This window comes from Salmo salar, chromosome 02 (genome assembly GCF_965601325.2).
Source record: "Salmo salar chromosome 02, fSalSal1, whole genome shotgun sequence".
NCBI classification, from domain to species: domain Eukaryota; kingdom Metazoa; phylum Chordata; class Actinopteri; order Salmoniformes; family Salmonidae; genus Salmo; species Salmo salar.
The window spans coordinates 87,443,679-87,515,767 of NC_138292.1; the positions used below are offsets into that span (position 1 = coordinate 87,443,679).

At 41.6% G+C, this 72,089-nt stretch overlaps 3 protein-coding genes across 3 annotated transcripts in view; all 3 read left to right on the forward strand.

The window, feature by feature from the left end:
* The first annotated feature begins 4,086 nt into the window (after positions 1–4,086).
* Positions 4,087–24,748, forward strand: LOC106592144 (uncharacterized). Its single transcript, XM_045711534.1, has 2 exons — positions 4,087–4,746; positions 23,096–24,748. The coding sequence occupies exons 1-2, from the start codon at positions 4,326–4,328 to the stop codon at positions 24,235–24,237; spliced, it is 1,563 nt and encodes a 520-aa protein (XP_045567490.1). The 5' UTR covers positions 4,087–4,325; the 3' UTR covers positions 24,238–24,748.
* Positions 24,749–33,027: 8,279 nt separating this feature from the next.
* On the forward strand, positions 33,028–49,755 carry LOC145862981 (uncharacterized). The gene is made up of 2 exons (XM_082967948.1): positions 33,028–33,663; positions 45,798–49,755. The coding sequence occupies exons 1-2, from the start codon at positions 33,258–33,260 to the stop codon at positions 47,021–47,023; spliced, it is 1,632 nt and encodes a 543-aa protein (XP_082824074.1). The 5' UTR covers positions 33,028–33,257; the 3' UTR covers positions 47,024–49,755.
* A 17,861-nt stretch (positions 49,756–67,616) lies between these two features.
* LOC145862982 (uncharacterized) overlaps positions 67,617–72,089 on the forward strand; it is a 10,627-nt gene continuing 6,154 nt past the window's right edge. The window contains exon 1 of the mRNA XM_082967951.1: positions 67,617–68,604. Coding sequence (XP_082824077.1) covers positions 68,274–68,604 — 331 coding nt within the window. The 5' untranslated portion in view covers positions 67,617–68,273. The remainder of the gene's footprint in view (positions 68,605–72,089) is intronic.

Genomic DNA, 72,089 nt, shown 5'->3' on the forward strand with positions numbered 1-72,089 from the left:
GCGATGCGCCATAGCACAAAGACTTCGGGAGGGGTAACATTAAATATGTATTCAGCGGGGGTGGACAGGTTAGGTGGGGGACTTAGGCCAGAGCCTGAGCCACCTCCACAGTAGGAGGATTGGGGAGGGGGGGTGTAGCACGGGAACCGTCGGTGACGGCAGCCACCCTCCCTTCCCTCCCTTTATTTGGGGGGTTTATTTTGTGTTTATTTTTTTGGTGTGAGGTGCATCCGGGGTCTGCACCTTTGGGGGGGGGGGGGGAATACTGTCACGTTCTGACCAGTAAGGGGTTATCTGTTATTGTAGTTTGGTCAGGACGTGGCAGGGGGGTATTTGTTTTATGTGGTTCGGGGTGTGTGTTTTTGTACAGGGGTGTTTGATTTATGTTTTCCGGGGTTTTGGTCTATGTTCTATGTTAGTGTATTTTCTATGTTCTAGTCTAGTCTTTTTAGTTCTATGTTTAGTTTATTGATTTGGCCTTCAATTGGAGGCAACTGTTCCTCGTTGCCTCTGATTGAAGGTCTTATATAGAGGGATGTGTTTTGTTTGGGTTTTGTGGGAAGTTGTTCTTTGCATAGCTGTGTGTTGCCTGCAAGACTGTTTGTCGTCCGTTCATTGTTTTTGTGTTTCATTTTGTAAAATAAACATGAGCATTCACGTACCTGCTGCGCCTTGGTCCATTCACTACGACGACCGTTACAAATAGTGATTCTAGAGGATGTGACGCAGCAGTAATCTGGTCATGACCAGTAGAGATGGCTGCCATGTATACTTTCAATGTAGATAAGGACTTCCCTGCAGCCATCAGCTCCTGGAGGACTTCCCTGCAGCCATCAGCTCCTGGAAGACTTCCCTGCAGCCATCAGCTCCTGGAGGACTTCCCTGCAGCCATCAGCTCCTGGAGGACTTCCCTGCAGCCATCAGCTCCTGGAAGACTTCCCTGCAGCCATCAGCTCCTGGAGGACTTCCCTGCAGCCATCAGCTCCTGGAGGACTTCTCTGCAGCAAAAAAAATTTAGCTCCTGGATGGTTTGTCCTCGGGGTTTCACCTGCCAAATAAGTTATTTTATACTCACAGACATAATTTTAACAGTTTGAGAAACTTTAGAGTGTTTTCTATCTAAATCTACCAATTATATGCATATCTTAGCTTCTGGGCCTGAGAAACAGGCAGTTTACTTTGGGCACGCTTTTCATCCGGATGAGGCTCCTGACTAGGGAGCGCCGCTGGAGGCTCCGGATTGGGGAATGTCGCTGGAGGCTCTGGACTGGGAATGTGCACTGGAATCCTGATGCGTGGTACTGGCATGGGTAGCGCCAGACTGGTAAGCCCCACCTCAGGACAAGTGCAGGGAGCAGGAACAGGATACTCTGGACTGGGCATGCGCACTGGAGGTCTGATGCGTGAGTCTGGCCTAGGTGGCGCCAGACTGGTAACACGCACCTCAGGGCGAGTGCTGGGAGCAGGAACAGGACACTCCGGACTGGGCATGCGCACTGGAGGTCTGATGAGTGGAACTGGCCTAGGTGGCGCCAGACTGGTTACACGCACCTCAGGGCGAGTGTGGGAATTAGGCACAGTTCGTACCGGACTATGGAGGCGAACTGGAGACCAGGCATGCTGAGCAGGCATGCTGAGCAAGTCCATTCCTCCAGATACTCCTTACCACGCTGCTTGGCCTTTTTAGGTGGTGGGTGATTCTGTCACGGCTGTTCGAAGGATCGGACCAAAATGCAGCGTGTTCGTAGTTCCACATCTTTTTATTTATAGTGAAACTAAATGCAATACACAAAATACTTGAATACACAAAAACAACAAACCGTGACGCAGAGGAAAACACACTACTCAAAAGATAATCACCCACAAACACAGGACAAAAAAAAACTCCACTTAAATACGATTTCCAATCAGAGGCAACGAGGATCAGCTGCCTCCAATTGGAGATCAACCCAAATAACCCCAACATAGAAACAGAAAAACCAGAACTCAAATATAGAAATAGAAAACATAGAAAACCCAAAACACCCCCTGTCACACCCTGACCTACTCTACTATAGAAAATGACATCTTACTAGTGTCAGGATGTGACACTCCCCTAGAGCCCTGTCGATGAGAATTGCTTGGTCCTCCTTTTCCTGTAGTCCACAATCATCTCCTTAGTCTTGGTTACGTTGAGGGATAGGTTGTTATTCTGGCACCACCCGGCCAGGTCTCTGACCTCCTTCCCATAGGCTGTATTTCTTAACTTATTTCTGGATATCTTCTAAACAACCCACAATGCACTACTTCTCATCATAATATGGAGGATCCTCTCTGTGCTACCGAGTTTGTATGCTAGCTTGGTAGCTAGTGCAAGCTTGCAAACGTTAGCCACACCTCATACTTTTCATGTACTGTGTGGTTGTGTTATCTAGAGGGAACCCATTAGCATGATAGGCTCTGGTGCCTTCTTGCCGTGGGCTCAAAAGGAAAGAGAAAACCAAACCTACTTGTTACTTTCTGTTTTGTCAACTTTTCGAGAGGGTTGTTATGTTTGATACCGGAGCTACGAGGCATGGGTCCAAATCGCTAATGGCTACGCTGCACACACTCTAGGGTGTGTGGGATGTCATCTATAATAATTTGGCTGTTCTAAATTCTGTGTTGCTCAAAGCCTTGAGTAATGAACCTATTTTTGACACAATAGGCTGGAAAGCGTCAATGCTTCAGGAATCTTTGTTTCCCCATCACTACTTTTCAGCATGATCTTTGTGATGTAGACCACAGGAGTTTTGTAAGGTTTTCCACCTTGGCTTACTGCTAGCGTGCTGACTGACATCTGGAATCTATCCATTATGGATGTTGGGGATTTTCCCTACCATCCTTCTGTATGTCTCTGCTCTTTTGATCTGCAGTTATGTTTTAGTTGGGTTTTGTTACTTGGGTTGTAACTGGTCTTCGGTTGACTGACTGCTCTACAAATCACCTTGCATCATAAATAACTGCTCATTATTATTTATAAATCAGTCAGTCAGTCAGTCACCATTAAAATGACAAGAGTTGACAGCTGTATGAGTTCACCATTTACACAACATATGCTGCAACCTTTTGTAATTTTAATAGTTTGTTTCATATTGTCTGGCTTCCAACAATAGCTGAATTTGCAAAGCTAGCGAGCACCAATTCAGTTTCAGTGGTGTTTGCTATAATCTTTGCTACCCGGGTTAAATAAAGGTAAAATAAAATAAATAAATAAAAGTTCCCTTGCGACAATTTAGCTTTTGTAATGAGACCATTAAATATATTTAAGACAATGGTAGAAGAGAGTGTAGTTCTGTTCAGTTTGGACTTCGGTTTATCGCTAACCTTATCACAGGGACTTTGAAGCACCAATTTACATCATCTGCATGCTGATCTTGGAATAAATTGACGATAGCAAAGATTCCATCTTTGACGAGGCCACATAAATGGAATAGGTACTAGCTAGCTTAATAGTTAATATTTGCGTGCTAGCTCTGCATATTCAGCTAGTGTGTGTGCGCGATTGACTGGATTAACCTCACGTCAGTTACGTTCATTGAGTGACAGTAGATACGACCCCTCTGTTACCTTGCCAACTAAGGAACTGGCAGTGGATCAAACCATTGTGAGGCAAAGGGTGGGGGGTCGCAATCTTTTGAAACTTAAAAACGCGCTATTAAGTGTCTATAATCAGCACAATTGCTTTCATTGCGTATTATTAATATTATTTAAATTACATAGTTATGTTTCAGTGATATATTGGGGGGGACAAATCATATTTTTCCCAGGATGGGGGGGTCGTGTCCCCCCCGGGATTTCCGCCCCTGGAAATATGTAATAACGCAAAAACATAACTGTTTGTACATATTGGTAACCAGATCGTGCATACAACTAAGTTACCAAGTCTTTAACCACACTGTGTTGTTACACTGGTGAGTAAAAACTCATGCTTCCTGCCCTTTAACTTTTTGTCTGAAAATTAAATATAGATTTTACTCAACTGCGTTACCCACTCCAGTCAACAGATGGCGATGTGCGACTAAGACGATGCTGCTAGTGTGACGTATTATCTAGTGGACGGAACGCTTCTTTCAACAGCGGCAACAGTGAGTCAGCCACCTCCGTAGCTTGCTAGCCAAAATAGCCGAACCAATCAAGCTCTGTAGACGCTTTCGTGTATATTAGCCAATGTGTTTTATACACACTCCTGTCGTCTAGTTAGTTATCCGATTTAATTTCATATTTACGGTGTTGTTGTTATTAGTCAACTAGCGGGCTGGTTAAGTTAGCATTAGCATTAGCCTAGCTAGCTAACATCCCCGAACATGAGCTCACTAAGCTACTCTCCTCCTGCTAAAGAAGAGATCTGCTGGACGGAGAAAGAAGCTCTCGTGAAAGAGGAGGAGGAAGAGGAGGCTGTTACAATACAAAAACAAGTAGAGGGTGAGACTGTTACCGTGAAAGAAGAAGAGAAAGACGTTACAGTGAAAGCAGAGGAAGACGCGTTCAGAGTGAAAGAGGAGGAGGATGTTACAGATAAAGAAGAGAAGGAAGAGAAAGAGGAGGATGCAGTTTTTGGAGTGAAAGAGGAGGAAAGGGAGATGACTGTCACATCGAAGAAGGAGAACGAGGAAGAAGAAGAGGAAACTGGATATCTGGACCCGGTTTCCCAAACGCATCTTAAGGGTTCTAACGATGAAGTTAGCCGTAAGATGGTTTTGGGAAAACGGGCCCTGATTAACACTAGTAAGTACTGTCTTAAAAACAGAGGCACAAACTCTGCAGTTGTTGAACTGATGTGTGATGTTAAAGGGGAAATCTGCAATTGCTACATCCACATTTGGACTTTTAAATTATTTATTTATAGCCATTGATTCTTGAAGAATATAACACATGCCTCGTGGACTTAGTTCAACTGTTGTACCCCATCAGAACCCCAAATAAGCTTGTTTTTTTTTTACTCCAATGTTTAGAAACAATGTAAACCAACAGCCTCAACGTGGTTAAAACTATAATGTTGATATCATTGCATCCGTAGGTCCGTCTATGAATTTGAGAGTAGTTACATTTCTCCAGACCCATCATCATCTTATTAGCAAAACAGTGGTGGAATGACAGCTTTGTTGTTGTTTAAACTGCAGATTGGTTGATTGATTGATGTGGCTTTTTTAAAGGGACAACCTAGGGTTTAAACAGAAACAAAATGTCAGCCCTGCGACTTGGTTTGGTAAACAGCTGAGAGATGGGGGGGGGGCTGGAGAAATGTAACCACTCTTAAATTCATATAGAAAGCTATTGTAGCAACCTTAACCCAAAACCTAGCGACCTCGTCAAGAAGTTCAGACATCTTGGCATAACAGTTATAAGGTGTTGGCTTGACAGTCGCTGGGCCCAGGTTTGAGTAAAGCTTAGGGCAACCCCCTGAATTCACTACACTATGAATACAAGGACTGGCCATCCATAAGGTCAAAATGATAGTTTAACCAGGTTTCTAGGCTATATAGTATATTCTAGAATTGCCAGTGTAGATTTCCTGTGGGGGTCAAATTGTTAGAGCTGTGAAGTTATTGAATAATTTTCAGGCAATTTTTTTTACTCCATTACATTAAAGGCGAAACACCCTAGATTTCAATAACATTAATGAATTGGTTTGAAACCTTTGTTTTAAACCCTTCTCAAAGTTGGTCCCTTGAAGGATTTGTAAAAAACGGTTTATTATAAAACTTTATATTATTTAACCTTTTTTTAACTAGGCAAGTCAGTTAAGAACAAATTCTTATTTACAATGACGGCCTTCCCCAGCCAAACCCAGACAATGCTGGGCCAATTGTGCGACGCCCTATTGGACTCCCAATCACGGCCGGTTGGGATCCAGCCTGGAATTCAACCAGGGTCTGTAGTGACGCCTCAAGCACTGAGATGCAGTGCCTTAGACCGCTGCGCCACTCTGGAGCCCAACATTGACTAACGTTGTTTAGCATGCATAACTTCTGGTGATTGAAGCTTACTTGTGTTCCCCCGGTGTTAGGGCAACCCCTTTCTTATTTTATATTCATGGGGTTGGAGAGAGAAGCGGGGCTTCTGTCCTCTTCAGATGAGGAAGCAAACCCCCGAGCATCTGGCGAGGGGTATCCCCGGAGTGAGGGGACTTAGCATGGGTCTGAGCGACCAGTGAGCTGCTCCACAAAAACATTACTGTGACGATATTTCGTTTTATTACGGCAAATGGGGTACTACGTCAGCCGTTGCCAGAGCCCGCTGTGCCAAGTTTTCTTGACTCATACCCTGACTTTTTAAAAGGGATTTCGTGGCAATTAGCTTTGGAACCGCATGACAACTTGAACGCTATTGTTCGACTGTCTCTTGGACGGGCGTTATACATTTTGGCATTTACTGGAAAAGTTTAAAAGTTTTTGTTTACTAGCCTGCCTATTGAATTTGGAATGCACTGTACAGGTCATGTCTGAAACTCACTGAGATAATTCCGTTGATACAGCAGTAGCAATACAGGGATATAACATCTACAGAAAAGACAGGAATGCTGTTGGGGGAGCTGTTGCTGTATACAGTGCATTCAGAAATTATTCAGACCCGTTGACTTTTTCCACATTTTGTTACGTTAAAGTCTTATTCTAAAATTGATTAAATTGTTGTTTTTCCTCAATATACACAATACCCCATAATGAGAAAACAAAAACATGATTTTAGAAAATGTTGCTAATTATTCATAAGTATTCAGACCCTTTACTCAGTACTTTGTTGAAGCGCTTTTCGTAACGATTACCGCCTTGAGTCTTCTTGGGTATGACGTAACAAGCTTGGCACACCTGCGTTTGGGGAGTTTCTGCCATTTCGTCTCTGCAGATCCTTTCAAGCTCTGTCAGGTTGGATGGGGAGCGTCACTGCATGGCTATTTTCAGAGATGTTTATTTTTTATACTTTGTTTTTATTGTAGGAACACAAAGAAAGTACAAAAAAGTCAAATAAAAGAACAAAAAAGATCTGGCAGTTACAGTGCACGTCATACCTTCATCATATTAGTTACATTGACATCTTTGAATTAGACCTTTTCCAAGTACGAACCCCATTTCTCCCAGTATTCCTGACCTCTCTCAAATCAAATCAAATCAAATTTATTTTTTTATATAGCCCTTCGTACATCAGCTGATATTCTCAAAGTGCTGTACAGAAACCCAGCCTAAAACCCCAAACAGCAAGCAAAGCATGTGAAAGAAGCACGGTGGCTAGGAAAAACTCCCTAGGAAAAACTCCCTAGAAAGGCCAAAAACCTAGGAAGAAACCTAGAGAGGAACCAGGCTATGAGGGGTGGCCAGTCCTCTTCTGGCTGTGCAGGGTGGATATTATAACAGAACATGGTCAAAATGTTAAAATGTTAAAATGTTCATAAATGACCAGCATGGTCAAATAATAATAATCATAGTAGTTGTCGAGGGTGCAACAAGCACGTCCGGTGAACAGGTCAGGGTTCCATAGCCGCAGGCAGAACAGTTGAAACTGGAGCAGCAGCACGGCCAGGTGGACTGGGGACAGCAAGGAGTCATCATACCAGGTAGTCCTGAGGCATGGTCCTAGGGCTCAGGTCCTCCGAGAGAAAGACAGAAAGAGAGAAAGAGAGAATTAGAGAGAGCATATTTAAATACACACAGGACACCGGATAAGACAAGAGAAATACTCCAGATGTAACAGACTGACCCTAGCCCCCCGACACATAAACTACTGCAGCATAAATACTGGAGGCTGAGACAGGAGGGATCAGAAGACACTGTGGCCCCATCCGATGATACCCCCGGACAGGGCCAAACAGGCAGGATATAACCCCACCCACTTTGCCAAAGCACAGGCCCCACACCACTAGAGGGATGTCTCCAACCACCAACTTACCGTCCTAAGACAAGGCCGAGTATAGCCCACAACGATCTCCGCCATGGCACAACCCAAGGGGGGGGGGGGGCGCCAACCCAGACAGGAAGACCACGTCAGTGACTCAACCCACTCAAGTGACGCACCCCTCCCATGGACGGCATGGAAGAACACCGGTAGGCCAGTGACTCAGCCCCTGTAAAAGGGTTAGAGGCAGAGAATCCCAGTGGAAAGAGGGGAACCGGCAAGGCAGAGACAGCAAGGGCGGTTCGTTGCTCCAGCCTTTCCGTTCACCTTCACACTCCTGGGCCAGACTATACTTAATCATAGGACCTACTGAAGAGATAAGTCTTCAGTAAAGACTTAAAGGTTGAGACTGAGTCTGCGTCTCTCACATTGGTAGGCAGACCATTCCATAAAAATGGAGCTCTATAGGAGAAAGCCCTACCTCCAGCCGTTTGCTTAGAAATTCTAGGGACAATTAGGAGGCCTGCGTCTTGTGACCGTAGCGTACGTGTAGGTATGTACGGCAGGACCAAATCGGAAAGATAGGTAGGAGCAAGCCCATGTAATGCTTTGTAGGTTAGCAGTAAAACCTTGAAATCAGCCCTTGCCTTAACAGGAAGCCAGTGTAGGGAGGCTAACACTGGAGTAATATGATCAAATTTTTTGGTTCTAGTCAGGATTCTAGCAGCCGTATTTAGCACTAACTGAAGTTTATTTAGTGCTTTATCCGGGTAGCCGGAAAGTAGAGCATTGCAGTAGTCCAGCCTAGAAGTAACAAAAGCATGGATTAATTTTTCTGCGTCATTTTTGGACAGAAAATTTCTGATTTTTGCAATGTTACGTAGATGGAAAAAAGCTGTCCTTGAAACAGTCTTGATATGTTCTTCAAAAGAGAGATCAGGGTCCAGAGTAACGCCGAGGTCCTTCACAGTTTTATTTGAGACGACTGTACAACCATCCAGATTAATTGTCAGATTCAACAGAAGATCTCTTTGTTTCTTGGGACCTAGAACAAGCATCTCTGTTTTGTCCGAGTTTAAAAGTAGAAAGTTTGCAGCCATCCACTTCTTTATGTCTGAAACACAGGCTTCTAGCGAGGGCAATTTTGGGGCTTCACCATGTTTCATTGAAATGTACAGCTGTGTGTCGTCTGCATAGCAGTGAAATTTAACATTATGTTTTCGAATGACATCCCCAAGAGGTAAAATATATAGTGAAAACAATAGTGGTCCTAAAACGGAACCTTGAGGAACACCGAAATTTACAATTGATTTGTCAGAGGACAAACCATTCACAGAGACAAACTGATATCTTTCCGACAGATAAGATCTAAACCAGGCCAGAACTTGTCCATGTAGACCAATTTGGGTTTCCAATCTCTCCAAAAGAATGTGGTGATCGATGGTATCAAAAGCGGCACTAAGATCTAGGAGCACGAGGACAGATGCAGAGCCTCGGTCTGACGTCATTAAAAGGTCATTTACCACCTTCACAAGTGCAGTCTCAGTGCTATGATGGGGTCTAAAACCAGACTGAAGCGTTTCGTATACATTGTTTGTCTTCAGGAAGGCAGTCAGTTGCTGTGCAACAGCTTTTTCTAAAATTTTGGAGAGGAATGGAAGATTCGATATAGGCCGATAGTTTTTTATAATTTCTGGATCAAGATTCGGCTTTTTCAAGAGAGGCTTTATTACTGCCACTTTTAGTGAGCTTGGTACACATCCGGTGGATAGAGAGCCGTTTATTATGTTCAACATAGGAGGGCCAAGCACAGGAAGCAGCTCTTTCAGTAGTTTAGTTGGAATAGGGTCCAGTATGCAGCTTGAGGGTTTGGAGGCCATGATTATTTTCATCATTGCGTCAAGAGATATAGTACTAAAACACTTTAGTATCTCCCTTGATCCTAGGTCCTGGCAGAGTTGTGCAGACTCAGGACAATGGAGCTTTGGAGGAATACCCAGATTTAAAGAGGAGTCTGTAATTTGCTTTCTAATGATCATGATCTTTTCCTCAAAGAAGTTCATAAATGTATTACTGCTGAAGTGAAAGCCATCCTCCATTTGCGAAGGCTGCTTTTTAGTTAGCTTTGCGACAGTATCAAAAAGAAATTTCGGATTGTTCTTATTTTCCTCAATTAAGTTGGAAAAATAGGATGATCGAGCAGCAGTAAGGGCTCTTCGATACTGCACGGTACTGTCTTTCCAAGCTAGTCGGAAGACTTCCAGTTTGGTGTGGCGCCATTTCCGTTCCAATTTTCTGGAAGCTTGCTTCAGAGCTCGTGTATTTTCTGTATACCAGGGAGCTAGTTTCTTATGACAGATGTTTTTAGTTTTTAGGGGTGCAACTGCATCTAGGGTATTGCGCAAGGTTAAATTGAGTTCCTCGGTTAGGTGGTTAACTGATTTTTGTCCTCTGACGTCCTTGGGTAGGCAGAGGCAGTCTGGAAGGGCATCAAGGAATCTTTGGGTTGTCTGAGAATTTATAGCACGACTTTTAATGCTCCTTGGTTGGGGTCTGAGCAGATTATTTGTTGCAATTGCAAACGTAATAAAATGGTGGTCCGATAGTCCAGGATTATGAGGAAAAACATTTAGATCCACAACATTTATTCCATGGGACAAAACTAGGTCCAGAGTATGACTGTGGCAGTGAGTAGGTCCAGAGACATGTTGGACAAAACCCACCGAGTCGATGATGGCTCCGAAAGCCTTTTGGAGTGGGTCTGTGGACTTTTCCATGTGAATGTTAAAGTCACCAAAAATTAGAATATTATCTGCTATGACTACAAGATCCGATAGGAATTCAGGGAACTCAGTGAGGAACACTGCATATGGCCCAGGAGGCCTATAAACAGTAGCTATAAAAAGTGAGTGAGTAGGCTGCATAGATTTCATGACTAGAAGCTCAAAAGACGAAAACGTCATTGTTGTTTTTTTTTTTGTAAATTGAAATTTGCTATCGTAAATGTTAGCAACACCTCCGCCTTTGCCGGATGGACGGGGGGTATGGTCACTAATGTAACCTGGGGGTGAGGCCTCATTTAACACAGTAAATTCATCAGGCTTAAGCCATGTTTCAGTCAGGCCAATCACATCAAGATTATTATCAGTGATTAGTTCATTGACTATAACTGCCTTGGAAGTGAGGGATCTAACATTAAGTAACCCAATTTTGAGATGTGAGGTATCACAATCTCTTTCAATAATGGCAGGAATGGAGGAGGTCTTTATACTAGTGAGATTGCTAAAGCGAACACCGCCATTTTTAATTTTGCCCAACCTAGATCGAGGCACAGACACGGTCTCAATGGGGGAAGCTGAGCTGACTACACTGACTGTGCTAGTGGCAGACTCCACTAAGCTGGCAGGCTGGCTAACAGCCTGCTGCCTGGCCTGCACCCTATTTCATTGTGGAGCTAGAGGAGTTAGAGCCCTGTCTATGTTCGTAGATAAGATGAGAGCACCCCTCCAGCTAGGATGGAGTCCGTCACTCCTCAACAGGCCAGGCTTGGTCCTGTTTGTGGGTGAGTCCCAGAAAGAGGGCCAATTATCTACAAATTCTATCTTTTGGGAGGGGCAGAAAACAGTTTTCAACCAGCGATTGAGTTGTGAGACTCTGCTGTAGAGCTCATCACTCCCCCTAACTGGGAGGGGGCCAGAGACAATTAATCGATGCCGACACATCTTTCTAGCTGATTTACACGCTGAAGCTATGTTGCGCTTGGTGACCTCTGACTGTTTCATCCTAACATCGTTGGTGCCGACGTGGATAACAATATCTCTATACTCTCTACACTCGCCAGTTTTAGCTCTCCTCTTGTGTTCTTAAAGCAAAGGTCATACGCTCCATGTGGTGTATTTCTTTTACAATGTCTATCCATTGTGTCACTGTGGGAGGGTCTTTTTGTAGCCATTTCCCAGTGACAGCCTTTTTACTGGCTGCCAGTAGGACCTTCAAGAGGTACTTTTCTCTATTGTGTAAGTTGTCAGGTATTTCACCCAAGTACAAAGAAATGAATGTTTGTTCTATGTCAAATCCCATTATTTTTCCAATGTTAGATCTTATTTCTCCCCAGTAGGTTTCGATTGCGGGGCAAGTCCAAAAGATGTGAGAGTGATCCACCCTCGATAGGCCGCATTCTCTCCAACAAGGATGTAGGGAGCCAGTCTGTTTTGATTTCAGTTTAGGTGTTATGAAGAAACGTACAACATTTTTCCAACTGAATTCTCTCCATGACCTTGAGTTGGTGGAGCTTTGTTGAGTCTATGTTCAACCATGTTTCATCAGTTATTTCAATGTTAAGTTCCTCCTCCCATTTCTTTTTAATATAGTTTGTAGGATGTTTCTTTGACGATTAAATACCCAAGTAGAGATTTGAGTTTTTTTGTTACTCCAAGTTGTATGCGTTAGTTAATACTTGGATTAATTTTGGAGGTGATCGAGGGTCAGTCACTTTTATCTCCCTTAAGAAATAGTGTCAAACTTGTAGGTATCTGTAAAAATCTTGTTTATCCAAGCCATGTTTTTTACTCAGGTCCTGGAAGTTATCTAGGTCCCCATTCCTTATAATTGTACTGAATGATGTGATGCCTTTCTGCGTCCATTGTTTAAATCTGTCCAGAGTTGCAGGGATGAAGCTGGGGTCATATGTGGGCCAACTTAGCAGTTTGATCTCTCTGTCTAATTTATTTTGCTTAACTACACTAAACCATGTCTTCAGAGATAAATTAATCCACTGATTTTGTCTACTGTATATTTCTATTACCATGTCCTTGTTTCCCAAAACTGACTGTATGGGTGTCTCTGTCACAGTAGTCTCAATGTCTTTCCATTTGGATTCTGAATTGCACCAACACACCAGAGCTCTCAATTGGTCTGACACATACATCTTTTAGGTTTGGTAAGGCCATACCCCCACAGTTGTTTGGTAATTGTAATGTTGTATATCTAATTATTGGTCTCCTACTGTTCCAGATAAACCTTGATATCCGTTTATCCCATTCCTTAAACTGTTTAGGTGGGATTTCTATGGGCAGTGATTGGAACAAATACAGTAACCTCGGCAGGATGTTCATTTTGATTGTTTCAATTCTACTACTAAGATCTAAGGGAAGTGAATTCCACCTGTCTAGGTCATCACATATTTTCTTGTTGTTGTGATCGTAATTCAATAAAGTTTGGGTGTGTCTTTTGGTAGATATACTCCAAGATATTTAATGGATGAAGAGGTCCAGTGGAAGTTATACCTACTCTTCAGCTCTTCCTGTGGGGTGTAATTATATACTAGGGCTTGGGTCTTGTGTACGTTAAGCACATACCCTGAATATGTTCCAAATGTTTGTAAAACATCCATCAATCTAGGTCCACTTGAGCCTGGGTCTTTAAGGAATAACAGAACGTCATCAGCATACATGCATATCTTATGTTCACTGCCCCTTATTGTTATTCCCTCTAAGGTTGGGTCCTGTCTTATTGCCTGTGCTAATGGTTCGAGGTAAAAGGAGAAGAGTGTGGGTGAAAGATTACAGCCTTGTCTTGCCCCTCGCTCTAATTTTATCGTTCGTGACAAATGTCCATTTATCTTTATTCTAGCGGTCGGACATGAATACGGTGTTTTGATGCACTGAATCACTTCTTTGTTGAAACCAAATCTTTCCATAACTTGGAATAGGTAATCCCATCCCACTGAATCAAATGCTTTTTCTGCATCTAGACTGATTTAATATTGCACTTGTCTTATTCTGAGTAATGTAGTCCATGACATGTAGTGTTCTCCTTATATTGTCCTGTGTCTGCCTATTTTGTATGAAACCAGTTTGATCTCCGTCAAGCAATTCTGGGATTATGTTCTTCATTCTTTTGGCTATTATTGATGCATATAGTTTATAATCCGTGTTAAGAATTGCGATAGGTCTATATGAACTGCATTCCTTCTTATCTTTACCCTCTTTTGGGATTACAGATATGATGGCCTCTCTCCATGACGGTGGGAGACCCCCCCCCTCCCGCAGAGTCCAGTTAAAACAGGCCTTAAGTAGAGGTGTTAGTTGTTCTCTGAAGGTCTTGAACCATTCTGAAGGGAAGCCATCAGTGCCTGGAGACTTGTTTACTTTTAGTTGAGATATTGCTTTATTAATTTCGTCGGTGGATATTTCTAAAGTTAGTCTATCATTTTGCTCTGTCCCAATTGAGGGGAGATCAAGTGAGTTAAAAAAATGCTCTATTGTCTGTGCATCTGCCTTCTCTGGTTGTTTGTACAGATTTGTGTAATATGATTCAAATGCATTCTGTATTTCATCCAATTTGCATGTGATCTTTGTTTTGGGGTCTTTTATTTTGAAAATGGTATTCTGTGCTTGTTGTTTCCTGAGTCTCCATGCTAGTAATTTGGTTGCCTTTGAGCCTGCTTCATAATATCGTTGTTTCAGGAACCTGAGCTTTTTTCTCTACTTCTTCTCTATAAATCTGGTCAACTTCCTGTTTTACCTTTTGAATCTCTCGTAATAGAAGAGGATCTTTGTATTGACTATGAGATCGTTCTAAGTTTCTTAGTGTTTCCTGTCATTTCAGCAGTTTCTGTGCTTTAATCTTTTTCTTGAGCGATGATGTGGCTATGATCTTTCCTCTAATAACCGCTGCATCCCACAATGTAGCAGAAGATACCTCCCCGTTATCGTTATTCTCCAGATAGATGTTCAATTCTGTCTTTATTGATTCCTTGAATGCTGGATCATTCAGCATGCTTGTATTAAGTCTCCATAGAGTATTTCTTGGTTTGCTATCAAGGTGTAGAGTAAGGTAAACTCCATTATGATCTGATAAGTCGCTCTGCCCGATCCTACAATCCTTAAGCCTGTGTCTATCTGCACTGTACATGAAAAAAATAGTCTAACCTGGAGTGTTCAGTGTGGCAGGCTGAGTAAAAAGTATATTCCTTATCGGTCTTGTGGGTGTCACGCCATACATCGAGCAGTCCTAGATCCTGCAATATCCTATTGATCTTTTTAGCAACTAGACTATTTTGATTTGTGCTGTCCAATTTTGAGTTTAAAGTCATGTTAAAATCCCCTCCACAGATATGAGTGCCAGAGGTTTCTGTGGCAATTAAATCAAACACCATCCCGTAGAAGACCATGTCACTCCCTGGGGGTGCGTATACATTAAATAATATAACTTCCTTGTTATCCAGTTTACATTTAACAAGTATAAATCTACCCTCCTTGTCTTTTATTTCTGACAATTTTTTGTTTATCTGAATTTGGGATCAAGATTGCAACTCCCCTTCTACCCATTTTGTAAGAAGAAAAAAAAGTATTCCTATATCCCATTTTCTTGAGTTTCTCGTGTTCAGGTGTGGATAAGTGAGTTTCCTGCCAGAATAGTATGTCAACTCTCTCCCGTTTCATCTTTGCTATTACCTTACTTCTCTTGATGGCACTGCCCAGTCCGTTTACATTGAGACTTATGACCTTAAATCCCCGATGATGCATCGATATAAATAAAATAAAAAGTGTGCACCATATCTGCCTGCTTATCTTGAGCCTAAAAATGAACGAAAAATCAAGAACGATAATAAAGTAAACCAAACTGGGAAAATACTCTGGTATTTGGACTCCCATGTCAGAGGACTGTCTCTTGCCTCTGGGGTTTGAGGGGATGAGCCTGTCCGCAGGAGGGGCCCCTCGCTCAGATATGAAAATGCGTGACGTAGTCACAAACAAGACCTGTTGGAAACTAAAATAATAAGGGCGCCTATTTCGTCGCTTACATTGGTTAATTACAAGTGAAAACTATATCGGTCATACGTGCATATCATGAATCCTCCCCTTGAAATGTCCTTCTGTCACCCCATTGTCAATGTGTCATTAATCTTTAGTTAATATATATATATGTCAACCGTAACGTGCCGCTACTTAGTGTGTTTATAAAGAACACTTTTGGCTACTCGCCCTTGTTCAGCATTGGTGGAAAATAGGGGAGATATTTTACCTATTGCAATGTCAATCTTAACAGTTCGCGGTAACTATTAATTCTATTAAATCCGATTCAGTGTCTTCCATCTTCCCGTTGGAAATGCCTGAGTCTCTCTCGGATGTGAACGTCCTCTCACCGCAGTGGTTTCCCTCTTTCTCCATGGCTCTGCTTGTCGATAACGATCCATGGGAGAGCCTGCTCGAGTATTTCCGCCAGTGATGTCACCTTTCTCCTGGCGGTATACTCCCCTGGGATGCCCCTCGACTTCAGATCCACAGCCGCCTCGTCTGCATGCTCGTATGTAACCGGGCCATTTTCCAGAAATACCCGCATTTTTGCCGGGAATGGAGTTTGGAAGCGTATACCCTTCTCTTTAAGTGCTTTCTTAATGGGGGTGTATTCTTTCCTTTTCAGTATCTCTCCCGTGTAGTCATGATCAAAGAACACTCGTTGGCCTTGGAAGTTAACAGGCTTTTTCCAGGTTGCATGTAAGACTTTCTCTTTGAGTGAGAATTTTAGGAACCGTACTACTATTGATCTTGGTGGGGCGCCGCTGGGGGGTTTTGAGGCCAGAGCTCGGTGTGCTCTCTCAATTCCCAGGTCAGTGTTGTCTTCAAGTATGTCTTTGAATAGACCCTCCACGAATTTGGGCATAGTCTTTTTCTGCGCCCTCTACTACGTTATAAAGTCTAATGTTGTTTCGACGTGAGAAACCTTCAAGTTCTGTCACTTTTGCCTGTAGTGCGTGTTGGTTTTTCAGTGATTGTTCAAGTATTTCCTTGACTGCGGAGTTTCATGTGTCCGTTTCCCCCACTGCGCTGTTCTGCATCCCCCCATTCTTGTAGATATGCTTTGAAGTTCTAATTTGTTTTCTTTGAGTTTCTGGTTAATGTCTTTCTTGAACTCATTTAGTTATTTTCTTACATCTTCTCGAAGTTCCTGTCGTAAGCCTGTGAGCGCCTCGCGCACTTCCTCCTTTATGACCTCACGAAATGAGGGTTCTTTTGCTGCTGCTATCTTATTTGCTCTAGCATTAGCCATCTCGGGTTCATCGACGATTATATCTTCTGCTGTCTTGTTACGGGCTGTTGTAGCTCGGCGACCTTTTCCTATTTTACCCTTTTATCCATTTTGCTTAAGTTATCACAATGCTCAGAGTAAATACTTGGGGGGGGGAGAGAATATCGAGCCGATGTGCAGTATGAAAAACTAGGCAGCCATTTCGTAAGTTGCGTCACCGGAAGCCCCCTATTTTCAGATATGTTTGATCGAGTTCCAAGTCCGGGCTCTGGTTGGGCAACTCAAGGTTATTCAGAGACTTGTCCTGAAGCCACTCCTACGCTGTCTTGGCTGTGTGCTTAGGGTCGTTGTCCTGTTGGAAGTTGAACCTTCGTCCTAGTCTGAGGTCCTGAGCGCTCTGGAGCAGGTTTTCATCAAGGACCTCTCTGCACTTTGCTCCATTCGTCTTTCCTTCGATCCTGACTAGTCTCCCAGTCCCTGCTGCTGAAAAACATCACCACAGCATCATGCCACCACCATGCTTCACCTTTTGAATGGTGCCAGGTTTCCTACAGACGTGACGGTTGGCATTCAGGCCAAGGCGTTCAATCTTGGTTTCATCAGACCAGAGAATCTTGTTTCTCATGATCTGAGTCCTTTGGGTGCCTTTTTGTCAAACTCCAAGCAGGCTGTCATATACTTTATACTGAGGAGTGGCTTCCGTCTGGCCACTCTACCATAAAGGACTGACTGGTGGAGTGCTGCAGAGATGGTTGTCCTTCTGGAAGTTTCTCCCGTCTCCACAGAGGAACTCTGGAGCTCTTAGTTGTTCTAAACTTCTTCCATTTAAGAATGATGGAGGCCACTGTGTTCTTGGGGACCTTCAATGCTGCAGACATTTTTTGGTACCCTTCCCCAGATCTGTGCCTCGACACAATCCTGTCTCTGAGCTCTACGGACAATTCCTTCGACCTCAAAGCTTGGTTTTTGCTCTGACATGCACTGTTAACTGTAGATAGCTGTGTGCCTTTAAAAATCATGTCCAATCAATTGAATTCATTGAGTCTCAAACATTTCACTTTTTCATGAGGATTATTTTTTTTAAATCCATTTTAGAGTAAGTAACTTAACATAATGTGGAAAAAGGGAAGCGGTCTGAACTTTCTGAATGCACTGTATGTTCTAGGGCTGTCCCCGACTAAAACAAAATCTTGGTCAACCAAGAGTCGTCTTTTCTTTCTACCAAGCGAATGGTTGAAATTTTATAACGTGTATTTTTTCATATATAATCACACCCCATGTGTTTTAATTAAATCAACTATATGTACTGAACTTGTCTGATTCTTTAAGCACGCTGTTTGATTAAATAATTAAGACACAAAAATGACTTGAGGGAGCCGGTCATCCAGAAAACCTCTTCCCGACGCTTCTCCTCCCGCTGCTGCTGGACTTCGTAAATTCCTCTGTTATGCTCCTGAAGTGTTTGGTAATAGGCTACACCAGCGGTCGGCGGCCTTTTCCATTTGGAGTGCAAATTTATCTTACCATTTCCACCAATCTGCGTGCCAGTTATGATTTTCATATGCACATTTTCGTGGAACAGTTTCATTTAATTTACAATAGTATCTCAAATTCTTTGTCTGTGATTAATCTACATTCTAAATCTACATTAAATTATACAAATCTAAAAGTAACTATTATTGCCATTGCCAACTATGTAAAAAAAATAGCCTACATAAAGCCAACAATAAAAACATTGCAGCCTGCAGGTAGAAAATATCCTGATTTAACCTCTCTAGGGGGTGTGGGACACTACCGTCCCACCTGGCCAACACCAAGTGAAATTGTTGAGCGCCAAATTCAAAAACAGAAATACTCATTATAAAAATTCATGAAACATACAAGTGTTATACATCGGTTTAAAGATGAACTTCTTGTTAATCCAACCACGGTGTCAGATTTCAAAAAGACTTTACGGTAAAAGCAAACCATGCGATTATCTGAGAACAGCGCCCAGCAGACAAATCATTACAAATAGTAACCAGCCAAGTAGACGAGTAACAAAAGTCAGAAATAGCGCTAAAATGAATCACTTACCTTTGATCTTCATATGGTAACACTCACAAGTCTCCCAGTTACCCAATAAATGTTTGTTTTGTTCGATAATGTCCCTCTTTATATCCAAAAACCTCTTTTGTTCAGTAATCCATTGGAACAAAGCGCGGTCACAGCATGCAGACGAAAAATCAAAAAAGTACCATAAAAGTTCGTAGAAACATGTCAAACGATGTTTATAATCAATCCTCAGGTTGTTTTTGTCATAAATAATCGATCATATTTCAACCGGACAATATCTTCGTCAATAGAAAAGGAGAAACAAGAAAGGCGCGCTCCTGGTCACGCGCTGGACTCATGTCTGGAAATTTCCACTGTCCTCTCATTGAAAGTGGTGTTCCTCCCTCATTTTTCAGAGTAAAAGCCTGAAACAATGCCTAAAGACTGGCCACATGTAGTGGAAGCCATAGGGATCGTGAACTGCGTCATAAGTCTTTGTATGGTGCATAGGCTTTCAATGGAAAAACAGGCATTTCAAAATAAAGGCACTTCTTGGATGGATTTTCCTCAGGTTTTCACCTGCCATATCAGTTCTGTTATACTCAGACATTATTTTAACAGTTTTGGAAACTTTAGAGTGTTTTCTATCCACATCTACCAATTATATGCATATCCTAGCATCTGGGCCTGAGTAGCAGGCAGTTTACTTTGGGCACGCTTTTCATCCAAAATTCCGAATGCTGCCCCCTACCCTAGTTAGGTTAAAAATAAATCACATTAGCTAAGCATGACCTGTCTACAACGAACTTGAAACATTGTATCAACGATCAACTGGGTCCTCTAAAACTTGTGATAGCAAGCATGCAACATTGTATAAAATATTCTGGGCCATCAGTTTCCTGCGCCAGTGAGTTCGGGACATACACAGCTGTCGGCTATTTGTGAAAGGGATAAGAAGTGATCGGGTATTTTATGACATTTCCACTGGATCAGCGCATTACATTTTTCCCTTTCGTGCCGAGTGGTTATGGAAAAGGCGAGAGCTGAAAATATTTTACGAAAATACTTTGAGGAACTATTGTCATTTGCAATTTATTTTAATAAAGACTTTGTTTACTTGCTGTTTGAGGAGAAAAAACCAGCAAAAATTATGCACTAACCTTTGACAATCTTCATCAGATGACACTCCTAGGACATTATGTTAGACAATACATGCATTTTTTGTTCTATCAAGTTCATATTTATATCCAAAAACAGCATTTTACATTGGCGCGTGACGTTCAGAAAATGTATTTCCCCCAAAACTTCCGGTGAATCAGTACTACAATTTACAAAAATACTCGTCATAAACGTTGATAATATATTAGACTGTTATTCAAACAATTATAGATTAACATCTGAATGCAACCGCATTGACAGATTTCAAAATAACTTTACTGGGAAAGCACACTTTGCAATAATCTGAGTACTGTGCTCAGAAAAATACACTACGCAATACAGATAGCCGTCATCTAAGTGCATAAATAGCATTAGAAATATTTACTTACCTTTAATAATCTTCATCAGAAGGCACTTCCAGGAATCCCCGGTCCACAACAAATGTTGTTTTGTTCGATAAAGTTCATAATTTATGTCCAAATAACTCCATGTTGTTTGCGTGTTCAGTAAGCTACTCAAAATGTAGGACGCTCGAGGAAAATGTTACGACGAAAAGTCCCCCAAAAAATCTATTTACGTTCGTTCAAACATGTCAAACGTTGTATAGCATCAATCTTTAGGGCCTTTAGAACGTGAAGATTCAGTAATATTTCAACCGGACCATTCCTGTGTCTTGAAAAACGTTTTGGAACAGCTTCCTCTCTCGTGAACGCGTGCCAATGAAGTGATGTCATTCCCTGGGACACCAACTTCCCAGCCTTCTCATTCGGTCTCTGTTCATCATAGATGCCTCAAACAACTTTCTAAAGACTGTTGACATCTAACGGAAGCCCTAGGAAGTGCAAAATGAATACTTAGTCACTGTGTGTTCGATTGGCAATGACTTGAAAAACCTACAGGCACCAGATTTTAATTTCCTGCTTGTATTTTTCTCAGGTTTTTGCCTGCCATATGAGTTCTGTTATACTTACAGACACCATTCAAACAGTTTTAGAAACTTCAGAGTGTTTTCTATCCAAATCTACTAATAATATGCATATTCTAGTTTCTGGGCCAGAGTAGTAACCTGTTCTAATTGGGTACGTTTTTCATCCGGATGTGAAAATACTGCCCCCTAGCCCAGACAGGTTAAGACAATCAGAAATACTATCAGACATCTCCAAATAGGCACATTTATAGGCCTATATTTGTGCTTAGTCCAGGTAGACTAGTCCTACTTCTTTATGTGTAATCAGGTGGGTGTCCTTACTCAACATTGACAGGAGTGTTTCAAACAAAACACAATGAATAAATTGTCAAAACTGACGTATCTTGCGGGGTCAGGTCTGGGTGGTCTGCCATGGGCCGTTTCATTTAGTATCCGTTTGGGTTGGCATGGGGAATGATTATATTTCCCCATAGTATGTTGTACCGAAGTTGACCGACTGAAAGGGAGTAACTTTGACTATAATTACTGTTCCCTGAAGGAGGGAAACGAGGTACAACACTTGTTCTAATTTAAGGAATAAATTGAGCCTCACTCTCATCACCTGTGGAAGGCGGGGCTTCCAGCGATGTGCCGATTTAATAGTATGTTGTACCTAGTTTCTCTCCTTCAGGGAACAGTAGTTATAGTCATAACGTTAAGCTTGTCATATGATGAACTTCAACTTAAACACTCGATCTTGCTGTGGGACAGTTTTTGTATTCAGATCTCTGAAATGCACTTGAACTACGTAACATTTAGTGTCTCCTTATGTTACGTTGGGAAAACAGTTTATGGGCACAGAAATCCTAAATCATTTCAGAGTTTGCTAAATCCAATGGATCTAACCGAGTCACCTTAACTTTATTGACAACACTCAAATCGGTACTGTCATAAACGCGGTTCTTCAATAATTACACATAATACTGTAGCTGTTTAGTTAGTCACATGTTCAACTATCATCAGCCGATCCAGGAAATCATTTTCTGAATGACAGTCAAATGACAAACATCAACAACCAAAGTGCTTCTTCATTCATTACTCTGGTAAAGATAGTTATGCCGTGCTCCATGTTGGATCCAACATCCCTAACAAATTGATGTTTATAATGTTATTGTCTGGTTGATTTACAGTAGGGTCTCGTTAGTCTGTTTGGACACAGAGATCCTTAGCTCATAATGTGTAGAGAACTGTTCCTTGATGGATAGTCTATTGTACAACACACAGAGCTATTTTCCTTTATTCAGGACATTTAGAATGACAACACATTACAGAGTAGCCTAGTGGGATTATTCACAGAATTATCTGGTTATGAAATGTCATGACAAAGACATTTTAGTTTCCATATTTCACCTGAAATATTAAATGATTTATAGTCCTAGGTCTGTTATTGTTAGGTGAAGTTATGGGTCCTATAGTAGGTCTATGTTATTGTTAGGTGATGTTATGGGTCCTACAGTAGGTCTATGTTATTGTTAGGTGAAGTTATGGGTCCTACAGTAGGTCTATGTTATTGTTAGGTGAAGTTATGGGTCCTATAGTAGGTCTATGTTATTGTTAGGTGAAGTTATGGGTCCTACAGTAGGTCTATGGTATTGGTATAACTAGTAGTTTCCGCAACTGAAATGTGAAATGTACTCATAAGCAACCTGGTAATGGAGCAAAGCATTTTTGCTCCAGGCAGATATACTACATCCTTAACTATCGGTTTCCTCATTAGCATGGAGGAGTTTCTGCAACCAAATTGCGTGTGCATCGCCCTCATGCGCCAATTTTAGCTAACACAGAAAGGGGCCTATATTGGAGACCAAAAGTCGTCTGGCACACTGCTTAGGATTTCAACAACTTTATTAACTTATTTCTAGCCTACAATCATCGATGTTACTTCTAATGTGAAAACAAGACAAAATATGACTTGTTGCTCACTTGACTGTCTTAAGATAATTGTAACATTCATTACAGACATCAATTGTTGTACAACATCATCTATCATGTTGGCATCACCTTTTACAGTGGGTTTCTGCTGTTGTGGCCCTTTAACCATCTGTCTTACTTTAGGAGAGAGACTTGACTACTGTGGATCCTCTGGGGAGTCTCTACAACATCAGGATGCTGACGAGGCAGAGAAGAGTCTCTCCACATCAGAGGACCTCAAGACACACCAGCGGAGACCCACAGTGAAGAAATCTCACCGCTGCTCTGACTGTGGGAAAGGTTGCAAATCTTCATCAGAACTTAAAATACACCAGCGAGTACACACAGGAGAGAAATCTCACCACTGTTTTGATTGTGGGAAGAGTTACTTAAGATCAAATTCACTAAAAGTACACATGAGAATTCACACGGGAGAGAAACCTTATAGCTGTGATCAATGTGGGAAGAGTTTTACTCGCTCAAACGGCCTGATAGTACATCTGAGAGCACACACAGGAGAGAAACCATATAGCTGTATTCAATGTGGGAAGAGTTTTACTAGCTCAAGCTGCCTGATAGTACATCTGAGAGCACACACAGGAGAGAAACATTATAGCTGTAATCAATGTGAGAAGAGTTTTACTCGGTCAAGCAGCCTGGTATCACACCAGAGAAAACACACAGGAGAGAAACCTTATAGCTGTGATCAATGTTGGATGAGTTTTACTCAGGCAAGCAACCTGGTATCACACCAGAGAACACACACAGGAGAGAAACCTTATAGCTGTGATCAATGTGGGAAGAGTTTTACTCAGTCAAGCAGCCTGGTATCACACCAGAGAACACACACAGGAGAGAAACCTTATAGCTGTGATCAATGTGGGAAAAGTTTTACTACATCTAGCCATCTGACTATACACCAGAGAACACACACAGGAGAGAAGCCTTATAGCTGTACTCAATGTGGGAAGAGTTTTGTTACTTCTAGCCATTTGATTTTACACCAGAGAACACACACAGGAGAGAAACCTTATAGCTGTAAGCAATGTGGGAAGAGTTGTACCCGGTCAAGCAACCTGGTATCACACCAGAGAACACACACAGGATTGAAACCTTATAGCTGTGATCAATGTGGGAAGAGTTTTGCTACATCTAGCCATCTGACTATACACCGAAGAACACACACAGGAGAGAAATCTTATAGCTGTAATCGATGTGGGACGAGATTCTATGATAAAAGATCTCTAAATAAACATCAGAAAATACATGATGGAGTTGTTTCATGATATCAATGAAATTATGTCACAATGTAGAATGTTTAAACATTGTAGTAGGATTATTTTAGTGATGTCACAATGTACAACCATAAACGTCATTATGGGGTATTGTTTGTAGATTGATTTGGAAAACAATATTATTTAATACATTTTAGAATAAGGCTTTAACGTAACAAAATGTGGAAAAAGTCAAGGGTTTTGAATACTTTCTAAATGCTCTGAATATGCTGTTGGTTTACTGTTAGAATAAGTTGTATGACTACACCAATACTGTTAAAGCAACGATGCAGAGACCTAGAAAATGCATGGCCAACCTTGCTGCTAGAGATCTAGCTACTGGGTGTGCAGGTTTCTGTTCCAGCCCTGCACTAACAGCTGACATTGTGCTGATTATTTGGATTAGACACTATTGTCTATTAAGTCATGTCTTGTTGTGGAGTCAGATGGACTTCTAAATCCACGGCCCATTTCCACAGCTGTTCTTTATGATAGGAAATAAAGTGGGGATTCACACAATCAACTATAGTGTCTTTTTGGGTCATTGAACATTCCCTGTTTGTCTGTTTTATTAGGTTGTTACTCTAATTAAGTCTGATATTGCACAATACACAGAATGAATGTTGTGGGTATTTAATTCTGCTACATTAAATTATTTTAAGCTTTATTTCACTAGGCAAGACAGTTTTAGAACAAATACTTATTTACAATGATGGCCTACCATGGAACAGTGGGTTAAACCTCTTACATCTAGATTTTCCGCTAGCAGAACACCGCTCCAATATCCAATGATAGGGCGTGGCGCGAATTACAAACTCCTCAAAAATCCCAAAACTTCAATTTTTCAAACATATGACTATTTTACACCATTTTAAAGACAAGACTCTCCTTTATCTAACCACACTGTCCGATTTCAAAAAGGCTTTACAGCGAAAGCAAAACATTAGATTATGTCAGCAGAGTACCCAACCAGAAATAATCAGACACCCATTTTTCAAGCTAGCATATGTCACAAAAACCAAAACCACAGCTAAATGCAGCACTAACCTTTGATGATCTTCATCAGATGACACTCCTAGGACATTATGTTATACAATATATGCATGTTTTGTTCAATCTAGTTCATATTTATATCAAAAACCAGCTTTTTACATTAGCATGTGACGTTCAGAACTAGCATACCCACCGAAACCTCCGGTGAATTTACTAAATTACTCACGATAAACGTTCACAAAAAACATAACAATTATTTTAAGAATTATAGATACAGAACTCCTTTATGCAATCGCTATGTCCGATTTTAAAATAGCTTTTCGGTGAAAGCACATTTTGCAATATTCTGAGTAGATAGCCCGGCCATCATGGCTAGCTATTTTGACACCCACCAAGTTTGGCACTCACCAAACTCAGATTTACTATAAGAAAAATTGGATTACCTTTGGTGTTCTTCGTCAGAATGCACTCCCAGGACTTCTACTTCAACAACAAATGTTGGTTTGGTTCCAAATAATCCAGAGTTATATCCAAATAGCTGCGTTTGTTCTTGCGTTCAAGACACTATCCGAAGGGTGACGCGCCAGCGCGTATCGTGACAAATAAATTCAAAATATTCCATTACCGTACTTCGAAGCATGTCTTACGCTGTTTAAAATCAATTTTTATGCGATTTTTCTCGTAAAATAGCGATAATATTCCGACCGGGCGACGTTGTTTTCGTTCAAAGACTGAAAATGTAAAATGGACTCTTCACGTGCGCGCCCGTTTCATTGTTCTCAGATTGACCACTATCCAAATGCGCTACTGTTTTTCAGCCAGGGACTGCAGAGTCATCATTCAACGTTCTGGCGCCTTCTGAGAGCCTATGGGAGTCTTAGAAAATGTCACGTTACAGCAGAGATCCTCTATTTTCCATAAAGAGGCTATAGAAGGCCAAGAAATGGTCAGAGAGGGCACTTCCTATATGCAATCTTCTCAGGTTTTGGCCTGCCATATGAGTTCTGTTATACTCACAGACACAATTCAAACAGTTTTAGAAACTTGAGGGTGTTTTCTATCCAAATCAAACAATTATATGCATATTCTAGTTTCTGGGCAGGAGTAATAACCAGATTAAATCGGGTACGTTTTTTATCCGGCCGTGAAAATACTGCCCCCTATCCTAAACAGGTTAACTGCCTTGTTCAGGGGCAGAACGACAGATTTTTACCTTGTCAGCTCGGGATTCGATCCACCAACCTTTTGGTTTCTGGCCCAATTCTCTAACCACTAGGCTACCTGCCGGCCCATAGACGTGTCCAATGCAGACATGATGGGATTAGATTTGACCTCATAGGCGTGTCCAATGCACTTGTACATGTGGTTTGTCATTTTGATACTGAAACAGGATTTGCTAATCCTCCCACATTGTTTCCATTTTGCTGAGATGTTTTCTCCATTTGAAATGATACTGTTAGAAATAGGTAAAGCACTCACACATCTGAGAACTTGTGTGTGTTGATCATTAGTTAATAACTCGAAAGAAAACAAAAGGCTGATTGATAATGATCAGTGTGGGGGTTTTCTTTTTCATCAGACAATTAATGAGGCTCACCATGTTGAAGGAGACCAGATTAGACTCATAATGAGGATGACCATGTTGAAGGAGACCAGATTAGACTCATAATGAGGCTCACCATGTTGAAGGAGACCAGATTAGACTCATAATGAGGCTCACCATGTTGAAGGAGACCAGATTAGACTCATAATGAGGATCACCATGTTGAAGGAGATCAGATTAGACTCATAATGAGGCTAGGTAGGTATATAGGGATGTAGTAGGTAGGGATGACCAGGGATGTTCTCTTGATAAGTGCTGAATTGGACCATTTTCCTGTCAAGTTAAGCATTCAAAATGTAACGAGTACTTTTGGGTGTCAAGGAAAATGTATGGAATAAAAAGTACATTCTTTTATTTTAGGAATGTAGTGAAGTAAAAGTAAAAGTTGTAAAAAATAGAATTGTAAAATAAAGTACAGATACCCCAAAACAACTACTTCAGGAGTACTTGAAAGTACTTTTACTTAAGTACTTTACACCACTGGTACTGTGTTACAGCTGCTCTCTCCTCCTCAATGCCATGAACTAGACCAGGTACTGTGTTACAGCTGCTCTCTCCTCCTCAATGTCATGAACTTGGTCCAAAGCCCTCTCCTCCATGGTTTCCCCAACCTAAACTCACTGAGATGAGGTCCAAAGCCCTCTCCTCCATGGTTTCCCCAACCTAAACTCACTGAGATGAGGTCCAAAGCCATCTCCTCCATGGTTTCCCCAACCTAAACTCACTGAGATGAGGTCCAAAGCCCTCTCCTCCGTGGTTTCCCCAACCTAAACTCACTGAGATGAGGTCCAAAGCCATCTCCTCCGTGGTTTCCCCAACCTAAACTCACTGAGATGAGGTCCAAAGCCATCTCCTCCATGGTTTCCCCAACCTAAACTCACTGAGATGAGGTCCAAAGAGGTGACGTCTAATTTAGGTGGTTTGGTTAACCACATGAGTAACCTTGCCTGAAGAGTTGTTAGGTTCCCAAGCACTTTAATTTGGTGTCCATGTTTCATGGAAAGAGACAGCAAAGTTTAGCCCAGTGTGTACCAGGTGGACATTGGGTTTGATTCAGACCCTGCCAGTGTACCAGGTGGACATTGGGTTTGATTCAGACCCTGCCAGTGTACCAGGTGGACATGGGGTTTGATTCAGACCCTGCCAGTATGGCCAGAAATGTATTCCAAGGTCAGTAACTTATAACCACTGAACAACCACAGACCTTTCATGCATGACAAAAACACCTAAGTATTAGATTTACTGCCATGGTCTAGTATGTCACTGCATCAGACACCCTTCACAATGCTGGCTGAGGTACGAGTAAAACAAGACATATTATTTCCTAACCATTCACAATGCTGGCTGAGGTACGAGTAAAACATGACATATTATTTCCTAAGCATTCACAATGCTAGCTGAGGTGCGAGTAAAACATGACATATTATTTCCTAAGCATTCACAATGCTGGCTGAGGTACGAGTAAAACATGAAATATTATTTCCTAAATTGTCAAAAAATCCCCCCCCCCTAAATCAACTAGTCTCTCTCTGTTTAACCAGAATAAAATGAGTTGTGTCCTTCAGACTGTTAGACTGTTAGTCCATAATCAACTAGTCTCTCACTGTTTAACCAGAACAGTCCTTCAAACAGTCCTTCAAACTGTTAATCATATTCAGCTACTTAGATGTCATGTTATGTTCTCTATAATGAAACATCACCACTGTAGATGTCATGTATTGTCATGTTATGTTCTCTATAATGAAACATCACCACTGTAGATGTCATGTATTGTCATGTCATGTTCTCTATAATGAAACATCACCAAGTGAAATAAAATTGATCAGATATTAATAGACATTAAATAAAAAATGGTTGTTCAGAAATGATTAATTATCATGTTGCTCTCATGAAATGAACTAACTATTTCACAATCATTACCACTGCTGATATTCACAGAGAATAATTACAAGGATCATATTTCACAATCATTCCCACTGCTGATATTCACAGAGAATAATTACAAGGATCATATTTCACAATCATTACCACTGCTGATATGCACAAAGAATAATTACAAGGATCATATTTCTCAGCTGCATTGACCTGCAGACATCAGACACCACTTCTCCCTTATGCACATGTGACTGAAATGTAACCAATCACACAAATCACTGAGCCAGTGCAATACATGTGTAGAGGGATAATTCCAGTACAGTACATGTGTAGAGGGATAATTCCAGTACAGTACATGTGTAGAGGGATAATTCCAGTACAGTACATGTGTAGAGGGATAATTCCAGTGCAGTACGTCTAGAGGGATAATTCCAGTGCAGTACATCTAGAGGGATAATTCCAGTACAGTACATGTCTAGAGGGATAATTCCAGTGCAGTACATGTGTAGAGGGATAATTCCAGTGCAGTACATGTGTAGAAGTATACTGGAAATCAACCAATCCTCCATTGCTAATGCAATAGAAAGGTCAAATGCTTTATTATCTAAAAATGTAAAGTGCTGGGCGACAGAGAGAAATAAAATGGTTCAGTTTGAGGCCATGTGGGAGGATGCAGGAGCTGGAGATGGGGGTGTGTTCTAGTGGGTCTGGGCAGGTGTGATGTAGTTAATGGAGATGGAGGTGTGTTCTAGTGGGTCTGGACAGGTGTAATGTAGTTAATGGAGATGGAGGTGTGTTCTAGTGGGTCTGGACAGGTGTGATGTAGTTAATGGAGATGGAGGTGTGTTCTAGTGGGTCTGGACAGGTGTGATGTAGTTAATGGAGATGGAGGTGTGTTCTAGAGGGTCTGGACAGGTGTGATGTAGTTAATGGAGATGGAGGTGTGTTCTAGTGGACAGGTGTGATGTAGTTAATGGAGATGGAGGTGTGTTCTAGTGGGTCTGGACAGGTGTGATGTAGTTAATGGGGATGGAGGTGTGTTCTAGTGGGTCTGGACAGGTGTGATGTAGTTAATGGGGATGGAGGTGTGTTCTAGTGGGTCTGGGCAGGTGTGATGTTGTCATTTGTGTGTGTAGTTTTTGTGTTGTTTATAAAATATCAAATAGAATATTTTTAAAGTCCCAATGCAAAGTTACAACTCAATGTTCTATTTGTGGAGTTATTACATAAAACCAATCAGAATTCAGAAGAATGACAAAGTCAGGTGTGATGTAATATGGAGGACCAGCCTATTCCCTATGATGTAAACTACAACAGAAAAAACTTAAAATGTATAACTTCATATTAAACCAATCGTTTGAACTCATGACTTGAGTAATTAAAGTAAACCACAGTTTTGGAAATACACAACGCCATCTAACCAAATATCAAAGAATGTTAGCTATATGCAGTTATCTTAGCCAGCAAGCTAACATTAGCTATTTAGCCAACTAGCTATTAGCCTAACCAGCGTAGCCAATCAGCACGGCTATGGTCAGCGAGCTGGAGCCCAACTAGACCATTTAGAACCCAACTAACAAAACCCAACTAAAACATGACTGCAGATCAAAAGAGCAGAGACATACAGAATGATGGTAGGGAAAATCCCCAACATCCAAAATAGATAGATTCCAGATGTCAGTCAGCGCGGTAGCAGTAAACTAAGGTTGAAAAAGTTACAAAATTCCCGTAGCCTACTTCACAGAGAACATGCTGAAAAGTAGTGATGGGGAAACAAAGCTTCCTGAAGCATTGACGCTTTCCAGCCTATTGTGTCAAAAATAGGTTCATTACTCACGGCTTTGAGCAACACAGAATTTAGAACAGCGAAATAATTATAGATGACGTCCAACACACCGTAGCGCGTGTGCAGCGTAGCCTCTCTGTCATCTACTAATCCACTGGCCGTGTTCGAGAGCATCAAATCCATGCTGCATTATAGGTAGATGCTGACTGATTTCTAAATAATAATGAGTAGTTTATTTATGATGTAAGGTGATTTGTAGATCAGTCAGTCGGCAGTCACCTGCAGTGTCGAACAAGCCCAATACCAAACCAATCAGGTGGTTGTTTGATGAAATTAAGCTTCAGACGTCATTGATGACGTGCTGCTGACAAAGTGATACAGGCATCGGTACACTGCTTTGAAGTTTACTGCTTAGTGATTTGGACGCAGACCTCGTAGCTCCGGTATCAAACGTAACCCCCCTAATGAAAAGTTGACAAAACAAAAAGGAGCAAGCAGGTTGAGTTCCTCTGTAATTTTGAGCCCACAGCAAGAAGGCACCAGAGCCTACCGTGCTAACGGGTTCTCTCAAGATAAAACAACCGCACAGTACATGGAAAGGTGTGGTTAACTTTGGCAAGCTTGAGCTAGATATCGAGCTAGTGTGACCTTCCTGGTCCAGTCCCTCAAGTCAGTGAGTCAACACAGGAAGGAGCAATGGATGGATAGTTCATTTATTTCCAAAGCTGCAATGATGGGACACACACAGTATGGATGAATGATCAGTAGTGATGGGATATAAACAGCACTCCCACAGCAATTCTCCATAAATCTGCCCGATAATATACTAACAAAAAACAATCAAGATGTCTGTCAAAGTCATTGTGATCATATAGTGGATGTAACAATTCCTAATTGACTATAATAAAATAAATACATTGTTTCCATGTGTAATCTCATATTCACAACATCAGAATAAACTGTCATCCATTTTAGTCCCAAAATATATCAAATTAACCTGAAATGTTACTCAATGTCCCCCTCTGGTGGTGAAGTATAATCCACCTAAACTAACAGAACCGGGCTGATAAACTGGCTGGTGTTCATGAGTTTATAAAACACATACTTTATACATGTCACAAATTACCTGCAATGATGAGACACACAGTGTGGATGAATGATCAGTAGTCGACAGGTTATAAATAACACTCCTAAAGAAGATGCAGTGTGGATGAATGATCAGGATATAAATAACACTCCTAAAGAAGATGCAGTGTGGATGAATGATCAGGATATAAATAGCACTCCTAAAGAAGATGCAGTGTGGATGAATGATCAGGATATAAATAGCACTCCTAAAGAAGATGCAGTGTGGATGAATTATCAGGATATAAATAGCACTCCTAAAGAAGATGCAGTGTGGATGAATGATCCGGATATAAATAGCACTCCTAAAGAAGATGCAGTGTGGATGAATGATCAGTAGTCGACAGGATATAAATAGCGCTCCTAAAGAAGATGCAGTGTGGATGAATGATCAGGATATAAATAGCACTCCTAAAGAAGATGCAGTGTGGATGAATGATCAGGATATAAATAGCACTCCTAAAGAAGATGCAGTGTGGATGAATGATCAGTAGTCGACAGGATATAAATAGCACTCCTAAAGAAGATGCATTTTCCAGTTTGCTACCAACTTGAAAGAAGGAACTTTAGCATAAAACCCACATGGAAAACGGAGATTCGGCAAATAACATATAAAGAGAGGCTTATTTTGACGTCAAACCAACAACAGTAGTTACTAAATCAAAATAGCTAATTTATGATGTAAAAGGTGGATTTTATGATGTAATGTCAACTTTATACATTTCTATCCCAGGACCACTCAATTTCCAATTTCTCCAAAAATCTGCTGTGGGTTACCCAGAATCACATCCTTTATCACTGACTGTAATGTAAACACACGAGCAGCGATCTAAGGTACTGAATGTCAGTGCATCACCACAGACCCTGGTTCAAAACTAGGCTGTTTCATAACAGGCCGGGTTTGGGAGTCCCATAGGGCAACGCACAGTGGCCCAGCATCGTCTGGGTTAGGGTTTGGCAGGGGTTTGGCCGTCATTGTAAATAAGAATTTGTCCTTAGCTGGCTTGCCTGGTTAAATAAAGGTTAAATAGTTTTTTTAAATGTAACTTCATTACACCGTTACACTGGCATACAAACTCGGTAGCATAGAGTTGATAATACTTATGACGTTGGGAAATAGTGCATTGTGGGTAGTTTAGAAGATTTCCCGAAATAAGTTAATACATTTGTAATAATGCAAAAACATAACTGTTTGTACTTATAGGTAACCATATCGTGACTACAACTAGCTTACTAAGTCTTTAACCACACTGTGTTGTTACGCTGGTGAGTAAAAACTCATGCTTCCTACACTTTAACTTGTCTGAAAATAAAATATAGATTTTACTAAACTGCGTTACCCACTCCAGTCAGCAGATGGCGGTGTGGGAATTTATGGTAATGCTGTTGGTGTGACGTATAATCTAGTGGACGGAACGCTTCTTTCAACAGCAACAACCGTTATTCAGTCACCTCGGTAGCTTGATAGACAAAATAGCCGAACAATAAAGCTCTTTAGATGCTTTAGTGTATATTAGCCACTGTGTTTTAAACCCACTTCTGTCGTCTAGTTAGTTATCAGATTTAATTTCATATTTACGGTGTTGTTGTTATTAGTCAGCTAGCGGGCTGGTTAAGTTAGCATTAGCCTAGCTAGCTAACATTCCGACCATGAGCTCACTAAGCTACTCTCCTCCTGCTAAAGAAGAAGAGGTCTGCTGGACGGAGAAAGAAGCTCTCGTCAAAGAGGAGGAGGAAGAGGAGGCTGTTACAATACAAAAACAAGTAGAGGGTGAGGCTGCTACAGTGAAAAAAGAAGACAAAAACGTTTCAGTGAAAGAAGAGGAAGACGTGTTGAGAGTGAAGGAGGAGGGTGTTACAGTAAAAGAAGAGGAAGACACGTTCAGAGTGAAGGAGGAGGAGGATGCAGTTTTTGGAGTGAAAGAGGGGGAGGGGGAGATGACTGTCACATCGAAGAAGGAAGAAGAGGGGGAAACTGGATATCTGGGCCCGGTTTCCCAAGGGCATCATAAGGCATCCAATGGTTCTAACGATGAACATGCCCTGATTAACACAAGTAAGTACTGTCTTAAAAACAGAGGCACAAACTCTACACTTGTTAAACTGAGGTGTGAAAGGGGAAATATGCAATTGCTACATCCATATTTGGACTTTAAAATAATTTATATAAAGCCATTGACTCTTGAAGAATATAACACATGCCTCATGAGCTTAGTTCAACTGTTGTACCCCATCAGAACCCCAAATAAGCTTTTTTACTCCAATGTTCAGAAACAATGTAAATCAACACTGTTAAGCCTCAACATGGTTTAAACTATAATGTTGATATCATGGATGGTCAGTCCTTGCATCCATAGGTCTGTCTATGAATTTGAAATTAGTTACATTTCTCCAGACCCATCCATCATCTTATTACCAAAACAGTGGTGGAATTACAGCTTTGTTATTGTTTGAACTGCAGATTGGTTGATTGATTGCGTGGCTTTTTTAAAGGGGCAACCTAGTTTTTAAACAGAAACAAAATGGCTGCCCAGAGACTTGAGCTGTGTTCGAATACTCATACTAACCATACTATATATTATGCTTATTTGTCATAGTATGGATATAGTTAGTATGCCAAAAGTTCCCGGATGTCGTACTACAGTCGCCAAAATACAAAGTATACAGGCAGAGGACACTATTTATGTGCTTTTAGGGCCCATAATGCAATTCTTTAGGAAATGGACGAGGCTTCAACTATTTTCAGATTTGAAAAAAATGGTGGAAAATATGCAGCCAATGTCCGACGAGAGAGTGGATACAAATGAACTGCTTTAACTAATTATGACAAATGTTAAGAAAATGTTGAGCAATCTAACGATATGTTGGCTACGTTATCCTTACAAACCGCATAGCATATCTTTACAGCAGTGAAGTTGAAGTCAGAAGTTTACATACACTTAGGTTGGAGTCATCAAAACTTGTTTTTCAACCACTCCACAAATTGTTTGTTAACAAACTATAGTTTTGACGAGTCGGTTAGGACATCTACTTTGTGCATGACACAAGTAGTTTTTCCAACAATTGTTTACAGATTATTTCACTTATAATTCACTGTATCACAATTCCAGTGGGTCAGAAGTTTACATACACTAAGTTGACTGTGCCTTTAAACAGCTTGGAAAATTCCAGAAAATAATATCATGGCTTTAGAAGCTTCTGATAGGCTAATTTACATAATTTGAGTCAATTGGAGGTGTACCTGTGGATGTATTTCAAGGCCTACCTTCAAACTCGGTGCCTCTTTGCTTGACATCATGGGAAAATCAAAAGAAATCAGCAAAGACCTCAGAAAAAAAATGGTGGACCTTCACAAGTCTGGTTCATGTTCATCTGTACAAACAATAGTACGCAAGTATGAACACCATGGGACCACGCAGCCGTCATACTGCTCAGGAAGAGATGAGATGAACGTACTTTGGTGCGAAAAGTGCAAATAAATCCCAGAACAACAGCAAAGGACCTTGTGAAGATGCTGGAGGAAACAGGTACAAAATTATCTATGTCCACAGTAAAATGACCCCCCCAATATCAACGTAACCTGAAAGGCCGCTCAGCAAGGAAGAAGCCACTGCTCCAAAACAGCCATAAAAAAGTCAGACTATGGTTTGCAACTGCACGTGGGGACAAAGATTGTACTTTTTGGAGAGATGTCATCTGGTCTGATGAAACAGAAATAGAACTGTTTGGCCATAATGACCATCGTTATGTTTCGATGGAAAAGGGGATGCTTGCAAACCGAAGAACACCATCCCAGCCGTGAAGCACGGGGGTGGCAGCATCATGTTGTGGGGGTGCTTTGCTGCAGGAGGGACTGGTGCACTTCACAAATATATATTGAAGCAACATCTCAAGACATCAGTCAGGAGGTTAAAGCTTGGTCGCAAATGGGTCTTCCAAATGGACAATGACCCCAAGCATAGTTCCACAGTTGTGGCAAAATGGCTTAAGGACAACAAAGTCAAGGTATTGGAGTGGCCATCACAAAGCCCTGACCTCAATCCCATAGAAAATGTGTGGGCAGAACTGAAAAGCGTGTGCGAGCAAGGAGGCCTACAATCCTGACTCAGTTACACCAGCTCTGTCAGGAGGAATGGGCCAAAATTCACCCAACTTATTGTGGGAAGATTGTGGAAGGCTACCAGAAACGTTTGACCCAAGTTAAACAATTTAAAGGCAATGTTACCAAATACTAATTGAGTGTATGTAAACTTCTGACCCACTGGGAATGTGATGAAAGAAATAAAAGCTGAAATAAATAATTCTCTCTACTATTATTCTGACATTTCACATTCTTAAAATAAAGTGGTGATCCTAACTGACCTAAGACATGGAATTTTTACTAGGATTAAATGTCAGGAATTGTGAAAAACTGAGTTTAAATGTATTTGGCTAAAGTGTATGTAAAATTCCGACTTCAACTGTAGCTACCTAACGTTAGTTGGCTACTTATACATCAAACTTACCAGTATATTAACTATATTCTAACTAACTACCCAACATTTATTGACTTGATTATTCACATCATTCTTAGCCAAGGGGTCGTCTGCTTTCTCAGTGGACATTGTTAATTCGGGTGCGTTCGTAAATTCGCTCTGGCTTTCTACTCCGATTTCAGAGCACTCTCGTCTGAGTGTACCGGAGCTTAGAATAACTGAAGAATTTACTAGCGCTCAACACCCGTTGAATATGTCCAGGTGTCAGTAAACGTTAAAAAAAGCTCAAATTAAATTGTTGCGAGCAGCACAGTTAGTCACCAACGCTCTGGATAACATGAAAACAGCCTAACCAGCTCTGCTAGGGCAAGTAAAATGGTAAGAGTGAGGTTTTTTCTCATTTGTGTCTAGCAAGCTATCCAACGGTAGCCAGTTAGCTTGGGTGCTTTACTGTCTTTGTGAGGTCAGAACGCTTGGATCGACCCTGCTCCTCTGGCCTTATACGAGCTCATGTTTTGGTTTCTGATGGGGTAATACAGTTGAATAATTTGAGGCATTTATAGGTTATATTCTTCAAGAATCAATGGCTAGATGGTAAATGGGTCTTTCTATAACTGCCAGTGTAGATTTCCTGTGGGGGTCAAATTGTTAGAGCTGTTGATAAGTCATTGTATAATATTCTGGCAATTATTTTCATGCCATTACATTGAAGGCGAACGTTTGTCTTTTCTTAGCAAGGTGTTGCTAAAATAATGTTAGCCGCTAATGCTAATCGCTAGCTAGCTTGCTAAATGTATTAAGAGTCAAACGTAGCTGGCTAATACTGCCTGGTGCCAGTGCTGGTGTAGGCATAGATAAGCATGTTTGTGCAGCGGTATCTTATCAGAGAGGAATAAGAAGTTTGAATATGTTGGCTAGCTAGCCGGCTACATGAAGTAAGAAAACATGTAATGTAACATCTAATTAGGGTCATCTGGAAACACTGACCAACACTTTGGTTCTTACCATGTCTTCTTCTTCGCTGAGGTTTGTCAGACTACACTCATCAGGTGTATTGCTGCCACCTACTGTACGGGGTTGTAAAAAATACCCCCAAAACATTATAACAACAGAGAGTAGCAGCGGTGTAAAAAGGGGGGGGGCAATGCAACTAGTCTGGGTAGCCATTTGATTAGATGTTCAGGAGTCTTATGGCTTGGGGGTAGAAGCTGTTTAGAAGCCGCTTGCCGTGCGGTAGCAGGGAGAACAGTCTATGACTAGGGTGGCTGGAGTCTTTGACAATTTTTAGGGCATTCCTCTGACACAGTTAGAGGTCCTGGATGGCAGGAAGCTTGGCCCCAGTGATGTACTTGGCCATTCGCACTACCCTCTGTAAGGCCTTGCGGTCAGAGGCCGAGCAGTTGCCATACCAGGCAGTGATGCAACCAGTCGGGATGCTATTGATGGTGCAGCTGTAGAACCTTTTGAGGATCTGAGGACCCATGCCAAATCTTTTCCGTCTCCTGAGGGGGAATAGGTTTTGTCGTGCCCTTTTCACAACTGTCTTGGTGTGCTTAGACCATGTTAGTTTGTTGGTGATGTGGTGACCTGCCCCACTACAGCTCCGTCGATGAGAATGGGGGCGTGCTCGGTCCTCTTTTTCCTGTAGTCCACAATCATCTCCTTAGTCTTGATTAGAGGTCGACCGATTATGATTTTTCAATGCCGATACCGATTTATTGGAGGACCAAAAAAAGTCGATGCCAACTAATCGGCCGATTTTTATATATATATATATATATATATATATATATATATATATATATATTTGTTATAATGACAATTACAACAATACTGAATGGGCACTTATTTTAACTTAATATAATACATCAATAAAAACCATTTTAGGCTCAAATAAATAATGAAACATGTTCAATTTGGTTTAAATAATGGAAGAACAAAGTGTTGGAGAAGAAAGTAAAAGTGCAATATGTGCCATGTAAAAAAGCTAACGTTTAAGTTCCTTGCTCAGAACATGAGAACATATGAAAGCTGGTGGTTCCTTTTAACATGAGTCTTCAATATTCCCAGGTAAGATGTTTTAGGTTGTAGTTATTATAGGACTATTTCTCTCTATACGATTTCTATTTCATATACCTTTGACTATTGGATGTTCTAATACATACTTTAGTATTGCCAGACTAATCTCGAGAGTTGATAGGATTGAAGTCATAAACAGCGCATTGCTTGAAGCACAGCGAAGAGCTTCTGGCAAATGCACAAAAGGGCTGTTTGAATGAATGCTTACGAGCCTGCTTCTGCCTACCACCGCTCAGTCAGACTGCTCTATCAAATCATGGACTTAATTATAATATAATAACACACAGAAATACGAGCCTTAGGTCATTAATATGGTCAAATCCGGAAACTATCATTTCGAAAACAAAATGTTTATTCGTTCAGTGAAATACGGAACCGTTCTCTATTTTATCTAACGGTGGCATCCATAAGTCTGAATATTGCTGTTACATTGCACAACCGTCAATGTTATGTCATAATTATGTACTATTCTGGCAAATTAATTACGGTCTTTGTTAGGAAGAAATGGTCTTCACACAGTTCGCAACGAGCCAGGCGGCCCAAACTGCTGCATATACCCTGACTCTGCTTGCACAGAACGCAAGAAAAGTGACACAATTTCCCTAGTTAAAAGAAATTCATGTTAGCCGGCAATAGTAACTAAATATGCAGGTTTAAAAATATATACTTGTGTATTGATTTTAAAAAAGGCATTTATGTTTATGGTTAGGTATATTGGTGCAACGACAGTGCTTTTTTCGCGAATGCGCTTGTTAAATAACCCGTTTGGTGAGGTAGGCTGTGATTCAAAGACAAATGAACAGGCACCGCATCGATTATATGCAACGCAGGACAAGCTAGATAAACTAGTAATATCATCAACCATGTGTAGTTAACTAGTGATAATGTTAAGATTGATTGTTTTTTATAAGATAAGTTTAATGCTAGCTAGCACCTTACCTTGGCTCCTTGCTGCACTCGCATAACAGGTAGTCAGCCTGCCACGCAGTCTCCTCGTGGAGCGCAAGGTAATCGGCCATAATCGGTGCCCAAAAATGCCGATTACCGATTATTAGGAAAACTTGAAATCGTCCCTAATTAATCGGCCATTCCGATTAATCGGTCAACCTCTAGTCTTGATCACATTGAGGGAGAGGTTGTTTTCCTTGCACCACACGGCCAGGTCTCTGACCTCCGTATAGGCTGTCTTGTCGTTGATCAGGACTACCACTGTTGTGTCATCAGCAAACTTAATGATGGTGTTGGAGTTGTGCCTGGCTGTGCAGTCATGAGTGAACAGTGTGTACAGGAGGGGACTGAGCACACATCCCTTAGGGGCACCTGTGTTGAGGATCAGCGTGGCGGATGTGTTGTGTTGTTACATACACTTACAACATGGGGGTGGCCCGTCAGGAAGTCCAGGATCCAGCTGCAGAGGAAGGTGTTTAGTCCCAGGTTCCTTAGTTTATTGATGAGGTTTGAGGGCACGATGGTGTTGAACGCTGAGCTGTTGTCAATGAATATCATTCTGACATAGGTGTTCCTTTTGTCCAGGTGGGAAAGGGCAGTGTGGAGTGCAATAGAGATTGCATCATCTGCGGATCTGTTAGGGCGGTATGCAAATTGGAGTGGGTCTCAGGTTTCTGGGATAATGGTGTTGATGTGAGCCATGACCTGCCTTTCAAAGCACTTCATGGCTACAGACGTAAGTGCTACGGGTTGGTAGTCATTTAGGCAGGTTACCTTAGTGTTCTTGGGCACAGGGACTATGGTGGTCTGCTTAAAACCTGTTAGGGCTAGGGGGCAGTATTGACACGGCTGGATAAAAAAACATACCCGATTTAATCTGGTTACCACTCCTACCCAGTAACTAGAATATGCATATACTTATTACATATGGATAGAAAACACCCTAAATTTTCTAAAACTGTTTGAATGGTGTCTGTGAGTATAACAGAACTCATTTGGCAGGCAAAACCCTGAGACATTTTCTGACAGGAAGTGGATACCTGATGTGTTGTATTACCTTTAAACCTATCCCATTGAAAAACACAGGGGCTGAGGAATATTTTGGCACTTCCTATTGCTTCCACTAGATGTCACCAGCCTTTACAAAGTGTTTTGAGTCTTCTGGAGGGAGATCTGACCGAACAAGAGCCATGGAACGATGATGGCCCATTAGACACCTGGCGCGCGAGTTCATGTTGGGTACCCTCGTTCCAATACGTTATAAAAGAGTATGCATTCGTCCACCTTGAATATTATTCATGTTCTGGTTAAAAAAGGCCCTAATGATTTATGCTATACAACGTTTGACATGTTTGAACGAACGTAAATATATTTTTTTCCCCTCGTTCATGACGAGAAGTCCGGCTGGCTTAGATCATGTGCTAACAAGACGGAGATTTTTGGACATAAATGATGAGCTTTTTTGAACAAAACTACATTCGTTATGGACCTGTGATACCTGGAAGTGACATCTGATGAAGAGAATCAAAGGTAATGGATTATTTACATAGTATTTTCGATTTTAGATCTCCCCAACATGACGTCTAGTCTGTATCGCAACGTGTATTTTTCTGGGCGCAGTGCTCAGATTATTGCAAAGTGTGATTTCCCAGTAAGGTTATTTTTAAATCTGGCAAGTTGATTGGGTTCAAGAGATGTAAATCTATAATTCTTTAAATGACAATATAATATTTTACCAATGTTTTCTAATTTTAATTATTTAATTTGTGGTGTTGACTTGACTGCCGGTTATTGGAGGGAAACGATTTCCTCAACATCAATGCCATAGTAAAACGCTGTTTTTGGATATAAATATGAACTTGATAGAACTAAAAATGCATGCATTGTCTAACATAATGTCCTAGGAGTGTCATCTGATGGAGATTGTAAAAGGTTAGTGCATCATTTTAGCTGGTTTTATGGTTTTGGTGACCCTGTCTTTGAATTGACAAAACATTACACACAACTCTTGTAAATGTACTGTCCTAACATACTCTAAATTTATGCTTTCGCCGTAAAACCTTTTTGAAATCGTAAAACGTGGTTAGATTAAGGAGATGTTTATCTTTCAAAGGGTGTAAAATAGTTGTATGTTTGAAAAATTTGAATTTTGACATTTATTTGGATTCAAATTTGCCGCTCTTGAAATGCACCTGCTGTTGATGGAGTGCACCACGGGTGGGACGCTAGCGTCCCACCTAGCCCATAGAGGTTAAAACATGTTGGTATTACAGACTCGGACAGGGAGAGGTTGAGAATATCAGTGAAGACACTTGCATACTCACAGTACACATACTGGTAATCCATCTGGCCTTGCGGCCTTGTGAATGTTAACCTGTTTAAAGGTCTTACTCACATCGGCTGCGTAGGACGTGCTCACACAGTCTTTCGGAACAGCTGGTGCTCTCATGCATGTTTCAGTGTTATTTGCCGTAATTTAGCTCTTCTGTCACTGGGCATCTATTGGCTGTGCTTCCCTTTGTAGTCTGTAATGGTTTGTAAGCCGTGCCACATCCAACGAGCATCAGAGCCTTTTGTAGTACGATTTGATCTTAGTCCTGTATTGACACTTTGCCTGTTTGATGGTTCATCGGAGGGCATAACAGGATTTCTTATAAGCTTCCGGGTTAGAGTCCCGCTCCTTGAAAGCGGCAGCTCTAGCCTTTAGCTCAGTGCGGATGTTGCCTGTAATCCATTGCTTCTGGTTGGGGTATGTACGTACGGTCACTGTGGGTGCGACGTCATCGATGCACTGATTGATGAAGCCAATGACTGTTGTGGTGTACTCCTGAATGCCATCGGAGGAATCCCGGAACATATTCCAGTCTGTGCTAGAAAAACAGTCCTGTAGCTTAGCATCTGCTTCATCTGACCACTTTCTTATTGATCGAGTCACTGGTGCTTCCTGCTTAAATTTTTGCTTGTAAGCAGGAATCAGGAGGATGGTCAGATTTGCCAAATGGAGGGTGAGGGAGAGCTTTGTATGCATCTATGTGTGGAGTATAGGTGGTCCAGAGTTCTTTTCCCTCTGGTTGCACATTTAACATGCTGATAGAAATTTGGCAAGACGGATTTAACCTGTTATGGCTAGGGGGCAGTATTTTCACGGCTGGATAAAAAACGTACCCGGTTTAATCTGGTTACTACTCCTGCCCAGTAACTAGAATATGCATATAATTATTGGCTTTGGATAGAAAACACTCCAAAGTTTCTAAAACTGTTTGAATGGTGTCTGTGAGTATATAACAGAACTCAAATGGCAGGTCAAAACCTGAGAGATTCCTTTACAGGAAGTGGCCTGTCTGACCATTTCTTGAACTTCTTTGCCATCTCTATCTTTTACAAAGGATCTCTGCTCTAACGTGACACTTCCTACGTCTTCCATGGGCGCTCAGAGCCCGGGAAAAAACAGAATGTTGTCATCCCAGCCCCAGGCTGAAACACATTATCGCCTTTCTCAAGTGGCCGATCAAGGGACTGTGGGCTTAGGCGCGTGACCTGGCCGCCCCCGTCTTTGTGATTTTTCCTCTGTTTGCCGAAAAGGAGATTCCCGGTCGGAATATTATCGCTTTTTTACGAGATAAATTGCATAAAAATTGATTTTAAACAGCGGTTGACATGCTTCGAAGTACGGTAATGGAATATTTAGACATTTTTTGTCACGAATTGCGCCATGCGTGCGACCCTGATTTACCATTTCGGATAGTGTCTGGGACGCACGAACAAAACGCCGCTATTCGGATATAACGATGGATTATTTTGGACCAAACCAACATTTGTTATTGAAGTAGCAGTCCTGGGAGTGCATTCTGACAAAGACAACAAAAGGTAATCAAACTTTTATAATAGTAAATCTGATATTGGTGAGTGCTAAACTTGCCGGGTGTCTAAATAGCTAGCCCGTGATGGCTGGGCTATGTACTTAGAATATTGCAAAATGTGCTTTAACCAAAAAGCTATTTTAAAATCGGACATATCGAGTGCATAGAGGAGTTCTGTATCTATAATTCTTAAAATAATTGTTATGCTTTTTGTGAACGTTTATCGTGAGTAATTTAGTAAATTGTTAGCAAATTCCCCGGAAGTTCTGCTAGTTCTGAACGTCACATGCTAATGTAAAAAGCTGTTTTTTGATATAAATATGAACTTGATTGAACAAAACATGCATGTATTGTATAACATAATGTCCTAGGTGTGTCATCTGATGAAGATCATCAAAGGTTAGTGCTGTATTTAGCTGTCTTCTGGGTTTTTGTGACATTATATGCTAGCTTGAAAAATGGGTGTCTGATTATTTCTGGCTTGGTACTCTGCTGACGTAATCTAATGTTTTGCTTTCGGACAATAGCGTATTCATTCAAGAAGAAAAAGAAGGAACAGCGCGGCATTGCGCATATCCAATCCCTTTGTCCACAGGCAGTCCACTGATTGACTGAGCTCCTATTATCTGCCCAGTGACAGGAGAATGCTGAAAGAACTTTCTGAAGGCTGTTGACAGCCAATGGAAGCCTTAGGAAGTGCAACGTGACCCCACAGAAACTGTAGTTTCGATAGAGAATCAAAAGAAGAACTACAATTCTGACTTTCCACTTCCTGGTTGGATTTTTCTCAGGTTTTTGCCTGCCATATGAGTTCTGTTATACTCACAGACACCATTCAAACCGTTTTAGAAACTTCAGAGTGTTTTCTATCCAAATCTACTAATAATATGCATATTCTAGTTTCTGGGCCAGAGTAGTAACCAGTTTAATTTGGGTACGTTTTTCATCCGGCCGTGAAAATACTGCCCCCTACACCCCAACAGGTTAACAATCAATAAGCCTTGACTAATTCCCAAGGTTTGTAAGACACTGGGTAAAAAAATATTAGGCAAGGACTCAGCTTTCTGCAAAAGGTCTGTACAGTTTATTCAGAGAACGTTCTGAAGTACATTACACTAAGATGTTCATTTTATGCTCACTCCCCTCTTAAGCACATAACTACACACGAACAGTAGGTGAGTTGTATCCCTCCCTGGAGTTCTCATCACTGTTAATCACTATCCAGTGCTGTCTGTTCCTTTCCCCCGAGATTAGGGGGACCTTGAAGGTTACTCCCTGTTTTCTCCTAAGTCTCTCCAGGTCTACAGTTCCCTTAGGCCCACTAACACGCACACACATTTCCCTTCCTCCAGGGTCTTCTACTAGACCTTATGGGACTTACGTTCAGTACTTTAATTATTCATTACATATGCTACATAACTATTAATTACTAATCAGTTACGTTTCAGGGATGGATTCTTTATTCATTTACCTTTATTATATAATTCCCTTATCAGGGTCCTACAGTAGGTCTATGTTGTTGTTGTTCAGAACACATTACCACTACCACTACTACACACTAACACTACCACTAATATTCAGAACACACTACCACTACTACACACTACCACAACTACACACTACCACTACCACTACTACACATTACCACTACCACTACTACACACTAACACTACCACTAATATTCAGAACACACTACCACTACTACACACTACCACAACTACACACTACCACTACCACTACTACACATTACCACTACCACTACTACACACTAACACTACCACTAATATTCAGAACACACTACCACTACTACCACTACCACTACTACACACTACCACTACTACACACTAACACTACCACTAATATTCAGAACACACTACCACTACTACACACTACCACAACTACACACTACCACTACCACTACTACACATTACCACTACCACTACTACACACTAACACTACCACTAATATTCAGAACACACTACCACTACTACCACTACCACTACTACACACTAACCCACACTACCACTACCACACACTACCACTACTGCAAACTACCACTACCACTACTACACATTACCACTACTACACACTAACACTACCACTAATATTCAGAACACACTACCACTACTACACACTACCACTACTACACACTACCACTACTACACACTACCACTACTACACACTACCACTACCACCCACTACCACTACTACACACTACCACTGCCACTACTACACACTACCACTACTACACACTACTACACACTACCACACACTAACACTACCACTAATATTCAGAACACATTACCACTACTACACACTACTACACACTACCACACACTAACACTACCACTAATATTCAGAACACATTACCACTACCACACACTACCACTACTACACACTACCACTACTACACACTAACACTACCACTAATATTCAGAACACAAAAGCTAAAACCTTCGTCCATAACTAGCGGTTTCCTCATTAGCAGGGAGGTGTTTCTACAACCAAATTGCGTTAGCATCGCCCTCCTGCTGCAATTTTAGCAAACACAGAAAGGGGCCTATATTGGAGACCGAAAGTCGTCTGGCACACTGCTTAGGATTTCACAATTTTGTTATAACTTAACAATCTTTGATGTTACTAATAATGTGAAAACAAGACAAAATATGACTTGACTGTATTAAGACAATTGTCAAATAATTTAACAGACGCCAATTGATGTACAACTTCATGGCTATGCTCTGGGCATCACCTTTTACCTTAAATAAACAGTGGATTTCTGCTGTTGTGGGCTTTTAACCATCTGTCTGACTTTGTTGTTCACATAGGAGAGAGACGGGACTATCATGGATCCTCTGGGGAGCCTCAACAACATCATGATGCTGACGAGGCAGAGAAGAGTCTCTCCACATCAGAACTCCTCAAGAAACACCAGCAGAGACCCACAGGAAAGACATCTTATTGCTGCTCTGACTGTGGGAAACATTGCAAATATTCATCAGACCTTAAAATACACCAGCGTGTACACACAGGAGAGAAATCTCACCGCTGTTCAGATTGTGGGAAAAGCTTTTCAACATCACAGATTTTGAAGCTGCACCAGAGAACACACACAGGAGAGAAACCTCATAGCTGTGATCAATGTGGGAAGAGTTTTACTCAGTCAGGCTCCCTGAAATCACACCGGAAACTACACACAGGAGAGAAATCCTATAGCTGTGATCAATGTGGGAAAAGTTTTACTACATCTAGCAATCTGACTATACACCAGAGAACACACACAGGAGAGAGATCATTTAGTTGTAATCAATGTGGGAAGAGTTTTGTTCAATCTAGTGATCTGACAGTACACCAGAGAAAACACACAGGAGACAAACCTTATAGCTGTGATCAATGTGGGAAGAGTTTTATTACATCTAGCTATCTGACCATACACCAGCGGACACACACAGGAGAGAAACCTTATAGCTGTGATCAATGTGGGAAGAGTTTTATAACATCTAGCCATCTGACTACACACCAGCGAGTACACACAGGAGAGAAACTTCACCATTGTTCAGATTGTGGGAAAAGCTTTTCAACATCACAGACTTTGAAGCTGCACAAGAAAACACACACAGGAGAGAAACCTTACAGCTGTGATCAATGTGTGAAGAGTTTTATTACATCTAGCAATCTTACTATACACCAGCGGACACACACAGGAGAGAAACCTTATAGCTGTAATCAATGTGGGAAGAGTTTTAATACATCTAGCCATCTGACTACACACCAGCGAGTACACACAGGAGAGAAACTTCACCACTGTTCAGATTGTGGGAAAAGCTTTTCAACATCACAGACTTTGAAGCTGCACCAGAAAACACACACAGGAGAGAAACCTTACAGCTGTGATCAATGTGGGAAGAGTTTTATTACATCTAGCAATCTTACTATACACCAGCGGGGACACACAGGAGAGAAATCCTATAGTTGTGGTCAATGTGGGAAGAGATACTCTGATAAAAGATCTCTGATTAAACATCAGAAAATACATGAAGGAGTTGTTTTGTGATATCAATGAAAATGTCACAATGTAGAATGTTTTAACATTGTAGAAGGATTATTTTAAGGAATTTCACAATGTAGAACCCTAAACATTTGCCCCATTCAATTGATTTCAGCATGATTTGGAAAAGTACTATTTATGTGATTTAACAAAAAGTGACTAACTCAAAAAGAGCTGTGTTACACTTACCACGTTGGTGAGGCACTTGAATCAAAATGTAACACTTCAAAATGTAGCTAGCTGTTTGCATTTAGCCAGTGCGTTACCATGGATCCCAATTGATTTTGACTGCACGTTTTTCTGTATTGGAGATTAGTTTTGTTTGGGCTCGTTCCAAGGGGACGAGAGTTCTAGAAGCAAAAAAGTACATTGTAGAAAAATATATATATTTAGAATAACTTTTTTTTTTTTTTTGTTTTATTGTTGTCAGCCATGTGTTACAGGCTTTGGTTTTTCCATTTATGTTTTGAGGTTGCACTTTTGCATTTATAGCTCATTAGCATGTATAGCTCATTAGCATGTTTAGCTCATTAGCATGTATAGCTCATTAGCATGTATAGCTCGTTAGCACGTAGGATGCACTGATTGGTGTCACCTCGTTAGTCAGTATGTGTTACACCTGTGCTGGCTTGTCCATCTCGTTAGTGGGAAGGTGTTTCACCTGAGCTGGTCCAGGTTCTATTTAAGAGTGTCTGGCCCAGTGCTCCAGTTGTCTTGATAGATGTGGAGAGTCAACACCTTTAGTTGCTCCACCTTTTTGGTTTGCTTCCTGTCTTTAAGTTTGGTGTGGGTTTTTCTTTTGTTTGCCTCTTCTTGGGCAGATTTAGTGGGTCTCATGGTGGGTGTCTTTTAGGTCCCAGTTGTTGTTACTAGTCAACTTTCAGTGGACACCCCCATAGTGTGTTTTAGAACACCTCCTGTTTAGTTTTGGTTGTTGTCAGTGACTCTTTGTTTGTTCCCTCTTCTATTTAACCTGTTATGGATAGGGGGCAGTATTTTCACGGCCGGATAAAAAACGTACCCGATTTAATCTGATTATTACTCCTGCCCAGAAACTAGAATATGCATATAATTATTAGCTTTGGATCGAAAACACTCCAAAGTTTCTAAAACTGTTTGAATGGTGTCTGTGAGTATAACAGAACTCACTTGGCAGGCCAAAACCTGAGAAGATTCTGTACAGGAAGTACCCTGTCTGACCATTTCTTGGCCTTCTTGATTATCTCTATCCAAAACAGGGGATCTCTGCTGTTACGTGACACTTCCTACGGCTCCCATGGGCTCTCAGAAGGCGGCAAAAGCTGAATCGTGGCTTTGCAGGCCCTGGCTGAAAAACATTAGCGCGTTTGGATAGTGGCCGGTCAGAGTACTATGAGACTGAGGCTCGTGCACGAGTCGACTCCATGTTTACTTTCTCTCTCTTTGAACGAAAACAACCACTCCCGGTCGGAATATTATCGCTTTTTTTATGAGAAAAATGGCATGAATTGATTTTAAACAGCGGTTGACATGCTTCGAAGTACGGTAATGGAATATTTAGAAATGTTTTGTCACGAAACGCGTCGGGCGCGTAACCCTTCGTCACCCTTGGATAGTGTCTTGAACGCACGAACAAAACGCCGCTATTTGGATATAACTATGGATTATTTTGAACCAAACCAACATTTGTTATTGAAGTAGCAGTCCTGGGAGTGCATTCTGACGAAGAACACCAAAGGTAATCAAACTTTTCTAATAGTAAATCGGAGTTTGGTGAGTGTCAAACTTGGTGGGTGTCAAAATAGCTAGCCGTGATGGCTGGGCTATCTACTCAGAATATTGCAAAATGTGCTTTCACCGAAAAGCTATTTTAAAATCGGACACCTCGATTGCACAAAGGAGTTCTGTATCTATAATTCTTAAAATAATTGTTATGTTTTTTGTGAACGTTTATCGTGAGTAATTTAGTAAATTCCCCGGAAGTGTTCGGTGGGAATGCTAGTTCTGAACACCACATGCTAATGTAAAAAGCTGGTTTTTGATATAAATATGAACTTGATTGAACAAAACATGCATGTATTGTATAACATAATGTCCTAGGCGTGTCATCTGATGAAGATCATCAAAGGTTAGTGCTGCATTTAGCTGTGGTTTTGTTTTTTGTGACATTATATGCTAGCTTGAAAAATGGGTGTCTGATTATTTCTGGCTGGGTACTCTGCTGACATAATCTAATGTTTTGCTTTCGCTGTAAAGGCTTTTTGAAATTGGACAGTGTGGTTAGATAAAGGAGAGTCTTGTCTTTTAGAATGGTGTAAAATAGTCATATGTTTGAAAAATGGAAGTTTGGGGTTTTTTGAGGAATTTGTCATTCGCGCCACGCCTATCATTGGATATTGGAGCAGGTGTTCCGCTAGCGGAACGTCTAGATGTAAGAGGTTTTAAGGGACATTTCTGTTTTTTTTTTGCTGGGGAACGTAACAACAAACAGTGTAGTAAAACAAGCCTATATTTTGGGTTGGATATTGTGTCCAATTGTTCATATTTAAGTCAATGGCATTTCCTTAAAATGCTCATTAGTCTTTCAGTTATTAATCTGTTTTTTATCCTCTTATGTTTGTGTACTAAATATTTCTGTTTATTTTCATAGTTTTTTTTGCCTTTGAAGCCATTGTGTTGCATCCATGTCTGAAATGTGGTGTATAAATAAAGCTTGATTTGAACATATTGTAAAACAAATTAACCCAATGACCAACTAATCAACAGACTCTTGGTCCATCTTACTATGAAAAACAGTATCAATCCCACGTTTCCAGCCTGCTGAAGGCGTGGTGGAGTGGTAAACACCACCCCCGGCTCTACCAGGGGCTTGAGGTGGTCTCCCACAGCTCTGTTTATGTCATGTTCTGTGGCCTTGCTGTTCCATTTCTTGACTGTCCCTGCAACACAGAAACACATTTAGTCATATTATATAAAACACTCAAAGTAATGGATATGGAGCATCTATGGCCTCAGTTACACCTGGCACCTAAATGTGACTTCTGTCATCCGATCACTCCAAGTTGCATTAGGTTTAGATCTGCCAGGATGGGCATTGTGTTCGGAATTTGAGTCTGGCCACCGAATATACATAAGCAATGTAAAATGATGGGGTGAATGAGTGGGGAAAAGTACATTTGACACAAATGATCTTCATAATATCAAAGAACAAATGTGTGCCTGAGGGGAAATTAACTTTCATACAGCCAAAAGGGGTGAGAAATTACACCAATATCAGTGGACAATTTGCACTAATGTCAATAAACATGGATGGTGGAACATCTTCCCTTTTGCTGACGTGATGAACCACTAAAGGGACATAAATATTTACCATCTAAGCCATGTGTGACCTCTCACCTCTCTGGCTGTAGAAGTGTTCTTCCTAACCAGTCCCTCAACAGCTCTCTGACTGAGTTCCACCCTCACTGGGTCTTCAGAGGAGAGGAAGGCTGAGGAGGGATGGAAGGATGAATGGATCAGTCACTCAATAAAGTGTAGAGCTGCTGTCTGAAAAATCACAATGGATCTGATTTATCTGTAGAGAAACTACAACGCCCTACTACATCACACAGTTCAGGCTGGGTCTGATTTATCTCTAGAGAAACTACAACTCCCTACTACATCACACAGTTCAGTCTGGATCTGATTTATCTCTAGAGAAACTACAACTCTCTATTACATCACACAGTTCAGTCTGGATCTGATTTATCTCTAGAGAAACTACAACTCCCTACTACATCACACAGTTCAGGCTGGGTCTGATTTATCTGTAGAGAATCTACAACTGTCTACTACATCACACAGTTCAGGCTGGGTCTGATTTATCTGTAGAGAAACTACAACTCCCTACTACATCACACAGTTCAGGCTGGATCTGATTTATCTCCAGGACTCCAGGTTAGCTAACTCCAATTAGCATTTGGAGAAGTCATTAGCCTAGGGGTTCACATACTTTTTCCAACCTACACTGTGAATGTTTAAATTATTTATTCAATATAGACAAGAAAAATACAATAATTTCTGTGTTATTAGTTTAAGCACACTATGTTTGTCTATTGTTGTGACTTAGATGAAGATCAGATTTATGCAGAAATCCAGGTAATTCCAAAGGGTTCACATAATTTTTCTTGCCACTGTACACATTACCTCGACTAACCGGTGCCCCCACACATTGACTCTGTACCGGTACCCCCTGTATATAGTCCCGCTATTGTCATTTAACTTCTGCTCTTTAATTACTTGTTCCTTTTATTTTTTAATCTTATTTGTACTTCTTTAAACTGCATTGTTGGTTAGGGACTGGTGAGTAAGCATTTCACTGTAAGGTCTACACCTGTTGTATTCTGTATTCTGCTCATGTGACTAATAACACTTCATTTGACAGACTCATAGTAAAGAATGAATGACTGACTGCCCAGTTCAACATCAGTTCACCGTCTCACCTCACCTGGAGCACTGGGCCAGCCACTCTTAAATAGCACCTGGAGCACTGGGCCAGACACTCTTAAATAGCACCTGAAGCACTGGGCCAGCCACTCTTAAATAGAACCTGGAGCACTGGGCCAGACACTCTTAAATAGCACCTGAAGCACTGGGCCAGACACTCTTAAATAGAACCTGGAGCACTGGGCCAGACACTCTTAAATAGAACCTGAAGCACTGGGCCAGACACTCTTAAATAGCACCTGAAGCACTGGGCCAGACACTCTTAAATAGCACCTGAAGCACTGGGCCAGCCACTCTTAAATAGAACCTGGAGCACTGGGCCAGCCACTCTTAAATAGAACCTGGAGCACTGGGCCAGCCACTCTTAAATAGCACCTGGAGCACTGGGCCAGACACTCTTAAATAGAACCTGGAGCACTGGGCCAGCCACTCTTAAATAGCACCTGGAGCACTGGGCCAGACACTCTTAAATAGCACCTGAAGCACTGGGCCAGCCACTCTTAAATAGAACCTGGAGCACTGGGCCAGCCACTCTTAAATAGCACCTGGAGCACTGGGTCAGCCATTCTGAAATAGCACCTGGGCCAGCCACTCTTAAATAGCATCTGGAGCACTGGGCCAGACACTCTTAAATAGCACCTGGAGCACTGGGCCAGACACTCTTAAATAGCACCTGGAGCACTGGGCCAGACACTCTTAAATGGCATCTGGAGCACCTGGGCCAGCGACTCCTAAATAGAACCTGGAACACTGGGCCAGCCACTCTTCAATAGCACCTGGGCCAGTTCAGGTGAAACGCCTTCCAATTAACGAGATGGAGAAGCCAGCACAGGTGTAACATATACTGACTGAGGAGACAATCAGTGCACCCTACATGCTAACGAGCTATACGTGCTAACGTCCAGCCTCAAAACATAAATGGAAAAACCACAGCCCGTAACACCTTCCCCCTTAAGACAACAAATAATCTCAGCAAAAAAATAAACATCCTCTCACTGTTAACTGTGTTTATTTTCAGCAAATTTAACATGTGTATGAACATAACAAGATTCAACAAATGAGAGACAAACTGAACAAGTTACACAGACATGTGATTAACAGAAATGGAATAATGTGTCCCTGAATAAAGGAGGGGTCAAATCAAAAGTCACAGTCAGTATCTGATGTGGCCACCAGCTGCATTAAGTACTGCAGTGCATCTCCTCCTCATGGACTTCACCAGATTTGCCAGTTCTTGCTGTGAGATGTTACCCCACTCTTCCACCAAGGCACCAGCAAGTTCCCAGACATTTCTGGGGGGAATGGCCCTCACCCTCCGATCCAACAGGTCCCAGATATGCTCAATGGGATTGAGATCCGGGCTCTTCGCTGGCCATGGCAGAACACTGACGTTCCTGTCTTGCAGGAAATCACACAAAGAACGAGCAGTATGGCTGGTGGCATTGTCATGCTGGAGAGTCATGTCAGGATGAGCCTGCAGGAAGGGTACCACATGAGGGAGGAGGATGTCTTCCCTGCAATGACAACAAGCTCAGTCTGATGATGCTGTGACACACCAGCCCAGACCAAGACGGACCCTCCACCTCCAAATCAATCCCGCTCCAGAGTACAGGCCTCGGTGTAATGCTCATCCCTTCAACGATAAACGCGAATCCGACCATCACCCCTGGTGAGACAAAACCGCGACTCGTCATACTCCTACAACAATGTTAAACATGCCATATTGTGACATTACATTGATATCATGAAACAACCTTCATCTATGTATTTTTTTATGTTTAATCAGATATCTTTTATCTGAGAATCTGTTGTCACATTGATTACAGCTATGAGGTTTCTCTCCTGTGTGTGTTCTCAGATGCACTACCAGGGTGTGTAACTGAGTAAAACTCTTCCCATATTGATCACAGCTATAAGGCTTCTCTCCGGTGTGTGTTCTCTGGTGTGTCATCAGACAGCCAGATGTAACAAAACTCTTCCCACATTGAGTACAGCTATATGGTTTCTCTCCTGTGTGTGATCTCTGGTGTACCACAAGGCTGCTTGACTGATTAAAACTCTTCTCACATCGATCACAGCCATAAGATTTCTCTCCTGTGTGTGTTCTCTGGTGTACTATCAGGCTGCTCGACTGATTATATATCTTCCCACATTGATCACAGCCTTAAGGTTTCTCTCCTGTGTGTGTTCTCTGGTGTTTAGTCAGATTGCTAGATTAAAAAAAACACTTCCCACATTGATTACAGCTATAAGGTCGCTCTCCTGTGTGCATTCTCTGGTGCACCTTCAAGGTGTGTGATGTTGAAAAGCTTTTCCCACAAAATGAACAATGGTGAAGCTTCTCTCCTGTGTGTGTTCTCTGATGCACTACCAAGGAGCTTGACACAGTAAAACTCTTCCCACATTGATCACAGCCATAAGGTTTCTCTCCTGTGTGTGTTCTCTGGTGTGATTTCAGGGTTTTTAGCTGAGAAAAACTCTTCAAACATTGATCACAACCAAAAGATTTCTCTCCTGTGTGAATTCAATGATGTATTTTAAGGTCTATTGTAGAGTTGAATCTTTTCCCACAGTCAGAGCACCAGTGAGATGTCCCTAGAGTGTGAATTCTCAGGTGTACTTTTAGTGAATTTGATCTTGAGAAACATTTCCCACAGTCAGAGCAGCAGTAAGGTTTCTCTCCTGTGGGTCTCTGCTGTTGTTTGTTGAGGTGCTCTGATCTGGAGAGACTCTTCTCTGCTTTGTCAGCCTCATGATGTTGTTGAGGCTCCCCAGAGGATCCACGATAGTCCTGTCTCTCTTCTGTGTGATCGACAAAGTCAGACAGATGGTTAAAGGCCCACAACAGCAGAAATCCACTGTTAATTTATTATTTTTTCACCTTTATTTAACCAGGTAGGCAAGTTGAGAACAAGTTCTCATTTACAACTGCAACCTGGCCAAGAATAAAGCAAAGCAGTTCGACACATACAACAACAGAGTTACACGTGGAATAAACAAAACATACAGTCAAAGAAAATCTATACACAGTGTGTGCAAATTTACATTTTAGTCATTTAGCAGATGCTCTTATCCAGAGCGACTTACAGTAGTGAATGCATACATTTCATTCATTTTTTTATTTATTTAAATGTTTTTGTACTGGCCCCCCGTGGGAATCGAACCCACAACCCTGGCGTTGCACACACCATGCTGGCATTGCAAACACCATGCTCTACCAACTGAGCCACAGGGAAGACCCTCAAATGAGGTGAGATAAGGGAGGTAAGGCAATAAATAGGCCATGTTGGCGAAGTAATTACAATATACCAATTTGACACTGGAATGATAGATGTGCAGAATACGAATGTGCAAGTAGAGATACTGGGGTGCAAAGGAGCAAGAAATAAATAAATACAGTATGGGATGAGGTAGTTGGATGGGCTATTGGCAGATGGGCTATGTACAGGTGCAGTGATCTGTGAGCTGCTCAGACAGCTGGTGCTTAAAGTTAGTGAGGGAGATATGAGTCTCCAGCTTCAGTGATTTTTGCAGTTCGTTCCAGTCATTGGCAGCAGACAACTGGAAGAAAAGGCGGCCAAAGGAGGATTGGCTTTAGGGGTGACGAGTGAGATATACCTGCTGGAGTGCATGCTATGGGTGGGTGCTGCTATGGTGACCAGTGAGTTGAGATAAGGCAGGGCTTAACCTAGCAGAGACTTGTAGATGACCTGGAGCCAGTGGGTTTGGCGACGAGTATGAAGCGAGGGCCAGCCAACGAGAGCGTACAGGTCGCAGTGTTGGGTATTACATGGGGCTTTGGTGACAAAACAGATGGCACTGTGACAGACTGCATCCAATTTGTTGAGTAGAGTGTTGGGGGTTATTTTGTAAACGATATCGCCGAAGTTAAGGATTGGTCGGATTGTCAGTTTTACGAGGGTATGTTTGGCAGCATGAGTGAAGGAGGATTTGTTGCGAAATAGGAGGCCAATTCTAGATTTAATTTTGGATTGGAGATGCTTAATGTGAGTCTGGAAGGAGAGTTTACAGTCTAACCAGACAACTAGGTATTTGTAGTTGTCCACAAATTCAAAGTCAGAACCGTCCAGAGTAGTGATGCTGAACGGACGGGCAGGTGCGGGCAGCGACCGGTTGAAGAGCATGCATTTAGTTTTACATGCATTTAAGAGCAGTTGGAGGCCACGGAAGGAGAGTTGTATGGCATTGAAGCTCATCTGGAGGTTAGTTAACACAGTGTCCAAAAAACGCCCAGAAGTATACAGAATGGCGTCGTCTGCGTAGAGGTGGATCAAAGAATCACCAGCAGCAAGAGCGACATCATTGATGTATACAGAGAATAGAGTCGGCCTGAGAGTTGAACCCTGTGGCACCACAATAGAGACTGCCAGAGGTCCGGACAACAGGCCCTCCAATTTGACCCACTGAACTCTGTCAGAGAAGTAGTTGGTGAACCAGGCGAGTCAGTCATTTGAGAAACAAAGGCTGTTTAGTCTGCCAATAAGAATGTGGTGATTGACAGAGTCGAAAGCCTTGGCCAGGTTGATGAATACGGCTGCACAGTAATGTCTCTTATCGATGGCGGTTATGATATCGTTTAGGACCTTGAGCGTGGCTGAGGTGTACCCATGACCAGCTCTGAAACCAGATTGCATAGCGGAGAAGGTACGGTGGGATTCGAAATGTTCGGTAATCTGCTTGTTAACTTGTCTTTCGAAGACTTTAGAAAGGCAGGGTAGGATAGATATAGATCTGTAGCAGTTTGGGTCTAGAGTGTCTCCCCCTTTGAAGAGGGGGATGACCGCAGCTGCTTTCCAATCTTTGGGAATCTCAGGTGATACAAAAGAGAGGTTGAACAGGCTAGTAATAGGGGTTGCAACAATTTTGGCAGATAATTTTAGAAAGAGAGGGTCCAGATTGTCTAGCCCGCTGATTTGTAGGGGTCCAGATTTTGCAGCTCTTTCAGAACATCTGCTATCTGGATTTGGGTGAAGGAGAAATGGTGGGGGCTTGGGCGAGTGGCTGTGGGGGGTGCCGGGCAGTTGACCGGGGTAGGGGTAGCCAGGTGGAAAGCATGGCCAGCCGTAGAAAAATGCTTATTGAAATTCTCAATTATAGTGGATTTATCGGTGGTGACAGTGTTACCTAGCCTCAGTGCAGTGGGCAGCTGGGAGGAGGTGCTCTTATTCTCCATGGACTTTACAGTCTCCCAGAACTTTTTTGAGTTTGTACAACGGGATGCAAATTTCTGTTTGAAATAGCTAGCCTTAGCTTTCCTAACTGCCTGTGTATATTGGTTCCTAACTTCCCTTAAAACTTGCATATCACTGTAGGACCCATAACTTAACCTAACAACAACATAGACCTAGGACTATAAATCATGTAATATTTCAGGTGAAACATGGAAACTAAAATGTCTGTGTCATGACATTTCATAACCTGATCACCAGATCATTTTGTGAATAATCCCACTAGGCTACTCTGTAATGTGTTATCATTCTAAATGTCCTGAATGAAGGAAAATAGCTCTGTGTGTTGTACAATAGCCTATCCATCAAGGAACAGTTCTCTACACATTATGAGCTAAGTATCTCTGTTTCCAAACAGACTAACGAGACCCTACTGTAAATCAGGCAGACAATAACACATTATAAACATCAATTTGTTAGAGATGTTGGATCCAGCATGGAGCACGGCATAACTGTCTTTACCAGAGTAATGAATGAAGAAGCACTTTGGTTGTTGTTGCATGTCGTTATTAGAGGGCGACCTATTATGATTTTTCAAAGGCCGATACCGATTATTGGAGGACCAAAAACAGCCAATACCGATTAATCGGACGATTTTTAAAAAATGTATTTATTTGTAATAATGACAATTACAACAATACTGAATGAACACTTATTTTAACTTAATATAACACATCAATAAAATCAATTTAGCCTCAAATAAATAATGAAACATGTTCAATTTGGTTTAAATAATGCAAAAACAAAGTGTTGGAGATGAAAGTAAAAGTGCAATATGTGCCATGTAAAAAAGCTAACGTTTAAGTTCCTTGCTCAGAACATGAGAACATATGAAAGCTGGTGGTTCCTTTTAACATGAGTCTTCAATATTCCCAGGTAAGATGTTTTAGGTTGTAGTTATTATAGGACTATTTCTCTCTATACGATTTCTATTTCATATACCTTTGACTATTGGATGTTCTTATAGGCACTTTAGTATTGCCAGTGTAACAGTATAGCTTCCGTCCCTCTCCTCGCTCCTACCTGGGCTTGAACCAGGAATACATCGACAAAAGCCCCACTCGAAGCAGCGTTACCCATGTAGAGCAAGGGGAACAACTACTCCAAGTCTCAGAGCGAGTGACGTTTGAAACGCTATTAGCGTGCACCCGGCTAACTATCTAGCCATTTCACATCGGTTACACCAGCCTCATCTTGGGAGTTGATAGGCTTGAAGTCATAAACAGCGCAATGCATTGCGAAGGGCTGCTAGCAAAACGCACGAAAGTGCTATTTTGAATGAATGCTTACGAGCCTGTTGCTGCCTACCACCACTCTGTCAGACTGCTCTATCAAATCATAGACTTAATTATAACATAATAACACACAGAAACACGAGCCTTAGGTCATTAATATGGTCGAATCCGAAAACTATCATCTCGAAAACAAAACGTTATTCCTGTTACATTGCGCAACCTTCAGTGTTATGTCATAATTACGTAAAATTCTGGCAAATTAGTTCGCAACGAGCCAGGCGGCCCAAACTGTTGCATATACCCTGACTGCGTGCAATGAACGCAAAATGACACAATTTCACCTGGTTAATATTGCCTGCTAACGTGAATTTCTTTTAGCTAAATATGCAGGTTTAAAAATATATACTTCTGTGTATTGATTTTAAGAAAGGCATTGATGTTTGTGGTTAGGTACAGTCTGTGCAACGATTATGCTTTTTTCGCAAATGCGCTTTTGTTAAATCATCCCCCGTTTGGCGAAGTCGGCTGTCTTTGTTAGGAAGAAATAGTCTTCACCGTTCGCAACGAGCCAGGCGGCACAAACTGCTGCATATACCCTGACTCTGTTTGCAAGAGAAGTGACACATTTTCCCTAGTTAAAAGAAATTCATGTTAGCAGGCAATATTAACAAAATATGCAGGTTTAAAAATATATACTTGTGTATTGATTTTAACCTGTTTGGGATAGGGGGCAGTATTTTCACGGCCGGATAAAAAACATACCCGATTTAATCTGGTTACTACTCCTGCCCAGAAACTAGAATATGCATATAATTAGTAGATTTGAATAGAAAACACTCTAAAGTTTCTCAAACTGTTTGAATGGTGTCTGTGAGTATAACAGAACTCATATGGCAGGCCAAAACCTGAGAAGATTCTATACAGGAAGTGCCCTGTCTGACAATTTGTTCTCCTTCTAGGGCATCTCTATCAAAAATACAACATCTCTGCTGTAACGTGACATTTTCTAAGGCTTTCATTGGCTCTCAGAAGGCGCCAGAAAGTGGAATGAGAGCTCTCCAGTCTCTGGGTGAAAAACAGCAGGAGTTTTTGTGAGTGGTCCTGCTGAGAACAATGACACTGGAGCGCGCGTGCACGAGATGACTCCATGTTTTTCTTTCAATGTTTGAATGAATACAACGTCGCCCGGTTGGAATATTATCGCTATTTTACGAGAAAAATAGCATAAAAATTGATTTCAAACAGCGTTTGACATGCTTCGAAGTACGGTAATGGAATATTTTGAATTATTTTGTCACGAAATGCGCGTCACCCTTCGGATAGTGACCTCAACGCATGAACAAAACGGAGCTATTTCAATATAACTATGGATTATTTCGAACCAAAACAACATTTGTTGTTGAAGTAGAAGTCCTGGGAGTGCATTCTGACGAAGAACAGCAAAGGTAATCCAATTTTTCTTATAGTAAATCTGAGTTTGGTGAGTGCCAAACTTGGTGGGTGTCAAAATAGCTAGCCTGTGATGGCCGGGCTATGTACTCAGAATATTGCAAAATGTGCTTTCACCAAAAAGCTATTTTAAAATCGGACACCGCGATTGCATAAAGGAGTTCTGTATCTATAATTCTTAAAATAATTGTTATGTTTTTTGTGAAAGTTTATCGTGAGTAATTTAGTAAATTCCCCGGAAGTGTTCGGTGGGAATGCTAGTTCAGAACGTCACATGCTAATGTAAAAAGCTGGTTTTTGATATAAATATGAACTTGATTGAACAAAACATGCATGTATTGTATAACATAATGTCCTAGGAGTGTCATCTGATGAAGATCATCAAAGGTTAGTGCTGCATTTAGCTGTGGTTTTGGTTTTTGTGACATATATGCTTGCTTTGAAAAAGGCTGTGTGATTATTTTTGGGAGGGTACTCTCCTGACATAATCTAATGTTTTGCTTTCGTTGTAAAGCCTTTTTGAAATCGGACAATGTGGTTAGATTAATGAGAGTCTTGTCTTTAAAATGGTGTAAAATAGTCATATGTTTGAGAAATTGAAGTTATAGCATTTTTGAGGTATTTGTATTTCGCGCCACGCTGTACCATTGGATATTGGTGAGGCGTTCTGCTAGCGTTACGTCTGTCCCTAACAGGTTTTAAGAAAGGCATTGATGTTTATGGTTGGAGCAACGTGTACCTAAGCGATTATATGCAACGCAGGACAGTCTAGACAAACTAGTAATATCATCAACCATGTGTAGTTAGTTAACTAGTGATTATGATTGATTGATTGTTTTTTATAAGATAAGTTTAATGCTAGCTAGCAACTTACCTTGGCTTCTTACTGCATTCGCGTAACCTCGCGGAGTGCAATGTAAAGCAGGTGGTTAGAGAGTTGGACTAGTTAACCGTAAGGTTGCAAGATTGAATCCCTGAGCTGACAAGGTAAAAATCTGTCGTTCTGCCCCTGAACAAAGCAGTTAACCCACCGTTCCTAGGCCGTCATTGAAAATAAGAATGTGTTCTTAACTGACTTGCCTAGTGAAATAAAGGTTTTAAAAAAAAATTATAAAAAAAAAAAAATCGGCCAAATCGGTGTGCAAAAATACCGATTTCCGATTGTTATGAAAACTTGCAATCGGCCCTAATTAATCAGCCATTCTGATTAATCGGTCGACCTCTAGTTGTTATGTTTGCCATTTGACTGTCAAAAAAATTTTGGACAGGAAGATCCAGTAATTAAGTTGAAGTTAATCAAATGACAAGCTTAACGTAATGACTATAACTACTGTTCCCTGAAGGAGGGATACTAAATGAAACGGCACATGGCAGACCACCCAGACCTGACCCCACAAGATGCGTCAGTTTTATCAATTTATTCATTGTCTTTCATTTGAAACACTCCTGTCAATGGTGAGTAAGGACGCACACCTGATTACGCATAAAGAAGTAGGACTAGTCTACCTGGCCTGTGTGCAAATGTAGGTCTATAAATGTGCCCATTTGGGGATGTCTGATAGTATTTCTGATTGTCTTAACACACACCACCACTAATGAGTTCTGAAGTTTCTCAAAGTATTTTTTATCTTCACCTCAAACAGCAAGTAAACAAAGTCTTAATGAAATCAATTGTGAATGACAATGTCCAGCTCTCGGTCTTTTGATATCCACTCGGCACGAGAGTGGTTACATTTCTCCAGCCCCCATCCCTCAGCTGTTTACCAAACCAAGTCTCTGGGGAGCCATTTTGTTTCTGTTTAAATACTAGGTTGTCCCTTTAAAAAAGCCACATCAATCAATCAACCAACTTGCCGTTCAAACAGTAACAAAGCTGTAATTCCACCACTGTTTTGGTATTAAGATGATGGGGTTGGAAAAATGTAACTAGTCTCAAATTCATAGACAGACCTATGGATACAAGGACTGACCATCCATGATATCAACATTATAGTTTTAACCATGTTGAGGCTATACAGTGTTGATTTACATTGTTTCTAATCATTGGAGTAAAAAAAAGCTTATTCTGGGTTCTGATGGGGTACAACAGTTGAACTAAGCTCATGAGGCATGTGTTAAATTCTTCAAGAGTCAATGGCTATATATAAATCATTTAAAAGTCCAAATATGGATGTAACAATTGCAGATTTCCCCTTTAACACCACACATCAGCTCAACAACTGCAGAGTTTGTGCCTCTGTATTTAAGACAGTACTTACTAGTATTTACCAGGGCCCGGTTTCCCGAAAGCATTATACGGCTAACTTCATCGTTGGATGCCTTAAGATGCGTTTGGGAAACCGGGCCCAGAAATCCAGTTTCCTCCTTTTCTTCCTCCTCCTTTTCGATGTGACAGTCATCTCCCCCTCCTCCTCTTTCACTCCAAAAACTGCATCCTCCTCCTCTTTCACTCTGAATGCGTCTTTCTCTTCTTTAACTGAAACGTCTTTTTCTTCTTCTTCTTTCACGGTAACAGTCTCACCCTCAACTTCTTTTTATATTGTAACAGCCTCCTCTTCTTCCTCCTCTTTGACGAGAGTTTCTTTCTCTGTCCAGCAGACCTCTTCTTTAGTAATGACATAAAGGCTGTGCTGCTACGTGCTACGGTGTGGGATGTCATCTATAGTAATGATATAAAGGCTATGCTGCTACGGTGTGGGACGTCATCTATAATAATGACATAAAGGCTATGCTGCTACGTGCTACGGTGTGGGATGTCATCTATAATAATGACATAAAGGCTATGCTGCTACGTGCTACGGTGTGGGATGTCATCTATAATAATGACATAAAGGCTATGCTGCTACGTGCTACGGTGTGGGATGTCATCTATAATAATGACATAAAGGCTATGCTGCTACGGTGTGGGACGTCATCTATAATAATGACATAAAGGCTATGCTGCTACGTGCTACGGTGTGGGATGTCATCTATAGTAATGATATAAAGGCTATGCTGCTACGGTGTGGGATGTCATCTATAATAATGACATAAAGGCTATTCTGCTACGGTGTGGGATGTCATCTGTAATAATGACATAAAGGCTATGCTGCTGCGGTGTGGGATGTCATCTATAATTATTTGGCTGTTCTAAATTCTGTGTTGCTCAAAGCCTTGAGTAATTAACCTGTTTTTGAGACAATTGGCTGAAAAGCGTCAATGCTTCAGGAAGCTTTGTTTCCCCATCACTACTCGGCATGTTCTCTGTGAAGTAGACTACGGGAGTTTTGTAACTTTTTATACCTTGGCTTACTGCTAGCACGCTAGCTGACTGACATCTGGAATCTATCTATTTTTGATGTTGGGGATTTTCCCTGCCATCATTCTGTATTTCTCTGCTCTTCTGATCTGCAGTCATGTTTTAGTTGGGTTTTGTTAGTTGGGTTCAAACTGGTCTCCATTAGTTGGGCTCCAGCTCGCTGACCATAGTGTCACGAACCGGCTCGAAGACCGTAACAAAAAGTGAGACAACGTGGAGATAAAGAATAACAAAATATATTTGTTAACTGAAGTAAATACAATTAACAATGGTGTGTGTTTAGTCAGTAGTGTAAGTGAGTGGTCGCATGTGATAATGAGGGGTGTTGAAAGGTGCCAACGCAAACAACCAAAATAGCCACAAAAAATTCCACAACTAAAATCTGTCTGTGTCTGCATGGAGAGAGTCTCCTCAATGAACGGGGAAGAGGTGCATTTATCCTGGGACACACCCAGCCCAGGTGTGTCCCATTTCACTGACGACCCTCCCGGCTCCGCCCACCGACATCCTATTAAGGAAAACAAGAGAAAAGAGATAGAATTCAGCAGACAGAGTGGGAGGGTTGTCACAGCAGTCTGATGATATACCAGGGCCTGGGGATGCAGTTAGGTTTGTATGAAGTCTGGTGATATACCAGGGACTGGGGATGCAGTTAGGTTTGTATGCAGTCTGATGATATACCAGGGACTGGGGATGCAGTTAGGTTTGTATGCAGTCTGGTGATATACCAGGGACTGGGGATGCAGTTAGGTTTGGATGCAGTCTGGTGATATACCAGGGACTGGGGATGCAGTTAGGTTTGTATGCAGTCTGGTGATATACCAGGGCCTGGGGATGCAGTTAGGTTTGTACAGTCTGGTGATATACCAGGGCCTGGGGATGTAGTTACCTTTGTATGCAGTCTGGTGATATACCAGGGCCTGGGGATGCAGTTAGGTTTGTACAGTCTGGTGATATACCAGGGACTGGGGATGCAGTTAGGTTTGTATGCAGTCTGGTGATATACCAGGGACTGGGGATGTAGTTAGGTTTGTATACAGTCTGGTGATTTACCAGGGCCAGGGGACGTAGTTAGGTTTGTTTTCCTCTAGCTATTCTCCAGTTTGCTCCCAGCAGCGTTCATAGAACATAGATCACTGTTAAGCTAGGCTGCAGAGCGTTCCTAGTTTGACAGATAATTCAACTAGTGTGTGACCAGTAGGTTTCTTTAAATGAATGAATATGAAACTGCCTTAAATACAGATGTGAAGGACAGTATGTTTTAAATTCTCACTTAAAATATGCACTGCTCTATTTGAACGTCTCAATATAATATTATTATTTAATAAAATGAATGAAAAATAAATGTGTCTGAAAATGTGCAATTTTGTTGCCAACCTTATTTTGCTACCTGACAACTTAACGGTTTATACTTTTTAATTGCCGTTTATATTTTTAGTTTTTCCCTCACTCAACTCTTTTTCATTGAACTTTTTCACTCCGGACGTTTTATCTGGACATGGTTCGTCAGGACCTCCAACAGCCGAAGCTAAGTAACATTAACATGATGCCTTCTAATTGCAGTCGCTGTACTCATAATATACAGGAGAACGATCGCCTTATGGCGAAGATAGCTGTGCTGCAAGCACAGCAGATAATATTCTAATTTTTGGTGACTTTAATATTCACATGGAAAAGTCCACAGACCCACTCCAAAAGGCTTTCGGAGCCGTCATCGACTCAGTGGGTTTTGTCCAACATGTCTCTGGACCTACTCACGGCCACAGTCATACTCTGGACCTAGTTTTGTCCTGTGGAATAAATGTTGTGGATCTTAATGTTTTTCCTCATAATCATGGACAATCGGACCACCATTTTATTACGTTTGCAATCGCAACAACTAATCTGCTCAGACCCCAACCAAGGAGCATCAAAAGTCGTGCTATAAATTCTCAGACAACCCAAAGATTCCTTGATGCCCTTCCAGACTCCCTCTGCCTACCCAAGGACATCAGAGGACAAAAATCAGTTAACCACCTAACTGAGGAACTCAATTTAACTTTGCGCAATACCCTAGATGCAGTTGCACCCCTAAAAATTAACAACATTTGTCATAAGAAACTTGCTCCCTAGTATACAGAAAATACACGAGCTCTGAAGCAAGCTTCCAGAAAATTGGAAAGGAAATGGCGCCACACCAAACTGGAAGTCCTTCGATTAGCTTGGAAAGACAGAACCGTGCAGTATCGAAGAGCCCTCACTGCTGCTCGATCATGCTATTTTTCCAACTTAATTGAGGAAAATAAGACCAATCCAAAATTTATTTTTGATACTGTCGCAAAGCTAACTAAAAAGCAGCATTCCCCAAGAGAGGATGGCTTTCACTTCAGCAGTAATAAATTCATGAACTTCTTTGAGGAAAAGATCATGATCATTAGAAAGCAAATTACGGACTCCTCTTTAAATCTGCGTATTCCTCCAAAGCTCCGTTGTCCTGAGTCTGCACAACTCTGCCAGGACCTAGGATCAAGGGAGACACTAAAGTGTTTTAGTGCCATATCTCTTGACACAATGATGAAAATAATCATGGCCTCTAAATCTTCAAGCTGCATACTGGGCCCTATTCCAACTAAACTGCTGAAAGAGCTGCTTCCTGTGCTTGCCCTCCTATGTTGAACATAATAAATGGTTCTCTATCCACCGGATGTGTACCAAACTCACTAAAAGTGGCAGTAATAAAGCCTCTCTTGAAAAAGCCAAACCTTGACCCAGAAAATATTAAAAACTATCGGCCTATATCGAATCTTCCATTCCTCTCAAAAATGTTAGAAAAAAACTGCCTTCCTGAAGACAAACAATGTATACGAAACGCTTCAGTCTGGTTTTAGACCCCATCATAGCACTGAGACTGCACTTGTGAAGGTGGTAAATGACCTTTTAATGATGTCAGACCGAGGCTCTGCATCTGTCCTCGTGCTCCTAGATCTTAGTGCTGCTTTTGATACCATCGATCACCACATTCTTTTGGAGAGATTGGAAACCCAAATTGGTCTACACGGACAAGTTCTGGCCTGGTTTAGATCGTATCTGTCGGAAAGATATCAGTTTGTCTCTGTGAATGGTTTGTCCTCTGACAAATGTAAATCAACTGTAAATTTCAGTGTTACTCAAGGTTCCGTTTTAGGACCACTGTTGTTTTCACTATATATTTTACCTCTTGGGGATGTCATTCGAAAACATAATGTTAAATTTCACTGCTATGCGGATGACACACAGCTGTACATTTCAATGAAACATGGTGAAGCTCCAAAATTGCCCTCGCTAGAAGCCTGTGTTTCAGACATAAGGAAGTGGATGGCTGCAAATTTTCTACTTTTAAACTTGGACAAAACAGAGATGCTTGTTCTAGGTCCCAAGAAACAAAGAGATCTTCTGTTAAATATGACAATTAATCTTGATGGTTGTACAGTCGTCTCACATAAAACTGTGAAGGACCTCGGTGTTACTCTGGACCCTGATCTCTCTTTTGAAGAACATATCAAGACTGTTTCAAGGGCAGCTTTTTTCCATCTACGTAACATTGCAAAAATCAGAAACTTTCTCTCCACAAATGATGCAGAAAAATTAATCCATGCTTTTGTTACTTCTAGGTTGGACTACTGCAATGCTCTACTTTCCGGCTACCCGGATAAAGCACTAAATATACTTCAGTTAGTGCTAAATACGGCTGCTAGAATCCTGACAAGAACCCCAAAAATTTGATCATATTACTCCAGTGTTAGCCTCCCTACACTGGCTTCCTGTTAAGGCAAGGGCTGATTTCAAGGTTTTACTGCTAACCTACAAAGCATTACATGGGCTTGCTCCTACCTATCTTTCTGATTTGGTCCTGCCGTACATACCTACACGTACGCTACTGTCACAAGACGCAGGCCTCCTAATTGTCCCTAGAATTTCTAAGGAAACAGCTGGAGGCAGGGCTTTCTCCTATAGAGCTCCATTTTTATGGAATAGTCTGCCTACCCAGGTGAGAGATGCAGACTCGGTCTCAACCTTTAAGTCTTTACTGAAAACTCATCTCTTCAGTGGGTCCTATGATTCAGTGTAGTCTGGCCCAGGAGTGTGAAGGTGAACGGAAAGGCTCTGGAGCAACGAACCGCCCTTGCTGTCTCTGCCTGGCCGGTTCCCCTCTCTCCACTGGGATTCTCTGCCTCTAACCCTATTACAGGGGCTGAGTCACTGGCTTATTGGTGTTCTTCTCTGCCGTCCCTAGGAGGGGTGCGTCACTTGAGTGGGTTGAGTCACTGACGTGGTCTTCCTGTCTGGGTTGGCGCCCCCCCTTGGGTTGTGCCGTGGCGGAGATCTTTGTGGGCTATACTCGGCCTTGTCTCAGGATGGTAAGTTGGTGGTTGAAGATACCCCTCCAGTGGTGTGGGGGCTGTGCTTTGGCAAAGTAGGTGGGGTTATATCCTTCCTGTTTGGCCCTGTCCGGGGGTGTCGTCGGATGGGGCCACAGTGTCTCCTGACCCCTCCTGTCTCAGCCTCCAGTATTTATGCTGCAGTAGTTTGTGTCGGGGGGCCAAGGGTCAGTCTGTTATATCTGGAGTATTTCTCCTGTCTTATCCGGTGTCCTGTGTGAATTTAAGTATGGTCTCTCTAATTCTCTCTTTCTCTCTTTTGGAGGACCTGAGCCCTAGGACCACGCCTCAGGACTACCTGACATGATGACTCCTTGCTGTCCCCAGTCCACCTGGCCGTGCTGCTGCTCCAGTTTAAACTGTTCTGCCTGCAGCTATGGAACCCTGACCTGTTCACCGGACGTGCTACCTGTCCCAGACCTGCTGTTTTCAACTCTCTAGAGACAGCAGGAGCGGTAGAGATACTCTCAATGATCGGCTATGAAAAGCCAACTGACATTTACTCTTGAGGTGCTGACTTGTTACACCCTCGACAACCGTGAATATTATTATTTGACCAGGCTGGTCATTTATGAACATTTATACATCTTGGCCATGTGCTGTTATAATCTCCACCCGGCACAGCCAGAAGAGGACTGGCCACCCTCATAGCCTGGTTCCTCTCTAGGTTTTTTGCTAGGTTTTGGCCTTTCTAGGGAGTTTTTCCTAGCCACCATGCTTCTACACCTGCATTGCTTGCTGTTTGGGGTTTTAGGCTGGGTTTCTGTACAGCACTTTTAGATATCAGCTGATGTAAGAAGGGCTATATAAATACATTTGATTTGATGAAAAAAAAACGTATCTTAACGCCGGTACCCACTCCAGTCAGCAGACGGCGATGTGCGTCTTTCAGGCGATGCTGCTAGCGTGACGTATAATCTAGTGGACGGAACGGATCAACAACAACGAGTCAGCCACCTTGGTAGCCAACAGCCGAAACATTTAGACTGTTTTTGTGCATATTTGCCTCTGTGTTTTAAATATACTTCTGACATCTAGTTAATTGCCCCCATTTAAATGTTATAACGTTAGGTACATTGTTAGTCAACTAGCTGGCTTGATAAGTTAGCCTAGCACTAAACTAGTCGCTCATGCTAACTAGCTAGCTAGCTAACATCCCCGACCATGAGCTCACTGATGTATTCCTTGCCTGCTAAAGAAGAGGAGGTCTGTTGGACGGAGAAAGAAGCTCTGGGGCTGAACATTGTCGTGAAAGAGGAGAAGGAAGAGGAGGATGTCACAGTAAAACAAGAAGTAGAGGGTGAGGCTGTTACAGTGAAAGAAGAAGAGAAAGACGTTTCAGTTAAAGAAGAGGAAGATGCGTTCAGAGTGAAAGAGGAGGAGGATGTTACAGTAAAAGAAGAGGAGGAAGCAGTTTTTGGAGTGAAGAAGGAAGGGGAGATTACTGTCACATTGGAAGATGAAGAGGAGGAGACAGGAGATCTGATTAACACCAGTAAGTACCGCCTTCAATTAGTTTTTAACTTTGGATATTCGGAGTTGGCTCGTCAATACCTCTTCAACAGAGGGCCCTGGGATGATGACTGATATGTCTAGAATCAGACGACGTAGAGAGCAAGCTACCCCTTGTTTTCTCAGTTCCGTTTCCTAAAAGTGACTTAACATATATAATATATATTTGAGAAGGGTCTATCTGCTGGCCGCAGACTGGGGATCACGGCATGTAGTGATTTTAATGTAGTGATGTTTTACTACACACCGTGTCCCCCAATAGAGCCATGTGAGAGTTGGGTTGGCTACTCCAAAGATTATGGATATACTGACAAGATGTCTCTCTACCCTAACAAGGGGAGTCATTGTCCACAAAGCGGCACTACGGGTTGTCTATCTCCCGCCTATCTATACTAGCCTCATGACATGAATATGCATAGCCATCTGGAGACAACTCCTATAGTGTTTTTATTAGAACACACCGTTCTGTACAGTCCACCTGATAGAGGTTCATATCTGACAGAGATGAACACACCGTTCTATACAGTCCACCTGGTAGAGGTTCATATCTGACAGAGATGAACACACCGTTCTATACAGTCCACCTGGTAGAGGTTCATATCTGACAGAGATGAAAATGTCTGTTAGAAACTTAGAAAGAGGGGGAGTCTAAAGCTGCAACAACTAGGATTGTGCCTTCGGCTTCTGGACAACAAAATAATGTTGATATGAAAACCAATAGAACAGGAGTGAAATGACATCGTGGTGGGTCCTATAGAACAGGAGAGAAATGACATAGTGGTGGGTCTAATAGAACAGGAGAGAAATGACATAGTGGTGGGTCTAATAGAACAGGAGAGAAATGACATAATGGTGGGTCTAATAGAACAGGAGAGAAATGACATAGTGGTGGGTCTAATAGAACAGGAGAGAAATGACATAGTGGTGGGTCTAATAGAACAGGAGAGAAATGACATAGTGGTGGGTCTAATAGAACAGGAGAGAAATGACATAGTGGTGGGTCTAATAGAACAGGAGAGAAATGACATAGTGGTGGGTCCTATAGAACAGGAAAGAAATGACATAGTGGTGGGTCTAATAGAACAGGAGAGAAATGACATAGTGGTGGGTCTAATAGAACAGGAGAGAAATGACATAGTGGTGGGTCTAATAGAACAGGAGAGAAATGACATAGTGGTGGGTCTAATAGAACAGGAGAGAAATGACATAGTGGTGGGTCTAATAGAACAGGAGAGAAATGACATAGTGGTGGGTCTAATAGAACAGGAGAGAAATGACATAGTGGTGGGTCTAATAGAACAGGAGAGAAATGTCATAGTGGTGGGTCTAATAGAACAGGAGAGAAATGACATAGTGGTGGGTCTAATAGAACAGGAGAGAAATGACATAATGGTGGGTCCAACAGGTAAATAAATGTAAATAAATGTACCCAAATGATGTAATTACTCCTGTCTATACAGAAATAAATAAAATACTTCACCAGAAAGCATGATGTTGCCACAGAGGAATCAGGGATCATTAGCTTCTTAATTATTTTTTTTTTAGCTGTGTTTGGTTTCAAATCACAAGCTTGTAGGCTTATGGGATGGAATCAGGGTTTATTTATTTCAGCTTTATTTAACCAGGTGGCCAGTTGAGAACAAGTTCTCATTTACAACTGCGACCTGGCCAAGATAAAGCAAAGCAGTGCGACAAAAACAACACAGAGTTACACGTGTGATAAACAAACGTACAGTCAATAACACAATAGAAAACCTATCATCGCTGTCATATGCAAATGAAGTAAGGAGGGAAGGCAATAAATGGGTAATTACAGAGGTAATTACAGTTTAGCAATTAACACTGGAGTGATCGATGTGAAGAAAAGAAATAGCTGTGTTTCAATTAACAAATGTCACCAGTAGTAAATGTACTGTTACTTCCTGACATTTGGTTACATTCATTTCTGTTAATAAATGTATTAATTACAGTAATTTACTGTTGTCATTCTCGGAGTGGAAACGTTGTCTGTTCAAAACCTGCTGCACTTGTGAGAAACCAGTTTTGGTTTATTTCAGAACCATCATTTACAACATTTGTCAATTTTTCCATTGTCTTTTTGTTTGGAGTGCTCCATGTGAGCAATGAGCATGTCTGGTTTCTCTGTCCTGATAATGTTGAGGGAGCGCGTGTCTGGTTTCTCTGTCCTGATCATGATGAGGGAGCGCGTGTCTGGTTTCTCTGTCCTGATCATGTTGAGGGAGCGCGTGTCTGGTTTCTCTGTCCTGATCATGTTGAGGGAGCGTGTGTCTGGTTTCTCTGTCCTGATCATGTTGAGGGAGCGCGTGTATGGTTTCTCTGTCCTGATCATGTTGAGGGAGTGCGCACCCTCATTCATACTGGGTTCCTTACAAACAACAGGATTTGGCACAACCTTCCCTCCAGCCAAATAATTTCCCAATATGAATGAGACCCCCTTCACTGGTAGGCTAGGCCTCACTCCAACGACAACGGAATGAGACATGAGATCAGATTCCAGTTCCACATTATATAAAGGAACTTCCATGCAACCATCTCCATGTCTTGTACTAACACACTGGAACCAGTTGTCTTGTACTAACACACTGGAACCAGTTGTCTTGTACTAACACACTGGAACCAGTCGTCTCGTACTAACACACTGGAACCAGTTGTCTTGTACTAACACACTGGAACCAGTCGTCTTGTACTGACACACTGGAACCAGTCGCCTCGTACTAACACACTGGAACCAGTTGTCTTGTACTAACACACTGGAACCAGTTGTCTTGTACTAACACACTGGAACCAGTTGTCTTGTACTGACACACTGGAACCAGTTGTCTTGTACTGACACACTGGAACCAGTTGTCTTGTACTAACACACTGGAACCAGTTGTCTTGTACTAACACACTGGAACCAGTCGTCTTGTACTGACACACTGGAACCAGTTGCTGAAGTGTCAAAGACAAAACACCCTCCAACATGAAGGGCTTCCCCAGTATAGTACTGTAGAAACACCCTCCGACATGAAGGGCTTCCCCAGTATAGTACTGTAGAAACACCCTCCAACATGAAGGGCTTCCCCAGTATAGTACTGTAGAAACACCCTCCAACATGAAGGGCTTCCCCAGTATAGTACTGTTGAAACACATGGAACAACAGTAACCATAGTAACACATTGGATAACATTTACAACATGGAACAACAGTAACCATAGTACCATATTGGATAACATTCACAACATGGAACAACAGTAACCATAGTACCATATTGGATAACATTCACAACATGGAACAACAGTAACCATAGTAACACATTGGATAACATTCACAACATGGAACAACAGTAACCATAGTAACACATTGCGTAACATTCACAACATGGAACAACAGTAACCATAGTAACACATTGGATAACATTCACAACATGGAACAGTAACCATAGTAACATATTGGATAACATTCACA

Excerpts from the sequence above, each read along its gene's own strand:
- LOC106592144 (XM_045711534.1), top strand. The coding sequence starts at position 4,326 with ATGAGCTCACTAAGCTACTCTCCTCCTGCTAAAGAAGAGATCTGCTGG. Across the intron at positions 4,747-23,095 it reads ACGGGCCCTGATTAACACTA|GAGAGAGACTTGACTACTGT; the intron begins GTAAGTACTGTC and ends GTCTTACTTTAG.
- LOC145862981 (XM_082967948.1), top strand. The coding sequence starts at position 33,258 with ATGAGCTCACTAAGCTACTCTCCTCCTGCTAAAGAAGAAGAGGTCTGC. Across the intron at positions 33,664-45,797 it reads ACATGCCCTGATTAACACAA|GAGAGAGACGGGACTATCAT; the intron begins GTAAGTACTGTC and ends TTGTTCACATAG.